The 72089-nt window shown below is 38.3% G+C and overlaps 2 protein-coding genes across 2 annotated transcripts; one reads left to right on the top strand and one right to left on the bottom strand.

Annotated features, from left to right (window-relative positions):
• The first annotated feature begins 29444 nt into the window (after positions 1 to 29444).
• LOC110890144 (probable BOI-related E3 ubiquitin-protein ligase 3) lies at positions 29445 to 30865 on the top strand. Its single transcript, XM_022137713.2, has 3 exons — positions 29445 to 29624; positions 29723 to 30047; positions 30287 to 30865. The coding sequence occupies exons 1-3, from the start codon at positions 29611 to 29613 to the stop codon at positions 30833 to 30835; spliced, it is 888 nt and encodes a 295-aa protein (XP_021993405.1). The 5' UTR covers positions 29445 to 29610; the 3' UTR covers positions 30836 to 30865.
• Positions 30866 to 31828: 963 nt separating this feature from the next.
• On the bottom strand, positions 31829 to 36039 carry LOC110888140. Its single transcript, XM_022135680.1, has 3 exons — positions 35658 to 36039; positions 35252 to 35591; positions 31829 to 32054 (listed from the first exon to the last, which is right to left on the bottom strand). Exons 1-3 carry the CDS (start codon positions 36037 to 36039, stop codon positions 31829 to 31831), a joined length of 948 nt encoding a protein of 315 aa, XP_021991372.1.
• Between the last annotated feature and the right edge of the window lie 36050 nt (positions 36040 to 72089).

The following is a 72089-nucleotide window of genomic DNA, read 5'->3' on the forward strand; positions in this document are numbered from 1 at the left end:
ACATCAACGTCCTTCAGGACTCTTGGAACAACCCGAAATTCCCGTTTGGAAATGGGATAGCATCGCTATGGACTTTATTACGTCCTTCAGCCCACTTTCTTCCTACTGAGCATCTTAGGTGACGTCACCATGAAAGTGACATTTAACCTCCTAACAAACTCTAACCTCTGATCTATACAAACACTGCTATGTTAACGACTGCTATTACATTATATTACAAAATAGACTATTGATCAGCTGCTGCAACCTTCTACTGCTGTGAACCCAGCAGCACTTGTCCGGATCAGCAGAGCTTGACTCAAAGTAGTAGATTGAATCAGCAGGGCTTTTGTCTTTCATCAGGTCTTTACTTGAGTAGCAGTTGTAGGTCAGCATTTAGCAAGATCAGCAGATAGGAGGTCAGCAGATGTTGACATCACTTTCAAGGGGAGAGATTTGTATGAAGACATCTGCTTATTCTGGATCCACTGCTCTGATCCAGTTTTGGCTTTAATTATCTGTTCCTCTGATAGGGTTCAATCCCAACAATCTCCCTCTGGAATAGATAATGCCAAAACTCTTCATTATTGTGGACATTTATTGCCTCATCAACAGTTCCCTTATCTGTCCTTTAAATTATAATTCAAAGTTAAGGGCATCTGTGTCTTCATCATCCCTGCTAAGTGGAAGATCAAGGAGATCCTGCAAATCTTCAAGACTTAGGCCAAGAGCTTGTTCCCTTGATATTTTCTCCACTTCTCCACCAGACCTGAGCAAAGTCAATACGCAGGTCTGTTTGTCAGTTTCCACTTTTGTATTTTTGAGCATGGTGGGTTTCTTGGGAGATGTTTATTTGCAGAGGTATTTGGTGAGGCTGGCCTATTCATAACTGGCTCACCAGCATTTGTAGATTGACCCAAACCAAGAGTTTCTATGATCATTTTATTTATGCCTTCTTTTACAAGGTCATCTCCTTTTATTATCTCTTGGATGGTTTCAGCTCCCAACTGTCTGAATGTCCTTCTTTTATAGATGGCAGCACCAGTTGGAGCAGTGGCTCTCTTGATTTGCAGCTTTGATGGTCTTTTTGAAACCTCAGCTTCAGGATAGTCAGGCTTTTGAGCAACTTTTGGATCTTTCTTTCTTAATTCCTCCAACCTTTTGTAGGTGATCCTGACCACATCCATCTAGCAATTTGTCTTTTGTTTCCATATTCAGCAGCAACCAGTTCTTCTCTCATTCTTTTCAGTTCTACCATTTTGTCAGGTACATTCTTTCTAAACTTTGCCCAGTCAGGAGGAGTGTGAGTGACTTTCCTTTTTATCATGTCTTGAATTCTTGCTGCTTCATTTTCAAGCTCAGGAACAGTCCACTCTTTGTACATGTATCTCTCTCCTTTGTACTTCTTGTGAGCCATAATGCTTTTAATGTAGTCTTTCTTCAAAGTTTCAGCTGCTCTTTCTGAAATTTGTTGACTGACATTTTTGGCAAAACGCTCTAGGGAACTGACTTGTGTGAGCAGATATTGATAGTATCTAGAAATTTCTTTGTCAGATTTCCCTTGTGTGCTTCTTTTTGAGATATCCTCTGCTTGCTTGGCCTTGATCTTCAAATATTCATCAACATTTTTAGGCCAGGGATATCCTTTTATTGATGGCAAACTCCTTTTGGCAGGGTCATCCTCATAGTAAAAAGATTTTATTTCTTCTCTAACAGCTGCTAGTTCAAGAGGAAACTGAACACCTGCAGGAGGTAAGGGCTTGTGCATTCGAACTGAAGAAAGAGTAACTGGTTTTGGTATTGTGACAAGAGCTAAAGATTTTGAAGATGTTTGAGGTGGTGAAGTGTCATCATCTTTGAGAATTAGCCTTCTCTTCTTTGTTTGAGGAGGGGCTGATGATGTTTTGGATGGAACAATGGTGGTGGATGTAGTGGCAGTGATTTGTGATCGACAAACAGTTGTTGAAACAACTGGTGTTCCAACCACTGTTGTCTTTACAGCAGATGTTGTAACAACTGCTGTCTTCTGCCTTTTGGCAGGAGGTGATTTTGTTTTTGGTGGTGATGGTGGTAAGGCAGTGGATGTAGTGTGTGTTGAAGTGGTGTGTGTTGAAGTGGGAGCAAATGTTGAAACCACTGAAGTACCAACAGTAGTGGGCACAATAGGAGTTACAACAACTGTTTTAGGAGGTGGTTTTAAAACAGACTTTGAACGTCTGGTTGGAATGGATTTGGGTAGCCTTACTATTTTTGTAGGCTTCTTCTTTTCATCAACAAGATTTTCATCATCTTTTGAGCCTGAAGTACCCTGATCCGGATAATCCACCCTGGCTTTCCTTTTGGCCTCTCTATCTCTTTTTACACTTGCAACTGCTTCTGCCAGTGCATTTGTGGTCACATCAATTTTCTTGCTTCCATCTGGCAGAGGGATCTGTTTGGTCCTGTTTGCATTTTCTGGTGCAAGGTAGAGACCATCCTCTATTCCCTTCTTTTTCCACTCCTGAATTTTCTCCCCCTTTTTGGCATTATCTGGGGGAAGTTGATCGATGAAGAGAACTGTTGGAGGAGCAGTGCCAGTGGTATGCAGGATCTGAGTTTTGAGAGCCTTTAGATCAGCTTGAGTGTTCTTGAACCTTGACTCCATTGCATTTCTCAGCTGTTGAACATATTTTTCATGTTGTTGATCTGCTAGTTGTGCTTGATGATGGAGAAAAGGTTGAAATAGATTCCAGAGCTCATTTGTAGCAGATGCCTGTTGTGGAGCAGGTGCTTGAGGTGGAACAGCAGTGGATTGCATCTTTTGAGTTTTTAACACCTGCTGTAGCATGTTTTTAAGATCTGCAACAGATGTATCCAACTTTTCAATTCGTTCCGTCAAATCCTGATATTTTAAATCGTCACCCAATTTAATGGGATCATCTGATTTCCCACTAACAGTGGTTTTATCAGTGGCAGTGGTACAAGCTCCCATACTTGTTGTCTTTTAAACTGTTGGAGCTCCTCTTGCATGGCTTCTACCCAGCTGTTGTCTTTCAGTGCCTCTTGGTACTTGACTGGCTGATGGAGTGATAGAAAACCAGCAAAAAGACAAATGTTTTGGGTTTGGCTTCTTGTGAGCACCCCTTCATTGATGTTTTGGGTTTGCCAAATGTTTTGGGTTTGCCAATGATTTGGGTTTGCCAATGATTTGATCAGGTGGATGAGATCTCAAGAAGATTAAATCTCCTTGGTATGGTATGATGGCATTTGTTGGTGAAGGCTGCAAATGTGTATCATCTGAGCTAACCACTGCTGGTGACTTTAATGACCCAGCAGTGGCTTCAAAAGGTGGTGGAATAGGAGGTAATGAAGTGGACAACTGCTGACTTTTATCCACTATTTGAGGACTTTTGTCAGCAGTGTTTGAGGATGTGGAAGCAGTGGTGGATGGGCTACTTTGGTCAACAACTGTTGAGGTAGTAGTGGTTGAGCTTTGACAACTGTTTGAACAGCGGGTGCTTTTCCCTTTGTGGCAGACCTTTGAGGGATGATGATTTCATACCCATAGTCTGGTGTTGTATCCTCTGATGGACCTGCACTGTTAGTCTTGACAGCAGTATTTTCAAAAGTAAATTTTTCAAGATCAAACAGATCTGCAGGATTTGCTGGGATTTTCATCGATGAAAGTTCATTGAACTTTACATACAAAGTCTCCTCCACTGCCTTGGTCCGTGTATTGAACACTTTGTATGCCTTGGCAGTGGTTGAGTATCCCAGATGATAACCACAATCAATTTTGGCTGCAAATTTTGAAATGGAATCTTTTAAGTTCAAAATAAAGCATGGGCAGCCAAACACCTTGAAATATGAGATCAGTGGTTTGATTTTATACAGAATTTCATAAGCAGTCTTTTTATGCCTGGGGTTTATCAAAACTCTGTTCTAGACATACCAAGCAGTGTTTACTGCCTCTGCCCAGAAAGTTAATGGCAAACCTGAATCTGCAAGCATAGTTCTGGCAGCCTCAATCAAAGTTCTGTTCTTTCTTTCAACAACCCCATTTTGCTCTGGTGTTCTAGGGATGCTGTACTGCCTTACAATCCCTTTCTTCACACAGAAGGCATCCAACTCCTTATTTTTAAATTCTGTGCCATTGTCACTCCTGAAGCTTTTCACTGGAAGGTCAAATTGCTTTTCAACCTGTGTCACAAAGTCTTGCAAAATGGCTGTAGTCTCATCTTTTGAATGTAAAAAGAAAGTCCATGTAAACCTAGAAAAGTCATCAACAATAACCAAACAATATCTTTTCTTTTTGAGGCTCATGACTTGAACTGGGCCAAACAAATCCATGTGTACATTTGCAAACACTGGGTTGTTTTGGACTCTTCAATGGACTTGTAAGAACTTTTATGCTATTTTCCTTTTAAACAGGAAATGCAATGTTCAGGACATGAAAACAATTTTTGTGGTAGGCCTCTCACCAAACCATTTTTTGAAATTTCAGTGATTGTCTTAAGATTTGTGTGTCCCAGCCTTCTGTGCCAAAGTTCTGTCTCTTTGTTAGAGGCAGCTGAGAACAGACAGGCATTAGCTCTGGGACACTCTTTTGACATATCAACAACATAAACATTGCCACTTCTTTGAGCAACAAGTTTAGTTTGACCAGTTTTGATTATTGCTTCAATCTTTTTGACCATTTCTGGTCCAACAATCCTACAACAATCTTTTGTGAAGAATGACCCAAACCCTTTGTCACTCATTTGTGATACACTCAGAAGGTTGAATTTTAGATTGTCTATTAGATTGACATTTTCAAATTTTTACATTTCCATATTGCAATATACCAGACCCCAGAACTTTCCCTTTACTATTATTCCCAAAGGATATATCACCCCCTCCATGGATTATAAAGTCTTTAAGGAGGGCTTTACATCCTGTCATGTGCCTGGAGCCTCCACTATCTACATACCAATGACTATCAAAGCATGCAGAAGCTCCCTGCACATGAAGTAAAAGGATTAGTTCATTAAGGGCTCCAAAGCCAACAGGGCTTTGGATGGGGTTCAGCAGTGTCTGGTATGGATGCAGAGTGATGGACAGTGGTTAGGTCAGGGGTTTGGACAGTTTTAGTACTGTTTCTTACTAACCACTGTTGAGGGTCTTGACCAATCACCTGCTGATAACCAAAAGGATGCCTATTCACTTTAGTTTTAGAGGGCCTTTTGTAGGCCTCATAAACGTGTGGAATCCTTTGGTAAGACTGTTTTTCCTTGCCTTTTCTGAACTGATTGGCAGGGGGTGCATCAGTAACCTGAACATCTCTTTTGACAGATGTTTGGTTCAGCTGTTTTGTGACAACTGTTTGAACTGGTACAAACAGTGGTTGTTTCTTGGTGAATTTGACAGATGATGATGATGATGATGGACTCAAGGATGTTTTAGCAAGGTACTCATTCTTTTTCACATCAAAGTTTTTGAGATACACACATGCTTGAGTTTTGTGGTTTTGTTTTACCACAAACAATGCAACTTTCAGCTGGATATGACACTTGTTCTGTTTATATCATAAGCTTTTAAGTGGAAACAGTCTTTTGTTAGATGATTCCTTTTCTCACAGAATTCACAAAACAAGTTATCAATTTTTTCTTTCTTCTTTCTCTTTTCAGACTCCTTTGCAGCAGAGGTTTTAACCACTGCTGGGATGTCCTTGAGAGGTATGACTTTAGCTTTTGGAGCTTTAACACCATCAGTTGATGTAAAGTCCATTGGCTTGAAATTTTCAAGAATATCACACTCATCAGACCATTTTGGTTTAAACTGATGATCTTCAAGCTCCTCAAAAGTAGAGGATCCCATTGGTCTGTCAAGTGTGATTTTGTTACCAAGTTTGTCAGTGATTTTCACTTCTTGGCCATTCTTGTTTGTGGGGATGAACTCAGTGAGTACATCAGTGGTTGGAACAGATTTTCCAAAAGCAGTGTTTTCATCATCATGTTTTCTATAACCAACCCCAAATTTCATATTGCTTTTTATCTGTTTTTCAAGCATAACCTCATACCCTTTGCATGATTCCACCCATCTCTCGCATGTGATCTGGGTGGACTTTAACTCCTTTTTGCAAACTTGGTATTTTTCTACCAAAGTTTGGAGTTGGGTTTTGGTTATGCTCTGCTCTTCTTTCATGCTGCTAATCTCTTTGTCTTTTTCAGCCAATTTGTTTTTAAGTTCTTTTAGAGATCTTTCAAATTTGACTTCATCAGATAAGATTTTATCCTGAAGGTTTTCGTTCACCTCTTTGATGTTAGCAAAAGCAATAATGCAATTGTCAGAACACAGTTTTTCAAGAACTTGAGGTGATACCTTGGCAGCAGCCATCATTGCACAATCACATTGAGGATTTTCTTCATCTTCAGCTCCTTCTTCTTTCTCACCTGCTTTTTCTTCTTCCTTTTCTTCCTTGTTCTCTTCGACCATGGGTCTGTCAGTGGTTCAATCAGGGTACCTGAACTTTCTCCCAACAGTAGTTCACCAGCCACAGCAGTAACCACTGCTTCAGTCACCTCATCCACTGTTTCAATACTCAGCTGTTCCTCTTCAGTTTCAACCCCCTCCTGTATTGACTCTAATGCCATCAAACAAAATTCATTATGAGAAGAAACATTGGAAGCATAGAGTGCAAAATTTTCATCACTAAGGTCTTCAGGCATACTGCTCTAGTCAACAAACCCTTGAGTGAAAAAACTTTGTTGATCTGGTTGTACTGCTGCTGGAGCAGTGGTTTGAGGTGCAGGCTGCACTTGTTCCTGAGGGACAGGGGTTTGAACATACAGTAGTTTGGACATAGTGCACTGGCACAGGGGCAGCAGCATAGTGAGCAGTGTTCACTTGAGCTGCTGGGGCATATTGGGCATAGTGCACAGTGCCTTGATTTTGAGGTCTAGGATTTGAGCTAGGATGAGTGATTATGGGACCAGTAGTTTGACTTCTACACTCCCTAGCGAAGTGTCCCAACCTATTACACTTGTAGCACTTGATTTTCGATTTATCCAACCCAACCCTTAGATTCCCATGCAAACCTGGAAATTTTCGCCCTGTTCTTTTGTAAAATTTGCTAGTTCTAACTCTTAGCAAGGCCAGTTGGTGCAGAATGTCCATTTCCTCTAGGTCAGTGGGATCAAAATGCTGTAGATCATTTAGTTCAAAGCTTAGATTGTCTGACATCTGGTTTTCATTTGCAGTAAATGCAAAACTTGCAGTGTGAGGATCAGGGTTGTTAAAATTTGCACCAGCAGTTATGTCAATGAAGTGATCATAACCCTGATCCTTAGCACTACTCCCAGATTCTTCTTGACCCAGAAGAGCAGTGTTACCGAATGTATAATCATCAACGGTTTTTCCTGACTCTTGTAACTTCCTTTTCTGGTTCAACTCCCTTTCGTAGGTCAGGAGTCGACCGTGGAGTTGGGTCAAGGTCAGATCCTTGAACTCAGGTGAATTTCGGGTGACAAAAGCTATGGTGTCCCATTTTTCTGGCAGTGACCTGAGGAACCTGCTATTTTGAGTTGAGTTTGTAAAAGTGGTTTGAACAAGCCTCAGTTCACTGATGAGACAACTGAAACGCTCGAATTGTTGCGTCAGTGATTCGCCTTTAACATGACAAAATGTTTCATACTGTTGGTTCAGGATTTCCCTATTGTTTTCTATGACTTCTTCGGTTCCCCCAAACTGTTCCTTAAGCGCGTCCCATAACTCTTTGGCACTGTTACAGTGTAACAGTCCAGCATATATTTCATTGGGCAGCGCTGATGCTATGATGCTAAACGCTTTAGCATCTAGTTCGATCTTTTGAAAGTCGGTTTCGGTATAGTTTTCTACTGGTTTTGGAACGAACTTTTTAGCATCTTCAGCGCTTGGCACTGTAGGAACATGGGAACCAAAGACGACAGACCTCCAACAACCTGTGCTTTGTTGAGCGAGGATGTGACCCATCCTCCTCTGCCAGATGTTGTACTCATTTCTTTTTAGCATAGGTGGTTTAAAAAGCGAGCCGATGTTGTTTTTATCATCCTGAGATTGTGACGTCATTCTTGTTGTTTTACAGACACTGAGAAATCAACTTTAATGGTGATTAATCCTTGCTCTGTTTTTCAACAAACGAACAAACGATCAGTATCAACTGTTATGAGCTGAACTATTAACGTCAAAATGATTGTTAAATTAAATTTGACTGTCCAAGCTCTGATACCAATTGTTGGATCTGAGTTTGATTCTGATTGTATTTTGTGTTTGTAATTAAAGTGAAAATGGATGAGTGTGCAGCGGAATTAAGATGAAAACAAACTTTGCATACAATCAAACGAGAGTAATACTTTGATCAAACATCTTTACACAATGAATCGGAAGATTGAATTTATTTCAATAACGATTACAATGATTGATGAATGAATGCAAACTCCCCCTCAGCCAGAGCTCAGTTGTTTGTTCGTGCAAAGAAGACGATGATGCAAAAGAGCTAATAGAACAGTACAAAGTACTGATCTATTTATAGGCACTTGCAAACTACTGAGCATCTTAGCTGACGTCACCATGAAAGTGACATCTAACCTCCTAACAAACTCTAACCTCTGATCTATACAAAGACTGCTATGTTAACTACTGCTATTACATTATATTACAAAACAGACTATTGATCAGCTGCTGCAACCTTCTACTGCTGTGAACCCAGCAGCACTTGTCCGGATCAGCAGAGCTTGACTCAAAGCAGTAGATTGAATCAGCAGGGCTTTTGTCTTTCATCAGGTCTTTACTTGAGCAGCAGTTGTAGGTCAGCATTTAGCAAGATCAGCATATAGGAGGTCAGCAGATGTTGACATCACTTTCAAGGGGAGAGATTTGTATGAAGACATCTGCTTATTCTGGATCCACTGCTCTGATCCAGTTTTGGCTTTAATTATCTGTTCCTCTGATAGGGTTCAATCCCAACAAGAGACAACGGATAAGATTCTTCAGATCCGCGATAACTTGATCAAGGCTAGGAGCAGACAAAAGAGCTATGCTGATAAAAGGCGCAAGCCTCTGGAATTTGATGTTGGTGATCGGGTTCTTCTCAAGGTATCTCCCTGGAAGGGAGTAGTTCTCTTTGGTAAGAAGGGAAAGCTTGCTCCTCGCTATGTGGGTCCTTTCACGATACTCGAAAGGATTGGCAAGGTGGCGTACAGACTCGACCTGTGACAAGAACTAAACAACGTACATCCAGTGTTCCACGTATCTAATCTTCATAAATGCCTAGCTGACGAGGAACTGCAGGTACCCCTTGAAGACTTGCAAATAAACGAAGCTTTACACTTCGCGGAGAAACCGCTTGAAATCATGGATCGAGGTGTCAAGCGATTGAGGCACAGCAAAATTTCCATAGTCAAGATTCAATGGGAAGGAAAGCGTGGCGCTGAATTCACTTGGGAACTCGAAAGTGAGATGAAGACCAAGTATCCGCAGCTCTTCGAGCAGTCTTCCTCTTAGATTTCGGGGACGAAATCTCCTAAAGGAGGGGAGACTGTAACCCCCTGCGTCCCTGAACTTTTAGCTTTTGTGGCTTTTAGTCCTTATACTATATGAGACTTGACACTTTTGATACTTTATGAATCTTGATACTTTGATACTTGAAACTTGAATCTTGGTTGACGCTTGAAACTTTGTGAATCTTAATACTATGAGACTTGATAGTTAATTCTAGATGCTTGATTCTTGACACTTGATACTTGATACTTGATTCTTGAGACTTGATTCTTGATACTTGATGCTTGGTGCTTGACTCTTGAGACTCGTGTAACTTGAGACTTGGTTAAACGAGAGACTGGGGACTTGACACTTATGTAAAACTTGGAAACTTGGGAACTTTTGTGTGATTGAATAATCTTGTTATGAATAATACTGCAATGCGCAATGCAACGCTTAATCTAACTCGTGAAATGAACCAAAGACGGAAAGTTGCAAGACGGATTGGGTTGTCCGAATGGACATCCGATCGGATGACCATCCGATCGGAGAGCCATTCGACCGAACAGCCATCCGATCCAACTGCTACACTGCCTTACCTCCTCTCTGACACTATAAATAGGACCTGTCACATCATTCCTCACTGATGTGACAGAGCCCTCCAATCCAAACGCACGCACTCTCATTCTTGGGCACTTTTCTTCGATTCTAGGACGATTCTAGTAAGTTTTCTCTCAGATTTTTGTACAACTTCAATCTATGCACTATTCTCTACATGATTCTTCCTCGAAATCACACTTTTCATCATGAAATCTCTAAGATTCGAGCTCTTGAGGATGACGTCATCATGGCGGTTTGTACAAACGGCTATGTGATGTCATTCTCGTCAAGCTTTAGCTCAGAATCTAAGGGATTCCATGTGCTTTTACACCGAATCTTTACTAAATCAAGGTTTTTCAGTCGATTTCACGTTTATCTTCAAACTTTCTTAAACTGATTACCTAAAACGGTGAAATCCGGACCTAAACGGGCTGTAGACTTGATGATTAGTCTGGAGTCCGCTTGGAAATGGATTATCACCAGAGAAGATGACCGGAATACAAATTCGGACATGAACACCGTCTAGAACAGAACCTGATCGGACGGGGTGATTCCCATCTGATCAGACATGCTGAGCCTTAATGTGTTTTCTGTTGTCTCAATACGTACCATGTCATCACCGTTAAACTCGAAACTTAGAAACTTTAAAAGGTTGCAAAAAGGAACAAGATCATTGCAGTCGAATGGAGATCCGATCAGACTGTCGTCCGATCTAACGACCATTCGATCCAGTGACATGTGTCTTACAACATTCAACACTTTAACTATTTGAATCAGAAACTTTGAACTTTGAAACTTACACTTGGAGGGTCATTCGACCGAACGGTAATCCGATCGGATGACCATCCGATCGAACGACTTGGTATCTTGCTACAACGAAAACTTCAAAAGTTAAACATTTTGGAAACACACTATTTGGATCGAAAGACCATACGATCGATTGGCCGTCCGTCCTGGTGACTATCTGATCGGATAGTGATCCGTCCCATCTATAGGTCATCCGACCGGATGACCATCAGTCCGGATGGCCATCCGATCAGGTGACTGATCCGACACTTGCACGATTCTCGTTACACTGCTCGACGCTTATCTGTTAATCTATAATCAGGCTAGTTCAGAACTCCCTTTGATCTAATCTATAGGTGCCGATACTTAGCACCCACTGTGAGTATACTCGATCCCTTTTTGTTTTAACCTTTTGGGATGCAACACGTATTCTATGAAACTTGAAACTATTTGAATCTAACTCTATCCTCAGTAAATGTGAAACTTGATACTTTTGGATTCTTGATTCTTGATTCTTTATGCTATGTGAACGTTTAATCCTTGTGTGTAGTTCCGCCTTAACAATAGTAGCGGTATAGGATGATGCACCTCCCCATTATTCTCGGGGGTATTGGTAGGAGGATTCTATTTGCTTTCCTTGATTCTTGGGAAAGTGGTTAAATGCATCGGGACACTTGGGCTATCACTTGGACTGCGAACACTAGCATGGCTGAAACTATTTTATCGTTTACATGATGGATATGAGTTCTGTTATGGGTAGTTTTCTAGACATATATTCCGACTAATATTCTGGCTTTGATTGTTTATTTGTGATCAGGATACCGGATCAGGATATTGGTAACATCCTGATACGATATCCTGGTAGTGACTAATTTAACCACGTGCAGATTGAAAGGTGCAAGTCTCCAACGTTCAAGAGGACTTCTTCTCCTCAAGACTCGGGCAAATCAGTTGGATTATAGACGTTGAAGCCGGAAGACGTGGACTACAACGTTCACCTGAGGAATATTCGTTGAATCCCAGAATAGTAGGCTAGATAGTTAGTTTATTTTACTATAAATGGATTGATCGGATCAGATAGAAACACACACAATCTCTCGTACACTCTTTCTCTCTAGCTGCAAACACTCATATTACACTTACATTTGTATCGCATTCACATTGTAACACTTAGTTGATCTGTATCATATCCTGCACTGTATCCTGACATTTGAAGTAATAAGAAGAACAAGGCAGCTGCGATTGTCAGCTCCCGAGGTTTTGTGCCGGCGATCTAGATTGATCAAGGGCTTTCCTCGTACATCTCGTGTCACCCTTTACATTTTCGCTCATTGTTTGATCATAGATATAACTCGATATCCTGAGTCGTATCCTGAAACTGTTTTTGCAAACAACTTAATTAACATATTTTCCACACATTTTTTCAGCACACTACCTCACTTAACTAATTTGATCACTTAATTGCTTCGGTAATTTTTGACCAAAACAAGTTCTTTTAATCTAATATGCTATATACTCAAACTTGTATACTCGCCAGTACATTATTGTATTGACACTATTTTAATACATGTTGCAGGCTGATAGGATGCTGGATCCAGGAATCAAGCTAGGATGATGCTTAGAAACTCACCTAGTTAATTTAAATAAGTTATGAACATTATTTGAAACTTGATGTAACTCTCGATACTTGTTGTTTGATTTTGGTTGGATCTAGTCAATGTTTGAATCTATTTAACCTGTATCGAAATATCTAGGGTTATGGAAAAACTTTTGAGCAATCTGAACGCTTAGTGTCGCGCCCCGATGTTTCTGCCATCGGTTGGGGTGTGACATCATGTTTCATCTTTCAAAGAGCTTTAAAATGCGGCATGGATATGGAAAGCTAGAAACGAGAAATCCTTCAACGATCGACACATTCATTTTAATCGGACAATGGATTTGATAAAAGAAAATTCTCTCTCTCTTTTTTTTAATTTCTAGTAGATCTAAATTTTGTACCCTCAATTGGAATAGGTGGAGCGTTTTTAATATTCGTGACATAATCTTGTAATTTCGGATTTAAGTTGCTAGTTGGCCCGTTTTTCTATATTAATCTACAGAAGTTTAGTTGTTAAAAACATATAAAATACAAATACACTTTTCTTTCTTCATCTTTATCATCATCGCCATCTTGTAGATGTACCAACTTTTTTAGCGTTTTCGGTATCGATACGTTCAGTTCGGTACAATGCTGATATTTTACCTTCAAATACCGATACTGTGGTACCAAACATTTTCGATACCGATACCGTTATTTTTAGCACCTATACCAAAATCATCCCTAGATAGATATAACTCTCGGCTCCTTTGCCAAAGGGTTTTGATTTACTGGCACATGACATAATATTGCGTCTTTTTAGAGTTTCGGTATCTAACATCCCATTTTGTAGGAATGTTATCTTTTATGTTCTGCTTCTAATATTAAAGTTTCAAGTAGAATTTATAAGGAACTTAATTTTTTTTATCATCAAAGCATTGTTCATAATAACATATATTTGTGGTGAAATAATATCGCATTTTAATCTACTTTCTATTCGTGGGTCTTTAGAAATCACTCAATCAGATAACCTATGGTGGAGGGTTTTTAGGCGTTTTTTCCTCAAAAAATGCCCATTGACGCCACACAACCACCCCAGGGGTGTTCTTTTCGAAAAAATTGGGTTAGGCGTCCTTTTTAAAACGCCAGCTAAAGATTTTTTGGCCAATAATACCCTTCCACGGTCAAATATCATTATTTGAAAAAAAAACAAAATAATAATTATTGGGTAATCATTAATGGGGCATTATACCACTACACTCATTTTATAAAAATGCCTCATATTGCCCACATGCTAACTGGACCGTCACATGGCACAAAACGCCTAAGGGTTGGGGCATTATCTTCCCCTCCCACTACACATGGTCTCAAGGGTTTGAAAGAACAAGTTGTGCTGCCACTTATTTTTGAATAATAAAACTAAGTCTTGATTTAAGGAGTCAATTGGCATGGTGGGGGTGAATTTAGTCGAGAGTGTGTAAGTATTAAGTAAGTATAAAGGTAAAACATGCATTTGACATGGATTTAATGTTCTCTAACATGAGTTCTTTTGGGGGCTTATGAGAAAAAATAGAAGGTTTTTTCATGCCAAAAAACTTGTGATTGTTATAAATCAGATATTTTAGGTCCAACCTATTAGTTATGGGTTTTAGGGTTCATAGTTATGTTTATCTATATATCATAATGTTGAATAGAATAAAGAAGCGAATTCAGTTTATCTCTATTTTCAGTACAGATACCAAAAACTTGTGATGATTTTTTTAGACTATGTTTTTTTTCCTTTGTTTGGATTTTATTTCAATTTTAGTGGTATTTTATGTTTTATTTCAACTCCAGTAGAGCTATTATTGGTGATGAATGTCTGGTAGATAGCGGTAGTACTAACACTATTCTTAAAGATATGAAATTTTTTTCTGAGTTGTCTCCGGCAGAGACACCGATTAGTACTATATCTGGTGTCAGTAACCTTATCAAAGGCTCCGGCAGAGCACACATAACATTATCTTCGGGTACCAAATTAACTATTGATAATGCATTATATTCTAGTAAATCCAGAAGAAATTTACATAGCTTTAAAGATATTCGAAAAAACGGTTGCCACCTAAAAACAATATCTGAAAATAATATTGAATATCTTCAAATTACTTCAAACAAAAATGGCAAAGAAACAATTGTTGAACAATTAGAAGCCTTATCCTCTGGATTATATTGTACTAATATCAATCCTATCGAATCATACATGGTGAGTAACCAAAAGTTGTTAGATAAATACACATTCAATATATGGCATGACCGTCTAGGTCACCCTGGTAGCATAATGATGAGACGAATAATCAAAAGTGCAACCGGGCACCCACTCAAAAACTTAAAAGTTTTGCTACCACAAGACTTATCATGTGCAGCATGCTCTCTGGGCAAACTTATAACTCGGCCCTCACAAACTAAATTGATACATGAAACCCCATCATTTTTAAAAAGAATCCAAGGGGATATTTGTGGGCCTATTCATCCTCCGTGTGGACCACTCCGCTATTTCCTGGTCTTAATAGACGCATCCTCAAGGTGGTCACATGTGAGCCTTTTAGCTACTCGAAATGTAGTATTTGCCCGACTTTTAGATCAAATCATACAATTGAGAGCCAATTTCCATGATAATCAAAATAAAAACATCCGGATGGATAATACGGGAGAGTTCACATCTCAAGCTTTTAATGACTATTGTATGTCAATTGGGATCAATGTTGAACATTCAGTACCTCATGTTCAAACACAAAACGATTTAGCTGAATCTATGATTAAACGATTACAAATAATCGCTAGACCACTCTTAATGAGATGTAAATTACCATCTTCTGCATGGGGTCATGCTATTTTGCATGCCGGTGCACTGATTAGATTGAGACCAACTGCTGATCACGAATACTCCCCATTGCAACTGGTCTCCGAACGAGAACCAAGTTTGTCCCACCTTAGAATTTTTGGTTGTGCGGTATATGTACCAATACCGCCACCACAACGTACTACAATGGAACCCCAAAGAAGATTGGGTATCTATATTGGTTTTAACTCCCCGTCCATAATTAAATATTTAGAACCAATGACGGGAGATATGTTTACAGCACGATATGCTGACTGTCATTTTGATGAAACAATGTTCCCAGTCTTAGGGGGAGATAAGGACAAAGAAAGACTAGTAACACAAGAAATAACGTGGAATGCAACATCACTATCAAATCTCGACCCCCGAAGTGGTAAATGTGAATATGAAGTCCAAAAGATCATACATTTGCAAAAAATACCAGATGCATTCACAGACACGAATAGCGTGACAAAGTCACATGTACCAGCATCAAATGCACCAGCTTGAATTGAAGTAATCCCAGAAGCGATTACTATACAACGAAAACGTGGGAGACCAATCGGTTCCAAAGACAAAAACCCACGGAAACAAAAAGAGCAAAGTAACGCAGTTGGTGAAAACTCACAAAAGATTATAAGTGAAACCCCGGTAGAGGTAAATGTCCCAGGAGGAAAATGAAGTTTCAGAAGAAACACCGGTACCGAACGAAAATGAGATCTCTATTAATTATGTACAAGATAGTACAATGTGGAACCGGAATAAAACACGTGTTGATGATATATTCGCATATGCTATAGCAATGGAGGCAATCAATGAAAATGATTACGTACCTAAAACTTTAGAAGAGTGCATGCACAGAAATGATTGGCCAAGATGGCAAGAAGCCATAAATGCCGAATTAAATTCGCTCGAAAAGCGACATGTTTTCGGACTCGTAGTCCGAACACCCATAGACGTCAAACTAGTAGGTTATAAATGGGTGTTTGCAATAAAGAGAAATGAAAAGAATGAGATTATACGATATAAGGCTCGACTTGTAGCGCAAAGGTTTTCCCAAATCCCAAGAGTTGATTATGAGGAAACGTATTCCCCTGTAGTGGATGCGATAACCCTTTGTTTTCTAATCGGCCTCACGATCTCTGAAGGACTTCATATGAGACTAATGGATGTCGTCACCGCATACTTATACGGGACACTTGAAAATGACATCTACATGAAAATCCCTAAAGGATTAAATTGCCTGGAGCATTAAAATCAACACCTCGAGAAATGTGTTCTATAAAGCTCCAGAGATCTTTATATGGTCTCAAACAATCTGGTTGTATATGGTACAATCAACTTAGTGACTATCTCGAAAAAGAAGGACACAAGTCTGATGTAATCAGTCCATGTGTTTTTATAAAAAGAACACTCTCAAATTTCACTATAATAGCAGTCTATGTTGATGATATCAACATCATCGGATCTCCTGAAGAGATAGAGAAAGCTGCTCAGTTGTTAAAGAAGGAATTTGAAATGAAAGATCTTGGTGTGACGAAATTATGCATCGGACTACAATTTGAGTATCTGTGCAATGGCACATTTGTCCATCAATCAAACTACATCCAGAAGATGTTAGTACGTTTCAATATGGATAAAGCACATCCATTTAGCGTACCTATGGTTGTCCGACCGCTAGATCCACACAAGGATCCTTATCGCCCTCAAGAAGAAGGCGAAGAAGTACTTGGTCCAGAAGTACCGTACTTAAGCGCGATCGGTGTCACACCCCCAAATTAACACCTAGGGCGTGTCCCTAATGGAGGTGCAACGATCCAACAAAGAGCCACCAATCATATCAAACACAAGTTATAATGTATTGAAATACCCAATTGAAAGAAATGTATCGTTTGAAAAGTTAAACCAAAACCAAAGTATTGAGCGGAAGCATGAAAGTATAAATGTATCGAAGCCAAATCAATGTAATTGTTTATCATGACCATAACCACACCAGCAGCATCAGACAGCAAGCTCCCAAGTTCCTTCAATAATTACCTACAAGCATGTAAACAAGTGTGTCAGACTACGCTGGTGAGTTCAAGGTTTTGTTAACGGGTTGAGTTACCAGATGTATGTTAATGCGATTCAATGTTGCGTTACAATGTTGCTCATGTTAGATACCCTAGGGAATGTGCCCATGTGTATCCGGGGAGTGGTTACCCCTTGTTCGCTATGTTGCCATCGTTAGATACCCTAGGGAGAGTGCCCATATGTATCCGAGGAGTGTGCCTCTAACAACCATAGCTCTATCCAGATAACTAGTTCACGCCCGTCCTTACGGCCCGGTGTGAGGTTTCCCACCTAATAGCGCTATCAACTAATTACCCCCATTGCCCTCCAGGCAATAACCAAAACCGATTAAGTTGTTTACCCGATGTTTCCCTTCCAAATGTTTACCAGTTGTCCCAAACCACCGGGACGCATGCTTGAGAAAATGCAATGAACTCACCTTGGTTTTGCTCGGTACGATTAAGATACGTGTTCCAAGTTAAATCAATCAGTCCCTATTGTGGTTACACTAACAGTTAGCATCTCATTCCATCACGTTACGTATTAAACCGTGCATGTAATAATTTACATCAATCATCACATAGTCACATCAATATTAGAGTCACACGTATTTCACATAATCCGTCGCGTTTCACACTAACACCTAACAATTCGTTGCATAGCCCTACAAACTGTGCGGCCCGTTCCATGGCTCGCTGATTCAGTGGCCAGAACTGGCCCATATAAATGCATATATTCTAACCCCTAATACCCGGCCCATGTTTAATATTCATGAAGGGGGTGTGGCCCAGATTCATTATATTGAATTAATGGTGTGTTCACAAGTATTATTCTAATCAAACTATTGCATGCAAAATTTATAATTCCCTTTGTTGATATTTGAGCTACAACAGAAATCACATGGGCCGATTCCTTTTATGTAATTTGCTAAGGCTTAATTAATTAACAAGCCGACAAATCAGTTGCAAGAATTCAAACAATAACATCAACTACTCTTTATTTATTTTACACAATATTAATAGTTGACTATTCTGAAAACCTTTGAAATAATGTGCACATACTTCGATTCACACATGGCCGCCCCTTATTGGACCTTTGCTTGGTCCACTAGATGATCACACATCAAAAACGGTCACATGCACAAAATAAACATAGTAGCCGCCAATTGAGAGGGGTCCTATCTAACACACACACATGGCAGCCTCCTTATACTAGTCAAACATTGTTTGTTTGTTTTGATGTTACCTGACCGCCCCCAGCTATCAAATCACGCGCATATTATTGGACCCTACAACTTCTTTATGCTATTGAACCCTTTTTATTATATGACCTCATTTAATAATTGTTATCATCATCAATTAATCAGATGGAATCCTGATGACATGTGGTGTACAACAGAAATCAGATGGAATAAAGTGAGCATTAAGTGACATGTACACCGCCCACTTAGGGTCACAAGATCGAATCATTAATCATCATTAATTGATTGACATGCTTTGACATCCTACCAATATTCAATCGTACAACCGTTTTAATTTACTAGATCAATATCATCGGGCACGTTTTTATAACACATACACAACCCCTTTTGTTAATCGAAGCACATATCAATCCCATCTAATCATTCATTATTACACAAAACAACTAACAATTACGAAATCAACAAGGAGTATGGCGATCAAACTAACCAGAAGTTGGTGCCTCGAAGATGATGGGGAGGGGGTTATCTCCTGTTTGCCGTATGTATGATTTGAGAGAGATAGGGTAGAGTTTGTTGTGAGGTTATGCGCAAATTAATAATGTGTGGGGAGATATAGTTGCACCTTTACGTATCCTACAAGTATTACACCTCTAGCATAACAGGCCGGTTACAACAACTAATAGTGGACCGATGAACAAGTAATGGGCTCAAGCCCAATCACCTACGTACAACAACAAGAGGGAGCCGGTCACTACTTGTGTTGGGCTACAAGGTTAGCGGCCCAAGATTGTTTAACTAAAAGGGGAATTGGGCTGGACCGCACTAATTAAAACAGGATATGTGTAATGTACATGGACCTAAATATGTTGGAACACTCGTTTATATGTTAGTGGGCTAGGACGGGTATTGTGTGTGTCAACTGTGCTACATGTTTCATTTGGGCCTTGTCTAATATGTGTTGATACGTTAATAGAATGCACACTAGATTGTATGATCGAACTATGGTTATGTGGAACATAAATTATGTCCGAAGTTTAGATTGTTTATTTACGAGCGTTTTCTTATTTATATTATTGTAAGGGACGAACACAAGAATAACTAAGAAAAACAGAATCATGAGACTAAGATACTAACCATTCAAGTCCGGGTTGTCACATCATCCCCAACTTGAAAGAAATTTCGTCCCGAAATTTAGCAAACGGTCACTGAGGAAGCTAGTTTTGTTAAGCGTTTTCGCGGGGTGTCACATCATCCCCAACTTGAAAGAATTTTCGTCCCGAAAATTGATCTAAAACAATGGCTTGAAGTGAGTTCCTACGAACTCGATCTATAGATACTTTACAACGCCTGGGGGGCTAATCTTGTGATCGGTGGAAATCATGGTATGGTGGTTAGCGTTTTGTTATATCAGTTGCCAATCAAAGAAACAGGGAATTAATGAGGTTCGTACAAAGAATCGAGCGAAACAGGGGTCCTTTAAACATCCGAAGGATTTGGCCAGCAAATTTGTTGTCAAGAAGTAATTTCCAGTAGTGGTGCATGGCGGCATGGCACAACAGGGAGGTTCGTTACATTGCGGTCGCGCGAGTGTATCATTTGTCCAAAACAGAGTTTGGTGGGTAAAGATTAGTGTTGCAAAACGACAAACGCGTGTAACTGGGACTCCGAATTAAGCCATCATGGTATATCGCTGTATCATCGGTACTCTCGGATAGAAGTGATGCTCCGCGTGTTGTAGGGTTGGGTTTCAAAAGCTGAAAAGACGTTTCCCCGATTTTATTTCTCAGGAATTCACAGCTCCCCGCTATGCTAAGGAGGTTGAAGTTGCGAAACCTTCGAAAATCCTATGATGAAGCTGTGATAGTATCCAGCGAATCCAAGGGATTGCTGTACCCCAGAAGGAAATCAGGATTTGCATAAGGTCAATTCTAAAATTCCACCTAACGATGTGGAGGTAAACCAGGTAACTCTTTGGAAGGCATGTCAAAAATTTCACGAATAACATGAAGATACTCGATCTTCCTTTCTTAAAGTGATGAATCGGTGACAGGAGCTAGTATAACAGAGTAGCCCTTCCGTAGGCACTTCTGGGCTTTCACGACTGTGACAATGCCGACAACGGCACCACTACGATGATCTTAAACGGATAAGGATCCCCCACTGGGGAGAGGGAACGCACGATTTTCTTTTTGCAGAGAATTTTCTGCTTGATACATAGATAACCATGTCCATGTCAATGACCATGTCAAAACTTACAAGAGTATTGGGAAGTAGGTCAATGTCGAACACTTGACCCACGAGATCAAGTTTACAACCAAAAAGAACATGAGAAGCTTCTATCGATTTACTATCAGTCAATTCTACTACATGCTTATTTACAAGTAAGGTGGAAGTCAGTCCTAACTAACGACTGAACCCTAAGGCACAAAACAGGGAAGAACCCCTCTTACACTCGTTAAGCCTCATTGGGATTTGCATGCACCACGCGTTATTATTATGTGTGCACCCATGATAATAAGGCGGTTTGCATGCTCCTCTCGATGCTTCTTAACTTATGTTTGAAGTTTCTCCCACCCCAATCAACACAAAATAAGCACTACCAACAAGATTAGAATTTACTAGATGCAAGTGTTATGTTACACTATCAATGTGTCATGATGCCTACCATGTCGTATCGTGCATGCTATAAATATAGTTACGTTTACTAGGCATATAAAGCATAAGCTAAGGAGGAACGAACCTTGCAGTCTGAAGCTGAGTGTCATGGTCATCGTTTGGATCAATTCGGTTATAGTCTGGTTTTATGAAAACAATTTTTAAAACCGAGTTCTCTATAACCAGTGGCTCTGATACCAAACTGTCACACCCCCAAATTAACACCTAGGGCGTGTCCCTAATGGAGGTGCAACGATCCAACAAAGAGCCACCAATCATATCAAACACAAGTTATAATGTATTGAAATACCCAATTGAAAGAAATGTATCGTTTGAAAAGTTAAACCAAAACCAAAGTATTGAGCGGAAGCATGAAAGTATAAATGTATCGAAGCCAAATCAATGTAATTGTTTATCATGACCATAACCACACCAGCAGCATCAGACAGCAAGCTCCCAAGTTCCTTCAATAATTACCTACAAGCATGTAAACAAGTGTGTCAGACTACGCTGGTGAGTTCAAGGTTTTGTTAACGGGTTGAGTTACCAGATGTATGTTAATGCGATTCAATGTTGCGTTACAATGTTGCTCATGTTAGATACCCTAGGGAATGTGCCCATGTGTATCCGGGGAGTGGTTACCCCTTGTTCGCTATGTTGCCATCGTTAGATACCCTAGGGAGAGTGCCCATATGTATCCGAGGAGTGTGCCTCTAACAACCATAGCTCTATCCAGATAACTAGTTCACGCCCGTCCTTACGGCCCGGTGTGAGGTTTCCCACCTAATAGCGCTATCAACTAATTACCCCCATTGCCCTCCAGGCAATAACCAAAACCGATTAAGTTGTTTACCCGATGTTTCCCTTCCAAATGTTTACCAGTTGTCCCAAACCACCGGGACGCATGCTTGAGAAAATGCAATGAACTCACCTTGGTTTTGCTCGGTACGATTAAGATACGTGTTCCAAGTTAAATCAATCAGTCCCTATTGTGGTTACACTAACAGTTAGCATCTCATTCCATCACGTTACGTATTAAACCGTGCATGTAATAATTTACATCAATCATCACATAGTCACATCAATATTAGAGTCACACGTATTTCACATAATCCGTCGCGTTTCACACTAACACCTAACAATTCGTTGCATAGCCCTACAAACTGTGTGGCCCGTTCCATGGCTCGCTGATTCAGTGGCCAGAACTGGCCCATATAAATGCATATATTCTAACCCCTAATACCCGGCCCATGTTTAATATTCATGAAGGGGGTGTGGCCCAGATTCATTATATTGAATTAATGGTGTGTTCACAAGTATTATTCTAATCAAACTATTGCATGCAAAATTTATTAATTCCCTTTGTTGATATTTGAGCTACAACAGAAATCACATGGGCCGATTCCTTTTATGTAATTTGCTAAGGCTTAATTAATTAACAAGCCGACAAATCAGTTGCAAGAATTCAAACAATAACATCAACTACTCTTTATTTATTTTACACAATATTAATAGTTGACTATTCTGAAAACCTTTGAAATAATGTGCACATACTTCGATTCACACATGGCCGCCCCTTATTGGACCTTTGCTTGGTCCACTAGATGATCACACATCAAAAACGGTCACATGCACAAAATAAACATAGTAGCCGCCAATTGAGAGGGGTCCTATCTAACACACACACATGGCAGCCTCCTTAGACTAGTCAAACATTGTTTGTTTGTTTTGATGTTACCTGACCGCCCCCAGCTATCAAATCACGCGCATATTATTGGACCCTACAACTTCTTTATGCTATTGAACCCTTTTTATTATATGACCTCATTTAATAATTGTTATCATCATCAATTAATCAGATGGAATCCTGATGACATGTGGTGTACAACAGAAATCAGATGGAATAAAGTGAGCATAAAGTGACATGTACATCGCCCACTTAGGGTCACAAGATCGAATCATTAATCATCATTAATTGATTGACATGCTTTGACATCCTACCAATATTCAATCGTACAACCGTTTTAATTTACTAGATCAATATCATCGGGCACGTTTTTATAACACATACACAACCCCTTTTGTTAATCGAAGCACATATCAATCCCATCTAATCATTCATTATTACACAAAACAACTAACAATTACGAAATCAACAAGGAGTATGGCGATCAAACTAACCAGAAGTTGGTGCCTCGAAGATGATGGGGAGGGGGTTATCTCCTGTTTGCCGTATGTATGATTTGAGAGAGATAGGGTAGAGTTTGTTGTGAGGTTATGCGCAAATTAATAATGTGTGGGGAGATATAGTTGCACCTTTACGTATCCTACAAGTATTACACCTCTAGCATAACAGGCCGGTTACAACAACTAATAGTGGACCGATGAACAAGTAATGGGCTCAAGCCCAATCACCTACGTACAACAACAAGAGGGAGCCGGTCACTACTTGTGTTGGGCTACAAGGTTAGCGGCCCAAGATTGTTTAACTAAAAGGGGAATTGGGCTGGACCGCACTAATTAAAACAGGATATGTGTAATGTACATGGACCTAAATATGTTGGAACACTCGTTTATATGTTAGTGGGCTAGGACGGGTATTGTGTGTGTCAACTGTGCTACATGTTTCATTTGGGCCTTGTCTAATATGTGTTGATACGTTAATAGAATGCACACTAGATTGTATGATCGAACTATGGTTATGTGGAACATAAATTATGTCCGAAGTTTAGATTGTTTATTTACGAGCGTTTTCTTATTTATATTATTGTAAGGGACGAACACAAGAATAACTAAGAAAAACAGAATCATGAGACTAAGATACTAACCATTCAAGTCCGGGTTGTCACAATCGGTGCCCTTATGTATCTCGCAAATAACACAAGACCTGACATTGCATTTGCAGTACATGTACTAGCGAGATACAGTTCGAATCCAACACGTAGACACTGGAATGGCGTAAAACATATATTCCGGTATATTTGTGGGACACAAGACTTAGGTCTTTTCTATCAGAAAGATCAAAAGTCCCAGCTTGTTGGGTATGCGGATGCCGGATATCTATCAGATCCCCACAAAGCAAAATCTCAGACAGGTTATGTATTCACATACGGTGGCACAACAATTTCTTGGAAGTCAACTAAGCAAACACTTACAGCAACATCATCAAATCATGCTGAATTGATAACACTATATGATGTTGGTCGAGAATGTGTGTGGTTGAGATCAATGATTAATCACATACAAGAAGCATGCGGATTAGAACAGATCAAGAAGGAGCCGACATTTATTTATGAAGACAATGTTGCTTGCATAGCTCAGATCAGAGAATGTTACATCAAGAGTGATCGAACAAAGCACATCTCACCAAAGTTCTTCTCAACATATGACTTGCAGAAAGAAGGGGAAATTGATGTTCGCCAGATCAAGTGAAGTGAAAATTTAGCTGACCTGTTCACAAAATCTTTACCAAGAAGCAGTTTCGAGCAACTATCACACAAGATCGGTCTTCGTAGATTGAAAGATGTTTGTTGAATTCAGGGGGAGAATTATACACGCTATACTCTTTTTCCCTTAACTAAGTTTTGTCCCACTGGGTTTTCTTAGTAAGGTTTTTAATGAGGCAGCATAGCTGATCCAGTAGTATCAGATTATTTATTCAGGTCCTGAAGTACCTATTTAACATCATCCTGAAGTATGTTGTTACACTGTGTATAATTCTAAATGTCTGAGGGGGAGTGTTATAAACCAGACATTTTAGGCCCAACCCATTACTTATGGGCTTTAGGGTTCGTAGTTATGTTTATCTATATATTGTAATGTTGAATAGAATGAAGAAGCGAATTCAGTTTATCTCTATTTCTCTTTGGTTTTTATCAGTGATTACTTATAAAACAGTTTTATTATATCCCTCAAATCAGGATTCAAATGCGTCCAAATGTGTAACCGATACTTAGGGCATGTTTGGATGAGTTTTTCTATTTCTCCTTATTGACTTTTTAACATCCGTATTTTTTTGTTGGAAAAGTCACAACCAAGTGATTTTTTCATTTCTCCTTTCAATGCCTAAAAAGCTTTTTTTTTCACCTTGTTACCCAAACACCAATTTCATAAAAACTCTTTTTCCAGAAAGTCAGTAAGTCATAAAGAAAATCATCCAAACATGGCCATACATTTAATAACCATACTTTAACAAACGTATAATAAACTAGATAAAATAAATAAGAAAATCATCACTACAACTATCTACACAACAAACATGCCTTAGGCCATGTGTAGTCATAAAGCCCCTTTGTGCGCGTTATGCGAGCGTTATATCACTAGAGTTCGTAGTCATAAAGCTCTTACCTCATCATTACTCAATTAATTAATAACCCTTTCAATTATACATACACATGTATGTATATATATGTGTGTGAGTGGGGAGAAAGGTTTGCAAATCCTTCACGCTGTTATGGACATAACGCTGGTATCCAGAATTGGCTCCATAGTGCCGCTTGTCGTGGTGTGACGGGCGCTATATGACGCTATAGCAAAAAAAAATCCCACATAACGCCCCACTACACTCGACCTTAGTCCTAGATCATTAATATTCTTAGGACCCTTACATGCATCAAGATTGCATAAAATTTGTTTAAGAAAGTTTTTCTTTTGATCCACACCATTTCCATTATATCCCTTTGAAGAAAAAACAAAACAAATAATAAAAAAGTTAAAAAGCATAACTAGCGGAGATCATCAATGCCAGGTATTAATGTGGAACTCTATGTTAGTGACCTTTAAGTTACATGTCACATTAATCTAGTTATGTCACCTTTAAGTAAGTGACATGTGACCATCATCAACTTATGTCACCTTTTAACAAAATAAACAAACAATTAATCTAAAAAAATAAACAGATCAAAAAAAGTAAATCTAAGTAATAAGTCACATCATTAAAAAAAGATGAAAGTAAGTAATCATCAAACTACTAAATGACCAAAGCAACCTCTTAAAGCAGAAACATTGAACTATACTCATTAAAACAAAAAAAAATATGATAACTTTTAAAATAAAAATAATATATAATTATTTGATAACAGAGCCAAAAATAGAAAAAGAAAACACGTGTTCGGGAAGGCGTTACCCACGACCATGACCAAAGCCTATGGATTTGGTACTAGTTTTTGTCCCCAACTGCCCCTTTTGTTTTTTCCATATGGGTCCCACCCACGCATCATTTTCCAATACACGTGTCATCTACTGTCTATGTGGCATTTTATTTCTCCCCGTATATTGTATACTAGGTTAGAACCCCATGTATTATACGAGTTGAATAAATGTATTTTTATATATACTAAATAAAAAATATTATATTTTTATAAAACTCATTTATTACACGTGTTGAGTAAATATAATTTTATATATTAAATAATAAAAAAATTATATCCTTAAGAACCTCGTTTATTGTACGGGTTGAATAAATGTAATTTTATATACCACACAATAAAAAAGTTATATTTAAAAAAAAACCCTATGTATTCACGAGTGGAAGAAATATAATTTTATATGCTAAATAATAAAAAATATATTTTAAAAAACTCCGTGTATTGTACGGGTTGAATAAATCTAATTTTATATAGCAAATAATAAATTATGATATATCTTTAAAAACCTTGTGTATTACACGGGTTTTATCTATTGTTAAAAAATCTTTAAAATTATATCTTTAAGAACCTCGTTTGTTGTGCGGGTTGGATAAATGTACATTTATATACCAAATAATAAAAAAGTTATATTAAAAAAAATCTTGTGTATTCACGGGTTGAAGAAATGTAGTTATATACTAAATAATAAAAAAGTTATATTTTAAAAAAAACTCTGTGTATTGTACGGGTTTAATAAATCTAATTTTATATAGCAAATAACAAAAAAAAATGTTCTATCTTTAAAAACCCTGTGTATTACACGGGTTTATCTATTGTTAAAAAAATCTTTCTAAATCAAAATGGATTTTTTTTGTTATTTTTTAAATTAGGTTAATACTATTTTAAATTTTTGGTTTGATTAATAAGTTATTTAATATAATTTCTCATAGTTAACAATAATAACGTTAACATTAATGTTTTAAAAACAGGCTTGTATCAACCGGTTTGGTTAGAAAGCTTTGGACTGTTACATCATGTTTAACCAACCGGGTTTTGTGTATTTCACTTGATCCAATAGGTCATACCGTTTTCTTATACATTTTTTTGAACGGCCCTTATCACCCCAAAATATGTACAAACCGATTTCTTAAACATTTATTTCATGATTTTAGGATGATTGAATTGGAATGTACTTTAGGTTTAGCATAATTAAAAAAAAAGGTAAATTGCATCTAGATGCTTAAAAAAAGGTAAATTGCATCTAGATGCTTTTTAGTTTAGATAAGACTTTACGATTTGAAGTTAAGTTTGTGCCAATAATTTAGGGTTGATAAGATTTATATTAATTTAATTGATATTTAAATTAAGGATGGTCTAGAATAATTTAATTTGATTGATATTTAATAATTTAAATTAAATAATAATTATCTACAATTAAAGATGGTCTAGAATAATGACAAGTGTCCCAAAGTTGGTTTCTTTTATTATATAGTATAGATATAGATTATTTTATGACAAATTAGATCTAAATAATCCTATTTTTTTTCAATTTGGTTGATAATAATTTTAACTCATTTATTTATCGATAATAATCCGAACTAGTCTAACTTTGGCCGATAATAGTCCGCCGTTAAAAATAACTTAACGGAGTTAAGTTTTTTCCGATTTACAAACCGATGTTTTAGGGATTTTGATCAAAACGAGAATGCAAGTCGATTTATGTAAAACTTACTTCGAAACGGTGCTCCAAACGGCTTGATTTATGTTACTTGGATGTTTAAACACTCAAGTTGATGCATCGTTTTCGTCGTTTAGGGCAGTATTTCAAGGTAAATTTTACATCAATCAACTCATATTCTCGTTCTAATCAAAAGTCTTAAAACATCGGTTTCTAATTCGAAAAAAAACTTAACTCCATTAAGCTATTTTTAACGCAGACTATTATCGATCAAAAGTGAACCAGTTCGGATTATTATTGGCAAATAACTGAGATGTGATTATTATATGCCAAATTGAGAAAGTTAAGATTATTTAAATGCAATTTGTTTATTTTTATCTAAATACAGTTGATGTTAGATGGTTGTAATCAATAAAGTAATAGATAAACGAGCAATAAGTTATGTTGTAACCTCTTTTATATAAAACATAGAGTTGTAAATGAACTGAACGAACACGAATAAGGCTTTTTTCGTGTTCGTTCATTAAGGACATAATGTGTTCAAGAACGGTTCATGAACGCTTACAGAACGAGAAATTTTGTTCGTGTTCATTCATTAAGGAAATGAACATGTTCATGAACGGTTCACGAACACAAATAAAATCGACGAAGTTCAACAATGAGAAGAAAGGGAAACGGTGCATAAATAAGGAGGAGGTAGAGTTTCCTATTTTATAAGTTTGGGTAATGAGATAAATAAGAATTAAGAAATATAAGAAGTTTAGATAATAATTAGTTTGGGTAATGAGATAAATAAGAATTAAGTAATATAAAAGTTTAGATAAAATAAATAAATACTAAAAAATATTTTTTGAACAACATAAACAAACAAACATGAACGAATTCACGAACACATTACCGAACGTTCACGAACGCAATTGAGCGAACGAGACATATGTTCGTGTTCTTTTATTTAACTAATCGAACGGAATTTCTTGTTCATGTTCGTCCATTAACTAAACGAATGAACATAAACGAACTTCTCACCGAACGGTTCAAGAACTGTTCGCTAAAACATTTAATTCGTTTACAGCCGCTCATATTAAAAACAAAGCTTTAGGTCTTACGAATCGAATAATATACCATGCACGATCCAGTGAGCCTTTTTTTTGAAATTCCACTACCTCTAGAGCTAGAAAACAAATGCATAAAAAACAAAAGCCATAAATGTGTTGATTCAAATACAAATAACCTAATTTTTGAACTGAGCGAGTTTTACTTTACCGCACTGTCGCGTTTTCAGGCGAATCTTCACGGGCTTTCGCCCCTAGGTAAAAATTTTCCCTAGTTCAAAGACAAGTGTATCCCAATACGATAAATTTCGTGAGTAGTCGAAAACTTATATCGTTTTCGAGTAAAACATTTTACCCTGAATTATCGCTTGAATTACGGAGTTGACCTAATTTTCTGTTGGTTATTGTGTACCAGTCAGTCTAGTCACACGAGACACCCGTTCTCATAAATACACAAAACCCCACAACATATTCAATTTCTACCTAAAAATATCAAACCCTTGAATAAACAACTTATTATAAACCTGAATCACGGAGATCAAATTCACTTGTTAATGGCGGACGCACTCTGAAAATGATATCAAACAGGTATTCATCTGAAACTTCATCATCTTCATCATCTTTGTTCCTGTTTGTTTCAGATTTTGTTAGTTTTTGTTAAAAAATTGAAATTCCTGATGTTGTAGGGAGATGATTGATCACGGAAACATCAATGTGTACGGAAATGAGTTGAAATTCGATTACGGAATGAATCAGATGGAGAACGGAGTGATTCCGATGCCGATGTATGTTCCGTCTGAATTAACTGATGCGATTTCGAAGAAACGATCTCGTGATTTGTGCTCGTTTGATCCGTCGGTTTCTTCGTTTCCGATCGGTCAGTTTGTGAATCAAAACGATATGAACACGAACATGAACAATCAAAAAGCAATCATCACGTTTCTCGGTCAGGATATCTCCATGCACATCTACGAACAACAACTTGAAATCGATCGGTTCATTTCACAACATGTATGTTTTACGATTCTGTGATTAATTGATTGAAATGAAATGATGAAAATCATGTTCATTATTGATGCGTTTTGATCGCAATAACATGTTGAAACGGATCGATTCATTTCTCAACATGTATGCGTAACGAATCTGTGATTAATTGATTGAATCGTGTTGATTATAGATGTTTTCTGATCGTAACAACGTGTTTTGGACGAACGAATGTCTTATTGATTTGGAATTGTTGCTTGTAACAGACGGAGAAGATGAGATCTGAAATAGAAGCTTCTCGAAGAAGAATCACGATGAGATTACTTGCAGTTGCAGACGAAGGTATGAAACAATTAAGATCTAAAGAAGATGAAATCGTTAAAATCGGAAGATTAAATCAAGCGTTAGAACAAAAGGTGAAATCACTCAACGTAGATAATCAAATCTGGCAACAAATGGCGCAAACAAACGAAGCAACAGCGAACGTTCTACGACGGAATCTGCAACAACTTCTAACGGAAATTCAACAACAGCAACGGAATCAATTACACGCCGTTAAAACTGGCGACGTTCAGTCGTGCTGCGGGAGTAATGAGGAGGATGGGCGCACGTTAGTGGGAGGTGGTGACGTGGAGGCGTACTGTAATAATGGTGGCAGGTGGTGCAGAAATTGTGGGAAAGAAGAGTTGTGTGTGTTACTGCTGCCGTGCAGGCATCTGTGTATCTGTACTGTGTGTGAATCCTCTATCAATGTCTGTCCCATCTGTAAATCTACAAAAAATGCTACAGTGCATGTTAATATGAATTCATTTTGATACAGATATTTGTCCTCATATTATTTTTGACTACCTTCCAAGTGAACTACTGTTATTATTATTATTGTTTTTTTGTTTTTAGTTAACATTTTTTTATTGTTTTTATTATTATTATAATTATATGTCCATTTTTGTTTTTAGTTAACATTTTTTGTTGTTTTTTTCTTTTTACCATTTTGAGATGATGTGAAGGAGAGAGAGATCATGGTACGTATGGATGATTGTGAAAAACGTCCAAAGGCGGTTTAGGTGAGAGTGGAAGAGGAGGGTGCTAGGCGGTTTTTTTTCAATATATTATTGATTAAGCTCGCATTGGCGGAGGTTAATGGCGGTCCAAGGGTGCCCTGGCCCCTACCGATTTTTCACTTGTAGTGTTTATTTTACCGAAAAATTTTGAATTTATTTCAGTGTAAAATATTGAATTTTTAAGAGTTCAACCCCCTACCAAGTTTCAGTTCAAGCTCTGCCATTGATGGTCAGATTGGTTAAATCAACGAACCCCTCGATGATACGGGTTTACAAGCATTTAACCTACTAGATTTAAAGTAGAACATATGGGTTGACCATATTCTTTTTTACTTGTATTTACGTTTATGCTGGCCCTATTCTATCTATCATAGAATCTTGCCGTTCAAAAAAAAAATTACGTTTAACTTTTCATCACGTTTCTTATTATCTAACATTAAATGTGCGTTCAATTTTTCATTACGTTTCTTATTATCTACATATGTTGATAAGTCAGATTTTTCAATTACTTCTCACCTAAATAGTAATTGTGACACTTATTTGTGTCAATTTGCCATCATATATAACATTTTACTCTTGTATTTTGATTCTAACATATGAATTAATCATATTTTTTTCACTTTCATTTTTTTTAACAGTAAGATTCTATAATTATAGAACAGGGCCAGCATATGCTATAAAACCTAAAAGCTTACAATATAGAAAGTAAACAAAAAACATACATCCCCCGTCCCCCATTACAACCTTTTATGTTACTATGTCTCTTATATTAAAATCCATCCACCTCTCCCACACTATGTCCTTGAACTTTGACTTGCACTTTAGCCATAAGAACGTATCTGCTTTAATATCTTCAACAATATTGTTACCAGATCGTGCGATTCCTTTGAACTCCCTCTCATTTCTTGCTTTCCACAAGTTCCATATAATTGCTTGAAACACCAGCTTCACAGTTTTCTTCCACCCTTGTGAACTGTAACACCCCGAAAACGGTTTGGGTAATCAAACCACGTTAATACTAAAAGACGGGTAAATTACCGTTAGTGGTAAAATTAACCCGGAAAATATTAGGATTTATATAACTAAACCTAATCTTTAATAAAAAGGAAAAAGAATGCTTTTGAGAAAAATAAAGTTTATAGAAGCCGAATTAACGGGACTTAAAATAAACTGAGTCGTAAATTCCCCAAACCCATAAAGTTAACTAGGAATGTTTAACCTAGTTAATAAGTGAGGATATTGTTAGAAATTAAGTGGGTTATGGCCTATTTAATAAACTAACCAAACAAGAGGGGCCAAAGTGGATAAACTTGAAAGTTTAATTATAAAATGAAATTTAAAACAAAACACACACTTAGTGTGTGTGTTCTGTTCGATCAGGAGAGCTCCTCAGGAGCCACAAACCTTAGTTTCATAAGAATCATCAAATTGAAGGCTCAAACGAAGTCTAAATTCACAATTGAACGTGAATTAACGATCACCCAAGCTAGGGGATCATAAGGTATGTCAAATTTTGATGATTTGTGAAGTTGTGAAATTTGAATAATCATCATAATCGCGAATTATGAATGAATCATTGAAGTTATGACTGAAATAGTGATGTATATTAGCTTAGAAATAAAACCCTAAGTGAAAATTATACATATGATGCTATAATTTGAATGATTTGATGATTTACCACACTAGGATAAGTGAGTATTAATCATATGATGAATTTGAAGATATAAGTATGATTAGAATCATCATACGTGATAGTAATCAGGGAAATACTTGAACAAATTGTGTGTTTGAGTATATAATCATACTTACTATGATATGAGTTTAGTATGATATGATGAAAATCGATGATATATTCATGTTGAATGACGTATGATATCATTATGTGTTAAAAATAATTTAAGTTGTGTTAAATTGATGAAATTCGATTACATGAACTTGGTTAATAATAAAGTGGTTAAAAACGGTAGCATAAGAATGATGCTTGCCGGATAATTGACCAATGATATGATTGAATGATAAATTCGACATAAGAATCGTAGGATGGAATAGTCGTAAATGATTATGACTAATCTAACCATCTTACAAATTTCAATGATAGTTTGACGCTTGACAAACTAGGTGGAAGCTTGGGAATGAAGCGGGTCAAATGAATCAAGGAAGAAGGAAAAGCATAATCAGGATGCAAGGTAAGTAAAGCTTACACCTTATTTATTTAATACCTATTGGTTTTATAGGTTATGAATAATACAAAGTCTTCTTTCAATTATGATGTTCTGACACGACATGTGCGACTCAGAACAAAAGACAATGATAATAAACCATGTTAATGGTTAAAAAGAATTAGTACGATTAATTGGTCATGTAATGACTAATAGATAATGAGTTTCGAGTGGTTACCTTATAGGGTAAACCAACATAAATAATAAGGGTAAAACGGTAATTCGATCACACGTTGACGATAGCTGTTTGTTTTGAAAGACACTTTATGGCGTAAGCCATAATGGGTCAAAAGAGTTAAGAAATTGGTTTATTAGTAAAATGACCGTACGGCGTAAACCGGTGCGAGTCATGTAGACGAGATGATAATAAATCAATCTCGCAAAGATACACGGTCATTTAGACCAAACGGGTTAAAAGGTGAAAATATCACCCTTTGACAATATTGACTAATGGTTTGTCGAGTTGTATGATTATAGGAATGAATATCAAATGGATATTTACATCGCTATTATTTAGCGGCTATTAATGCAAGGTATTGAAATGGGTCATTATAGTGATCCGAGCCAGGTATGTGTAATAGGTTAACTACTCATTTAGAGCGAAAGGTTCATTGAGAGTTAAATAAAGTCAAAATAGACATTTGGCTACTTTAATAAGTAAATCGAATGGTTCAAATGATGGTCATTGTGATTTGTGAACATAATGACTTTTCAAACAAAATTACAGTTAAAAAGAGGGATGTTGGGTCAAACATGCTTTCAAAAGTCCTTCATCGTAAATGAAGGACTAAAATGGAACAAAACGCCCTTGTAAGCTAAATTGAGCAAACGACCTTTAAAGGTTGTTGGGAAACGAGTTTTATGCTTAAACAAATATTTAGAATAAGTATAAAAAGCGAAAGATGTAATTCTTTGGTCAACCGACTCTATAGGAGTCTTTGCCGTAAAATAATGATCCAACGGGTAAAACTCGGAATTTATAAATTACCACATAAAAGCCGCCACAATTATAGTTGTGGAGTAAGATTAATTGATAAGAAATGTGGTAATATAATGCTAGAAATAAATGAAAGCGATTTGTGTTTATAGTATGTTTAAAATTTCCTTAACGGGTCAAAATAAGCATATGAGCGAAAACAGATGTAAACCACTTATGAGACCCGTGATTTGAACCTAATATGATAGACAAGATCGGAATTATAAGGTTCATAAGAAATTGGGATCAAACAAACAGGTTTGTTTGATTAATACATGAACGGGTCAAAAGATCAAAATTTCATTTTTAAGCCGAAGGCTTAAAAGTCTAAAAATTTGTTAATCCGGATGTCGGATGTTAACTCCATATGATGGAAAATTTAATTATGATCACGTAGGAAGAAACGTGACTTAAATCGGATAAAAAACGAGCAAGTTATGCTCGTTTCCATGAAAAATAAGTTGGCTGGAAATATGCAGCATCTGGCTGCAATCATTCTGTCGAAATGTTGCCCTCGCGCCACGCGACGAAGGTAGCTATTCATGGTCGCGGCACGCGACAGGTTTGGTAAATGGTGTCGTGGCACGCGACGCCTTAAATCCCTGAAATTTTGTTGTTGTGTGTTGTTTTGGGTCTTGTGAACTTGAACAACACATTTTAGAAGTATCACAACGAACTCATTTCATGTTTAATGAAATGTAGGTTGCTTAGAGGTGTCGGAAGATGATCAAGCTCGATAAAGAACCGAACACAATCAAGAATTAAAGCTTCCGCGATTACCCTTTGTCGTCACTTTTAAACGACGAATTGATGTATGTTATGTTGAATTGTTTTATCTTGTAAAATGTTTTAACAAACTCCAAATTTAACTGTATATTGTAATGGATAATACGCATTAGTAGACAATGTTTATATGTAAATCGTATAAATGGACTAAGGATATTACATGAACCTGCTAGACCATTTGTGTAGCACATGATCTTTTCGGTTGAATTAACATCTGCTGACGTAGGTAACTTCATCCACGCCAAGATATTCCACCATACTGTCTTCAAACTCGTGCACTCGCTGATCAAATGGTTAACCGATTCATCCGCTGATCCACATCCCGAGCATATATCATTGTTTAGCATAATACCTCTTTTCCTCAGCTCGCTCTTTACCGGAACTCTTCCTATGGCCGTCCTCCAAGTGAAGTAATTGACCTTAGCTGGTACCCATGTGTTCCAATGTTGCCATCGTTCCTCTTGTTCACTTACCGTACGCTTTATGAATTGGTCCTTTATAATCGCTACTGAGAATTCTTCCCACTTGTCTGTCATCCAGCCCTAACGATCTTCCCCATTATTAAAACCTGCTTTATTTAATTCGTACAACATACCTGTCCATTGAGCCCATTCGCCATCGTTGTTTGGAGGCCGAGACCATTCGATGTTCCATTGAGTTTCATTGTCAAGTCTGATAGCAAGTTCCGCCACACTGGCATTTTTGTTCTTCACAATCTTGAATAAGTCTGGATATTTATCCGCAAACGGCATCCCTCCGGCCCAATTATCCAGCCAAAACTTCGCCTTTGTTCCATTTCCCAATTTTACAGCCAATTTTTCTTCCAACTTTATACCTTCACGATCGAGTTCTTTATATGCAGCAACAATATCTTTCCAAATTCCTGTGGTTCTATTGTCGATTGGTATGTGTTTCTTTCGTCTTTTATTTTCATGTATTGCCTTGATAACCTTCGCCCATAAAGCTTCCAAGTTCATCGTATGTTTCTATCCCCACTTTACCAATAAAGCTAGGTTTGTGCTTTTCAGATCTCCTATTCCGAACCCGCCATACTTCTTTGGTCTTACCATTTTATTCCATGCAATCCAACGAATCTTATTCTTTCCAGCTTTTCTTCCCCACACAAAGTCCCTCCGTATTGCATCTAGCGTTTGTATAACTTTTACTTTTCATTTTATCATGTCTCATAATTTTTTTCCTTACTATTCTGTAAGTTATAAAAAATACAAGTATATTACACATACAATAACAACCTTTGTCGTACAAATTGAGAAAATGAAGGTAAAAAAATATATAATGAACCTACTGTCACCCATCTCGATAGTTCCTAATTTAAGAAAAAGTCTACCCAATTATAATGGCAGTTACTTATGGCAATAATTTAGTTGATTTTCGGTTTGTTTAATTTGGTTGCCAAATTACATGAAAAGAAGGTCGCATCTATTTTGGGTTTGTTGTTACGTTTCCATGTTATATTAAATAAAGCTTGCTTCTATTTGTTGTTTCTTATTATCTCTATAATTGTGTCCAAATTGAAAAATCTTATTTTGTAAGGTTATTTTTTAAATTTTATATTTTGAAAAAAACTTATTTTGTATGGTTATTTTTTAAATGTTATATTTTAAGAGCAATAGGAATTTAAAAATATATCAAAATAGAGAAAACTTTGAACACTGTTTTTTTAACGGCAAATTTGGTTCACTGAATAACCACTAGAGTATCATCGTGTCACTAGCAGAACTACCGGATGATATCCATCTCCACTAGGCAATAATACTTATACATCAATTCAGGACGAAACACAATAAATCTTGGAAAACCCTTTCTGGGAATTGAACCTAGTACCTAATGGTCCTGAAGTCTTATCTCACCCCCAAGATGTCAGTAGGTTATAATCTGGACGCTCCTTTTGTTTTTCGTCTCGGGTTTGAAACAAAGCAAAGTTTAGTTACATGTTTATATTTATATGGTTGTGTTGTGTTACTTAAAATATACTTTGTTTTACTCGTGTTCATTATAGGTATAGGATACCTACCCACTATAGCATAGTTTGAATTGGTCGATGGCTATGTTCAATTTGTATTGTGTAGTCTTGTCTTGTTTTTATGTCTAGTTGAATAATGTGTTCTAGATTCTCTAACTAATAGCAGAATGTTGTGTTGTCTTTTGGCTTTTATAATGAGCTGTTCTTGTTTTGTTTTTGACGTTTTGGTCTTCAAGTTCTTGATTGGTGTTTGAAAACTATTTCCATTTGGATTTCTCTATTGATGATGTGATCGAGTTATATTATTGGAGTTAGCATTGTAATCCTACAAGTTTTTGGCATTTTATTTGTTTTGATTCTAGTCATTGTCCTTTTTCTAATGGATATAAGTTATACCTAATCACACTTATCCATTTTGTTTGATTTAATTTAATTTTTGTTTAAGAAGGTAATCAACCGACTAAGATATATTTAAGTATGTAATAATGACAATAAGGTAACATCGAGAAAGAAAATAAATAGTTTAAGTAAATGGTCGACGTAACAAAATAAACTTTAATCCGTGGGAGTGTGACATTCTCCATTTCTTCCCTATTAGGTGCAAATTATTATTTTAAAGCAAAGGGATGATGATATTAAATAAAGGACTAGAACATATTTATTTTTTATATTTATAAACAACACTAAAAATAGCATACAATAATACTACATTTTTATGTCAAAATATACTTAGTGTTTCAATGTATTTGTTTTAACTATGTAAAGAAGCGTAGAACGATGGATCACATATGATTCAGATCTAAGTTTCAACCAGAAATTGATTTGTGTATCAAGGGATTACTTCGGTGGTTGAATCTACCAAAATATGAAACGTTGTTAGTCTTGCCACAGGAAGGGGTTTCTTTCTGTGACGTTTGACATGAAAATAAGTATATGTTCAATGAAAAATATAATTAAGTAAGAGAGAGATCACTTTCATTAGCAGTGTGGTCCCCTCTAGGGTATAACCTACTAATGTTGACATATCCTTTTTCTTCGCTAATTGTGGAACGTTGTCATGCTACTCATGAGGTTTTCTCACGTCAGCATGGGTGGGATCTCGGACCTTTAATTGGTGATATGGGTCTAGCCCACCAGCGTTCATGTTTGGGCTATATTATCTTAGCCAATAATTATGGAATAAGTGGAATTATTTTGCAAATTTGGAATCTTTGTGTATGTTTCATCGCCTCCTTTCGAATTCTACGGGTAACAATTCCCATAATATTAGATTTCATGTATCATATGAATTCCTGTAGATGTACATCATTGGTACAAAAAACTTGTGAAATAGTATGCATCATCCAGATTGCATTCATAATTACAATTTACTAGCTTTCGTTCCATGTGTTGCATGCATATATACATGCACTAATTTTAATCTTTAAATAGATAACCACATAAACTTTTATACTTCATGTTGGCCAAATATAATGGGAGTGAAATACAAAGGTGGTTGTGTTGTTGCAACATGGTATTATGTATCACATTTTAATACAACCGATACATGTGTTTATGTGATTTTCACAAATTCTCTACTCAAAATTAGTTATGTATTGAATGACTATACGTGTGTGCTAGCATGATGCACTAACCTACCAAAAGAAGGCTGATATTTTTTGAGGAAGACTAACAAGGGCTATTTCTTTAGTCTTACATGTAGGTATACTCAAAGATCTCAGTGGTTGGTATATATTTGTCAAATAGTATATTTGGAAGGTAAAGATAAGGTATCGTGGCTAGTATGATTGCAAGACATGCATATCTCATCTTCTTAGTTTCAAAGTCGCCAACTTATGACCAAAGATTCTTATTAGCACTAAGGTGTCCCAACAAGTATGATGGGTGTGTCCCAATTAATTAGTGAGAGCTCAAAGTTATCCTACAAAAATCATTACATGGTCAAATACAATATAAACAACAAAGTAATACAACAAACACTCCATGATGGATGAAATATGTGTGATGTATGTTTAGTTAGAAGTGTATAAAACTCAATCTAAACCTAAAAAATTGAATTTAGTATTGTATCAATTATACTGATAACTTTAGACTTTTTATGGTATAGACACCAATTGTCATAGAAAGTTAATATTCAATACACCAAGTAAAGTTCAATCGAATTGTTCACATTTTTTTTTCTGTATTTATTAAACCATGTTCTTTTGATGGAAAAAGTAGGACATCACTAGGTCGAAATTGAGTATTTGCAAAACTATTTTGAGTATCTAACGATACCATATATAGAGTAATATATAAGCAACCCAAAAATCATTCTAAATTTAAAATAGTAAAATGAATTTATAGTATTATAAAAGAGTGAATTTCTTTTTCTTTTTCTCAAAGTTGATGTTTAAGTTGATATGTTATTTTTTTAAAGGAGTAACAAAAGCCCGATCATCCGAGTAAATCCAATGGCAAAAGACCGCCCATGTCTGTGAACATAGACTGCGTTGTTAACCTGGCCCGTCACATTTTCAAAGGAAATCTACCGTCCGAAAGTTTACTGTGGTAAAATCTATGGTTCAACCCAGAGCAATTTTGCTCCAGGTGAGACGCGAATACATGACCTCCATACTGAAAGATTATGGGGTTGCCAACACAACAGAAGGTCGTTGACAAGTTGATTTGTTATTACTTTATTATTTAACTAGGTTAAAAACCTGTATAATACATAAGTTTATTAAATACAATATTAAATTATAAACATTAAAAAAATAATAATACGGTAATTAAAGATAAGTGGAAAAAAATCTTGAACTAACATAATTGTAACATAACGCAATCAATTACCTAATTATTAGGTGTAGGTTTGATATAGAGGTACTAATTTAGGTTTTTTGTTTTAAACGACAAATTTGGATTACTGATTGACCATTATAATATCATCGCGCTATTAGCGGAACAATCCGATCATATCCATCTCCACTTAGCAATAATGCATATACATTAATTCAGGAGAAAACCAAATAAATCTCGAAAAAAACTCATTCTGGGAATCGAACTTGTAACCTAATGGTTTTTAAGCCTTATCTCACCCCAAGATGTCATTAGACTATAATACCATGGGCGGTAGTAATCTAGTATTGACACGGACGTTCAGAATTCCAGTTTCGTATCACATTATAAAACTATATCTCATACACGTATAAAAAGGGTAATTAGGTCAGTTATTAAATTATATCATATTCCTATATCTATACACCCATCTCATTACCAATACCAGAACTATATTTCCCTTTTTTTAATCATGTTCATGTTGGTATTTTTTTACTATATTTGTGTAAAAAGATATACAAAAAATAAAAAGAAAAAGTGTAATTTAGTGGAGGTGTTGGGGAAAGGGTAACCTTAAAAGGGGGGGGTGGGACCCATAGTACGGAGATGGCTTGTTGGAAACGCTGGTAGTGGGGTCAACCAGCCAGACAAAGTTATAGTGCCACGTACAGTAACAAAAGCCAGTCCACGTCAGACCGGGCCCACCCAGAGGATCATGGGTCCACGTGGCCTCCTTTATCTTTATCATATCATATCATGGGTGGTGGTGGTTGCAGATGTCAAACCCTAACTTATTCGCTTCCTCTTTTTCCAACTTATGGATGGATGGGCGACTACTTGCATTTATTTATTTTTTTCTTACTTTTGTCTCTTTATCTCTCTTTTTTATATTACTATATTCTTTTCTCAATATAAAAATCTGTATATACTTATTGTAGAACTCTTAACCTTTTTTTATTATCTTTGAATAAAAAAATCAGTCATGCTCTTCCACATTAATGTGAAATAATTAGCTCTAATATGAACACATATAAATAATTCAGGTAAATCAGAACACAGCTTATTTAACCTATTTTTTTAAATGAGATATGTATTTTTGAACGACAAATTTGGATCAGTGACGCATCACTGGAGTATTATCGTGTCATCAGCAGAACCACTCGATCATATCCATCTCCACTAGGCAATGCATATACACAAATTCAGGAGAAAACCCAATAAACATGAGAAAACCCCTCTTGTGGGAATCTAACACACGAATTGTTGGTCCCAAAGACTTATCACACCCTCAAAATGTCACTAGGCTATAAAGTCATGGGCATATTGACGACTTTTAAACAAGTTGTTGGATTGTAAACGGGCTATTAATAAGGTGTTTAATAGTGTGTATAAGTGGGACAAGTAGATAATATGGTATGACAAAGTTAACAATATCATGCTTAACCATGGAAAAAACAAAAAACTTTATGGGTTAACGAGTCAACCCATTTTTTATACGGGTCAACACGAATCTGACCCATTTTTTTAATCGGGTCGTGTTAGTCAACTAATTTTTTTATGTCGAGTTTTCGGTTCGTGTCTAGAATTACCACCCCTAGTTAATAGTATCCTAGGTAATGCTGATTTTTTATTTAGTTATACTTTAAAGATTAAAATGGAGTTGAGAATATCAGTGGTATCAAATATTACGAGATCCGGTAAAAAATCCAATTGCCAACGACATTTTTTTTTAAACGGCAAGGAATGATGTGCCAACCACCGTGATACCGGGCGTTGTAGCCAAGGCCGACTACTTGATCGCCGCCAGCCCCTTGGCTTTCCCAGATGCGTGAAAACCCGACCTCCACCCGCTCGAAGGCACGACAGTGGAATAATCGGTACCCGTATTGGCCCTTCACTTGGATGCCGCATAAAATAACTGATTTGGTAATTAAAACAAATCAACTAGGGATAAGCGGGAAAAATACCATTAGTGGTACAAGTTAACCCGATAAGCGTTAGGATTTTAAATAAGTAAAACTGACGCTAAATTAAAGTGAATGAATGTTTTTAGAAAGTAAACTCTTAAAAGGCTCGGGTTACCAAGACTTAAATTAAGACTGGTCAATTGTACTCGGTAACGCCCAAAACCCAAGTTTAACTAGTACATTCTCATGTATGCCAAGTAACAAAAATAAACTAAGTTATCTAACTTAGTTAGAAGTGGGGTTAAATACTAAGAGATAAAAGAGTTAAGGCTATACATAAATGTATAGCAAAACCTAGGGGACTAAAGTTGGGCAATTGAGAAACTTTAAAAGTAAAAAAAAAACGGAGAAGTTAAAACTCAATGTTTGTGTGTGTGTGAGGGCGAGATTGAGAAGAAGAAATCATAATCCTCTCTAAAACTCTAATTCACAAAATTGGTGAAATACAATGTGAAATCCAAGTGATTTCCTTGCATGTTTGAAGATTCTAACCCTCTAGAACCATTTAAACATAAGGTATGTTGTAGATTTACATATGATGAGTTTTGATGATTAAGTGGGTTTCGATGACATGATGAAATTGATGATGTATTTATGTTTATGATCATCATACATGCTAGTATATATGAAATACTTAGACAATTTAGAGGTTTAAGTATGTGTTCATATATATCATAAAGTGGGTCTTGAAAATATGATGAAATTGATATATAAATTTGATTTAGAAACATGATATGAATAGAAATATAAATAAAAATCGTGTGCATGGTTGTTCTAGACCAAAAATCTCATAAGAGGTAAAATAGATTTTTGACATGATTATATATTTTGAACCTTTTATGGTTGGATTATAAAAAAATAGTCATTGAACTTGAAATCATGAGGATGGAATGTGAATGAATGACTAAAAAAGTGTTATCTAAGGAATACATGGTAATATGGACGGCAAAATTAGCTAATACGATAGGCTAAAAATGATGCCCACCAAGTATTTGATAAAATGCCTAAATGAGTTTATTGAACTTATTATTAGTGCATTTGCATATAATAGATTCGAATGAATAAAATATGGTATAAAAGTCTATGAGGTGTGATGGTCATAATGTTGGATGACTAATCTAACCATCTTATGGATATTGTATTATAGTTTGACACTTGACAAGCTAGGTGGGAGCTTGGAAAGGAATGAGTCAAACGAATCAAGACGCGAGAAGGCTTAAACGGACGTAAAGTAAGTAAAACTTAGACCTCCTAGATTAGAAATTTTGTTTTTTAAATAAAGAGTAGACGGTTAAAATCAATGATTTGTTAAAGCCGAGACCCTATGGTGTAAACCATAACGGGTCAAACGAACAAAATGGCGAATAATCACATTTCGGTGATTAACATAAATAATTTTAGAAATATGACCCTATGGTGTAAACCATAACGGGTCAAAGGCGAGTAATCACATTTAGGTGATTAACATAATGAATTTTGAAAATATGACTTTCTGACGCGATGCGACCCGAACCAAACGGGTCAAACAAGTTAAAATGAATTTTTGATAATATACACTTGCTAACGCGAACCAAACGGGTCAAACAAGTAAAAAGTGAGTTTTGGTGATAAGCACTTGCTAATGCGAACCAAACGAGTCAAACAAGTAAAAATGAATTTTTGGTGATAAACACTTGCTGACGTGAACCAAACGGGTCAAACGAGCAAAAATGTGAGTTTTTGGTAATAAGCACTTGCTAACGCGAACCAGACAGGTCAAACAAGCAAAAATGTGAGTTTTTGGTGATAAGCACTTGCTGATGTGAACCAAACGGGTCAAACAAGTAAAAATGAATTTTGGTGATAAATAACATAAAGATTGATTTAGATGCAAGAAAAATATGAGGGGCGAAACAAGAATGGTCAAAAGGACAAACGGGTCATGCGGGTCAAATGGTGATCGCCATGTGAATCTGGTACTTAATGCTGTCTTTTGTCAAGTTTCATGCTTATAGGTAAGGATAATGTATGGGCATGCATTGCCACGAACTGGAAAGAAATAACCATTGCAAGGTATGGATAACGAGTCAATGATTTTGACTCGCGCCATGTATGTATAAAAGGTTATGCTTTCGGTAGGGGCTTATGGCTCGACTAAAGATGGATGAGTCAAACTTGGATAATAGATTAACCCAAGTGAAATGCATTTAGCATTTTGGGTAAAACGGCAATTCGAGCCAAGGACATGTCCATTATGCAGAAATGGACTACATTGACTAAAATGCCCCGGGTGATGGGTCGGGAAAAATAACCCTAGGGGTAGATTAAAACGAGTACCATAATTGGGTCGGTCTTTTAGTAACATTAAAATGGGAGGCGTATACCTTTTAAGTTATGTCTCTTAACTAGGTTATTTTGGTAAAATGTCATACCGGAGGGTAAAATTGGAATATAAAGGTTTTACTAGAATAAACCATCACAAAGGAAGTTGTGGTGGAAGATATTATGAAAATCTTGATAAAGAAGTAGGATGCATGAGCTGGAATGCGAAATACCTACTAACGGGTCGATTGGTTAATTAACTTCAAACCGAAATAGGATTTGAAAAGAAAACACGTTTTTAGCTAACACGACCGGGTGAAAACCTGACTGGCCAGGTAAGGGTGCTGAAAAAACACGTTTTAGTTAACACGGCCAGGTGGAAACGTGACCCGGACTGGTAAGGAGGCCGCACAAAAAATGTGTGCTTAATGTTTTCGTTCAAATGTTTCGATTACTAATCGTTGGACCGTATAACTTAAACACTAACTGTTTTAGTGTTTATGACAAGCTTTCACTAAGGCGAAAACCGGACAGACGGACGACCAAGCACACTAAGAACCGAACACTCTGAACCACCATTTACTAGGGAACATCCCTTCGGGATAATTAAAGCATGATAATGCGTGTCGAAGTTTTTGAACTTATAGACTCGTATGTTAAATGTAAAAAAAAATCTATGACAAATTATCCGCGTTTTTATTAAAATATAGAAAACAGTTATAGTGTTACACCTAAATACCTATCAATATAAGTATTGAGATCTTGAGCATAACAACATGAACAATTATACTCTAAGTGAGCTTTAACTTGAGTCTTTAGCTTCATATGTGATTATTTATGCTTTAACTATCAACTAATAAACTATCACCAACGTACCATCGTGAAAGGAAATGGTTGGCACTTGTCTGATGTGGGGAGAAAGAGAGAGAGAAATAGATAGAAGGAGAGAGAGAGATAAAGGATATGTATATGTAGGCAAGCGCGACACCAATTGTGAAAGAGAGGAGATAAAAGGGAGGGAAGAAGATGAAGAGGATACGAGAGGCCGATGTGGAGGATAAGTGCCACATGTCGAGAGCTGAAGAGGAAGATTCTCTTGAAACTAATTAAGTGAAATAGGAAGTTTATAATTATAAAGAGTGTCAAAATAACTACAACCACCTAAAGCAATTTATTCATAATTATTTATCAAGTTTATTAGTTGTTAGGGCTGGATTTTTATGACTTATGATCTTTACATGTGATCTTAACCAGTGATCCTTGATTCTTTGGCAGATAGTGATCCTCAGAAGAGTTCTAGGATCAGGATCACGGACCATCCTAGGGATCCTCATACTAACAGTTGTACTCCTTGGATTTAATGTTATCTTGCAGGAATTTCAAGTAGGATCCGCTCTTAGCAACGTAAACAAGGAACTCGTCTTTACAACTTTGGCATATGCATAATCAAAGATGGACGTTGTGGACGATATGGAAACTCAGCATAATTTAAGGGCGATAATTTAGGCTAGATTTACTTCTATTCCTAAAGGGGTAACGAGCTAATAGTTAGTTTATTTACCTAAAATACGACCACTCACACTTGTATAAATAGCACTCTTCCACATTCGGAAGACACAACACACTTCCCTCACGCTTTGACACACGATACTATAGTGATCCTTGTACTTAGCTCGTTACCATCCGAAGTTGTAACCTTTATTTGTTATATTGAAGTTTGGTGATCGGTAGTTTCCATCACCCGAGGTTTTTTATGCCGGAGATCATTCATTGATCAAGGGCTTTTTCCTCGTATAAATCCTTGTGTCACTTGTGCATTTTACATTTAAGTGATCCTTCACTTTGTTCATCATACCAAGCATCATTCCCCGTTTATATAAAAGTTTGGTTACATTATCCTTGTGTGATTTTTGACCAAAACAGTTTGGCGCCCACCGTGGGGCAATTGGTGCTTCATTCATAAAAAGTTTTTCTGTTGGTGACCATTCCGGAGTGTTGCATGGCTTCGCCGTTGAAGAATACCTCCACAGCGATGTCGGCAGTCAATTCATCTAATGGCATTCCACCTTTGCCTCCACCACCAGCTGGATCTCAGAAAAATGCTGAGAAGAGACCAACTCCTATCTCCTCTAAACCATCATCTTCTGCTCTAACTTCTTCTGTTCCCAGTACTAGTGATATATTCACTTTGATTTTGCAGATGAGGGATCGTATGCAGCAGCAGGATGAAACTAATGACAGGATCCTCAAGGAAATCGGAGATCTCAAAAGGCAAAAGAAAACGGCAGAGGATCATTCCCCACTAATGCCCAAATCTTTGAATTTTGATACTCCGATGATTACTTCTCAGCCATCAGAGGTCCCAAACATTCAACATACTGATGGATTAAGAAGAGTGCATTTCGGCCCAGCAGCAATGACGCAGGCATCAGGATCATATTTCCAACCGGCAGGATCCTATACTCAGCATATGGGATCCTTCATGAACTCAGGATCCTCCTTCGTTCCAGGATCATCCCAGGTCCAAGGATCCTCCCTCGTTCCAGGATCATCCCATGTTCAGGGATCCCTTCAGATACCAGGATCCTTGAAGAACTTGCAAACAGGAAGCCTAGATGTCCATCAAGGAGATTTTATTCCAATGCAGACCATTGCTTCCACTGGTCCATCCATTATCCCAGAATCCCAGCAATATGGATTCACACCCAATGTTCCTAACTTGAACCTGATGGGAGGTAACACTTTTAATAATTCTCTTACCACTAACCATGGATTCATGCAGGATACAGGTATCAATCATGCTATGGCCAGAGAACTACAAAAACTGAAGGATATGATATCAAGTGTTCCAGGGGTAGTCAAACCTATCCCGGAGATTGCAGATGGAAGCCATAAGGTATCTCGTTTTGCACCACCAATTTGTGATGCTGAGATACCCAAAAGGTTCCATATCCCTACTATGAAGCTGTATGATGGTACAACGGATCCTGAGGAACACATAGCACAATACAGGGAGAGGATGGAGATCAATCCAATTCCAGAAAAGTTAAAGGAAGCATGCTTATGCAAAGGATTTGGATCCACTCTTACTGGATCAGCTCTTAAATGGCTGCTAAGTCTTCCCCCTTACTCTATTACTTCATTTGCTAATTTAGTTAATTTATTCAATAATCAATTCTCTTGTAGTAGAAAATTTGAAAGATTGACTAGTGATTTATATAGGGTAACTCAGGGTCATAATGAATCATTAAGGGATTACATAACCAAGTTTAGTAAAGAATCCTTGGATATTCCTAACTTGGATATGGCCACAGCTGTTGAGGCCTTCAAGATGGGATTGCTTAAGGATTCATTGTTCTATAATGATCTTGTTATGACACAATGCAGGAACCTAGATGAAGTAAGAACTCGGGCACTCAGGTTCATCCGGCTAGAGGATGACAAAAGGATCCAGGAGAGACAAGCAGGATTCTCAAAGCAAGAAAAGCAAGGATCCTCTTTCAAAAGCAACAGATTCAAATCCTACAATAGGAATGACAACCAGAACGTGCATGCCGTTGACCAAGAAGAGGATGATGAGGATTATCCTCCGATTTCTGAATATTGTTTTTCCGTTGATAATCATGAACTAATCCTTGCAATGCAGAATCTAGGAGAAAAAGCCAGATGGCCCAGAAAAAACGACAAACCAACTGGAACTAAAGACAAATCGAAGTGGTGTGCATACCACGAGGATTTTGGGCATTTAACTAAAGAATGTATCGCATTAAAAAAGGAAATTGGATATCTGCTAAGCAAGGGGCATCTAAAAGAGTTGTTGGGAAGAAAAAAGCAAAGGACTCAGGATCCTGAAAGGATCCCTGAGAAAGCTCCAGCTCCTCCGGCAGATGCCCAAGTGATCAACTTTATTTCTGGAGGATCAGACATCTGTGGTACATCCTTCTCAGCAGCTAAAAGGCATGCAAAGGAAGCTAAAATGGATAACGGAGAAAGGCCTATTCGAACATCAAGTGTCTCAGAAGGAAAAGCGATAACCTTTGATGAGGATGATCGCATTAACATCCAGGATCCTCATCATGATAGTCTAGTCATCACTCTCTTTATCTCTAACCATTTTGTCCGCAGGATCCTTATTGACGGAGGAAGCTCAGTAAATATTATCCAGCTTGATGTTCTGAAGAAGATGGGTATCCCTGAATCAGATATCACACCAAGATCCTCCGTACTTGTGGGATTCAGTGGCGAAACTAAGAAAACCCTGGGGGACATCAAACTCCCAATTTATGTGGAAGGATTACATAATTATCAAAAATTTTGTGTTATTGATTGTTTGTCTTGTTGTAATGTTATCCTTGGCAGACCCTGGATACATGATATGAAGGCAGTCCCATCCACCTACCATCAATGTGTGAAGCTCCCTAGCCCATGGGGGATAATCAAGATCGACAGTGATCAGCAGGAGGCTAAGGATTGTTACACCTCGTCAATGAAACCAGCCTCGAAGCCAAGGGAGCAATAGCAATTACAGTATCCTCCAAGGAATGTCTTGGATGCGAGAGAACAGGATGTGGACGAAATCCTTTTGGATCCTAATGATCCTGAATCAAAAATCTATATAGGATCAGGGATCCTTGGCAAGATGAAAGAAGACCTAGTATCCTTTCTCAAAAGAAGAAAGTCTACCTTTGCATGGAAACATGAGGATATGACAGGTATATCTAAGGATATTATAACTCATAAACTTGGCATTGACAGGTCAATCAAACCAATCCATCAAAAAAGGAGGAAGTTTGCACCGGAAAGAAATGCCATTATCCAGGAAGAGGTAGAAAGGTTACTTCGAGCAGGTATGATTAGAGAGGTAAAGCATCCAAAATGGCTAGCCAATGTGGTCGTTGTTCAAAAGAAAAACGGAAAGTGGAGGGTATGTGTCGATTTCACGGATTTGAATAAGGCATGTCCTAAGGATCCTTTCCCGTTACCCCATATTGACTCCATGGTGGATGCAACGGCGGGGCATGAACTGTTAACCTTTATGGATGCATCATCTGGATTCCAACAAATTCAGATGGAGCCATCTGACCAAGAGGATACGACTTTTATGACCCCAACCGGTTTATATTGTTATATTGCTATGCCTTTTGGATTAAGAAATGCAGGTGCAACATATCAAAGGCTGGTGAATATGATGTTCAAAGATCAAATTGGACAAACTATGGAAGTATATATAGACGATATGGTTGTGAAATCCAAGAAGGCTGAGGATCACCTAAGGGACTTGGAGGAAGCATTTGATATCCTTGATAATTATAACATGAAGCTTAATCCTTCAAAATGTCACTTCGGTGTTAAAGCAGGCAAATTCTTAGGATATATGGTAACTCAGAGGGGCATTGAAGCAAGCCCGGAACAAATCAAAGCATTGGTGAATATCAAATCCCCTGCCAACGCTAAGGATGTGCAAAGGCTAACAGGCAGGATAGCAGCTCTAAACAGATTTATATCCAAATCCTCAGAAAGGTGTAAAGAATTCTATGATATCCTAAGAAAGAACAAGAAATTTGAGTGGACTGAAAAGCATGAGAATGCTTTACAAGCCCTCAAAGAATACATGTCCTCAGCTCCAGCATTGATGAAACCAGAAAAGGGAGATGTGTTATCCTTATATCTGGCGGTATCCTCAAAAGCAGTAAGTGCAGTCCTTGTTAAGGATCATGAAGGTACACAATATCCTGTCTATTATGTAAGTAAGAGTTTACTTGATGCTGAATCCAGGTATTCACACCTTGAAAAACTTATCCTTGCATTAATTATGGCATCTACTAAACTAAGACATTATTTTGAAACCCATGTTATTGTTGTTAGAACTAATTTCCCAATTAAGAATGTCCTCAGGAAACCAGAGATGTCACGGCTCCCCGACCCTACCCTGGACGGAGTCGGGGGCCGTGAGGCAGTTCCCGGTGATACCCGTGGTATTTAATTTATGCGACAGCGGAAGTCTTTGATTAACAGGATCTTTTCATCGGAAATTACTTGTTTAGTATATTACACAAAGTTTAAGGGATAAATTCCATAATTTACAATAAGTTGATTTCACACAGAAATCTTTATTTTTCAAAACACGTTTTATTTATTTATTTACACTGAGCCACTTCTCTGAGCTTGTAGTGCTTTATTGCACTTTTCCTGGATCACACAGATCACCTGAAACATGTTTGAAAAAAGGTTTTGTCAGCGGGGAAATACTGAGTGAATCATTCTGTTTTCTAAAACGACCCGTTAGTTATAACTTTACAGTATTAAGAGCGATTACAATGTTTTTATCAACCAATTATCAAGAATGGGTATTTGTCACTCGACCGGATCTGTGACTGTGGTCATACCACTATTGGGTCCCGTCGCCCCAAATAGTGACGGTTCACTCACACAGAGTAATACTCACTCACATAGAGTGATAACAATAGTAATGTGCACAATACCCCACATACCAGCTGTAATTTGGTGATTACAAAGACTTAATCCCTGTAATTATAACCTTGAAAATAATTTGAGGTATTGTAATACTTACTCACAAACTGTGAGAAAACAGTTAAAAAGAAGAATGACTCACATTGCAGATTAACGAGCAATAGATATAAGCCTACTGATTAGCCTTGATTAAACCTAATTTAACACAATGCACACACAGGCAGGTTAGTAACTAATACTGCAATTACGTCAATTCACGAGATTAAACCTTCACAACGATTGATTAGTGCAATACTCGGTAATTCAATCGGATTCACAACGAATAACAGAGCATAGTCCGAATTCGAACAGCACTCTAATATTCAAGTCGAAATCACGACGAATAATCAAAGTACAAGCTCAATTTGAGCAGCACTAGGACAATCGTTGGATAGTTATAATCGATCGGACGTTGAATCGTAATAGCGATCGAGTTATTACCCTGATTGCGGCAGCGTTTCGAGACTCGTGTGTGTGTTGTGGACTGTTTCGTCTATAACTCGATGGTTACAGAGAATTTGGACGTCGAATGAACACCAAAATTCAAGTGCCAACGTCCCCTATTTATACCTGAAAAATGTCCTCCCTCGCGCCACGCGAAGAAGACATGTGTACCTGTCGCGTGGCGCGACGGGTCTATTTCTTAGCCTAGGTTGTTTCGTGTCCTAGATAGCCTTGCTGAGTAAGTTAAACGAACAAATTTCGTTTCTACAGCAAATTTAGAGGATAAACGTCCACTAGGGTTTAACCCCCCTGAGTTTTAGGGGCCCTGATCCTAATTCCGATTGTTACGAAAATTTTAGGGTTTATGCGGAATTACTTGGGTTTCTCAATTAGGGTTTCCTTAATAGCTAATTACCATCCTAATTATCGATTTTCGTGACAGTTGTTACATCCTCCCCACCTTAAGAAAAATCTCGTCCTCGAGATTTATTGGAATAATTGAGGATATTTGCGCTTCATTTCTGATTCTAGCTCCCAGGTGTATTCTGGTCCTCTCCTTGAATTCCATTTGACTTTGACCAACACCAGTCGTTTATGTTTGAGAAATTTGACTTTTCTATCTTCGATGTGTAGTGGTTTCTCTATAAACTTCAACTTTTCGTTCACCTCTACATCTTGAAGAGGTACTACCAGGGACTCATCTGATAGACATTTCTTGAGATTGGATACATGAAATACATCATGTACTCCAGATAATTCTTCTGGTAGTTGTAAACGATACGCAACTGGTCCTATTCGTTGGCTTATTGGAAATGGTCCTACGTATCTGGGACTCAGCTTTCCTTTCTTACCGAATCGTACTACTCCTTTCCAAGGAGAAACTTTTAAAAGTACTTTATCTCCGACTTGAAATTCTAAAGGCTTGCGACGATTGTCTGCATAGCTTTTCTGACGATCTCGAGCTGTTTTTAGTCTTTCCTTGATCTGAGTTATCTTGTCAGTAGTTTCTTGTACAATCTCAGGACCTGATAATTGACTTTCTCTGATTTCTGCCCAACATACTGGAGTTCTGCACTTACGTCCGTACAGTGCTTCGAATGGTGCAGCTTCGATGCTTGAATGATAACTATTGTTATAGGAGAATTCAATTAATGGCAAATGGCTATCCCAATTACCACCAAAGTCAATTACACATGCTCGGAGCATGTCTTCTAGAGTTTGTATTGTCCTTTCACTTTGTCCGTCTGTTTGTGGATGATAAGCAGTACTTAGATTTAGTCGAGTTCCCATTTGCTTTTTGAAAACTTGTCCAGAAATGAGATGTAAAACGACTATCTCTATCCGATACAATGGAGAGCGGAACTCCATGTAGGGATACTACTTCGTCCACGTACAGTTGTGCTAACCTTTCCATGCTAAAGGTTTCTTTTATTGGTAGAAAATGAGCTGACTTGGTTAATCGATCGACAATTACCCAAATAGCATCATTACCTTTTCTGGTTCTGGGTAACTTTGTAACAAAGTCCATTGTTATGAGTTCCCATTTCCATACATGCATTTCTAACTGTTGTAGTAGTCCTGAAGGTTTCTGGTGTTCAGCTTTAACTTGTGAACAAGTTAAGCACTTGGATACGTATTCGGCTATATCCTTTTTCATTCCTATCCACCAGAAATTATTCCTTAAATCTTGGTACATTTTATTATTTCCTGGGTGCATGGTATACCTAGATTTATGAGCTTCTTCTAAAATTTTATTTCTTAATTCTCCTTGCTTAGGTACCCAAATTCGTTTCTTATGGAATTTCCAAATTCCATCATTTCCTTGTTCTAGTTCTTTTAGGTAACCTTTCATTCCTTCAGCATCATCTTTGATTGCTGTTTTCTGAACTTCTTTTATTTGTGCTATTAAATCTACTTGTAGATTTAACCTCAGAGCACGGACTCGTTTCTGTTTCTCATGGTACTTACGACTTAAGGCATCTGCAACTACATTTGCCTTTCCTTCGTGATATTGAATATCACAGTCGTAGTCGCTCAGCATCTCCATCCATCTTCTTTGCCTCATGTTTAACTCTTTTTGCCCAAATATATATCTTAAACTTTTATGATCTGTATAAACAGTAAACTTACTTCCATACAGATAATGTCTCCATATCTTAAGGGCAAAAATTATGGCTCCTAATTCTAGATCATGAGTCGTATAATTTTCTTCGTGCTTTTTCAATTGTCTAGAAGCATACGCAATTACCTTCTTGCGTTGCATTAACACACATCCATAGCCTAATTTTGAAGCATCACAATATACTTCAAAGTCTTCTGTTCCTTCGGGTAAAGCTAAGATTGGTGCATTCGTCAATCTATGCTTTAAAATCTTAAAGGCTTCTTCTTGTCTAGGTCCCCATTCAAACTTAGCAGCTTTACAGGTTAACTTAGTTAATGGTATGGCTATCTTAGAAAAATCTTTGATAAATCGTCTATAGTATCCAGCTAAGCCTAGAAAACTTCTTATCTCCATAGCTGTTTGTGGGACTTTCCACTTTGTAATTGCTTCTATCTTAGCAGGATCTACATGGATACCTTCATGATTTACCACATGACCTAAGAATTGTACTTCTTGCAGCCAAAATTCACACTTCGAGAATTTGGCATAAAGCCTTTCTTTTCTTAACAAAGTTAAGAGTGCATGCAAGTGTTCACAATGTTCTTTTTGGCTTTTGGAATAAATAAGTATATCGTCGATGAAAACGATCACAAATTTATCCAAGTATGGTTTACAGATTCGGTTCATCATGTCCATGAATGCTGCTGGGGCATTCGTTAATCCAAAGGGCATGACTGTAAACTCATAATGACCATACCTAGTTCTAAATGCAGTTTTAGGTATGTCTTCTTCTTCTTGTACTTTCAACTGATGATATCCAGATCTTAAATCTATCTTAGAGAAATATCTAGCTCCTTGCAATTGATCAAAAAGATCATCAATCCTAGGTAGTGGGTATCGATTCTTAATCGTAATCTTATTCAATTCTCTATAATCGATACACATTCTCATTGATCCATCTTTCTTTTTCACAAACAGTACTGGTGCACCCCAAGGGGATGAACTTGGTTGTATGAATCCTTTGCTTAATAATTCATCTAATTGCTTTTTCAATTCTAGCATTTCGGTAGGTGCTAATCTATATGGTGCTTTAGCTATTGGTGCAGTACCTGGAATTAAATGAATTCTAAATTCTACTTCTCTATCAGGTGGTAATCCAGGTAATTCTTCTGGAAAAATGTCTGGGTATTCTAAGACTACGGGGATGTCCTGAAGTTCTTTATCTTTAGTGTTAATGATTACGGAAATCATATACACCATTTCCTGTTTTCTTGAATAGCTAGCCAATTTCATTACTGATATGAATTTCAATGGCTTTCGAGGTTTATTTCCAGTAATCAAAATTACTTCTCCTGTAGGGGTTTGAATTTCTACTGCATTTTTGTCACATAGGCTTTGTGCATGGTTGGCTATTAACCAATCCATTCCTAATACTACATCGAATCCGGCTAAATTCATTGGTAACAGATTTGCAGAAAACTTATGGCCTAATAATTCTATTTTTCCTTCTTGCCAGATTTTATCTATGTTCACAGAATTTCCTTCTGCGGTTTCAACTGTGAAAATTTGCCTAAGAGTGGTTAATGGTAACTTAAGAGCTTGACAAAATGAAGTATTAATAAAACTTTGGTTCGCACCAGAGTCAAATAATACTTTTGCAAATACGTCATGTACTAGGAACGTACCAGCTATCACATCCGGAATGAGTTCGGCCTCTTGAGTGGTCAGCTGGAATGCCCGCGCATTTCTCTTGGTTGCTCCTTCAGCTGGTTTGGTTTGGTTGGCTACAGGTTTAGCTAATTTAGGACATTCAAATTGGAAATGACCTCTTTCTCTGCAATTATAGCAAATTCTTGTTTTCTTCCTGCAGTCTTCTTCCCGATGTCCTTTGGTCTTGCAAAAATTGCAAACCATGTTGCATTGTCCATAATGCTTCTTTTTGCAAGTTTTGCAGAAAGGAGGTGATGAGGATTGCCCTGTTCCTCTTTTCTTGATATTACCCATACGAAACCCTTGGGTAATCTTTTGAGCTAATTCCTTCTTGCGATCTTCCTCTCTTGTGCGTACCAACTCATCCGTCAGGGTATTAGCTAATTCTACCGCATCGTCAATGGTACGAGGTCTCGCAGCTTTAACGATGTTTCGGATTTCACTAATTAACCCCCAGATGTAACGAGAAATGAGTACCGGTTCTGGCGAAGCCAGTGTTGGCACTACCCTTGCGTATTCAAAGAATGTCGAAGTATAACCCCGGCAATCTACACCTAACATACGATGACTCAGGAACTTGTTTGCCATTTGTTCCTTCTCGTATTCGGGACAAAATTTTCTTTCTACCAGACTCTTAAATCCTTCCCAATTCATTGCATAGGCTACCCTTCTTCCTTTTGCCTGGAGGACCGTGTTCCACCATTCGAGTGCTCCTTCTTTGAACAGATTTGATGCATACATCACTTGATCCTCTTCAGCACATTTGCTTATTGCAATTACTGCTTCGGTTTTCTCTAACCAACGCAGTGTTGCAGTTGCCCCTTCATTACCTGCAAATTCTGCGGGTTTGCAAGCAAGAAATTCCTTGTAAGTGCAACCAGGCGTTGCAGCTTTTATTCTCTTAGGGAGTGGGGCCTGTTGCGGATCATGATCATCATGATTACCGCCTCCATTTATGCTGTTACTGCTGTTATCTTCTAGAATACGTTTACTAGGAATTAATTGTGGTTCGGCAGGTTTCTGAACAGCAGCTACAATTTTTGGAATAGCATTGGCTATCCCTTGGGCGATAAAGTGCTCAATATCTTGTCGGGTTATATATTGATCTTCCTGTTCTTGCTCAGATTGAATTACTTCATTAATTGGTTCATTGTTAGCGTTTTCCATCTGCTAATTAGTAGGAATTATTAGTGTCTACTTAATAACAAATTTAGCACAGATGAACATATAAATTACTACAACATACAAACATAACCAAAATTGTCGATTTCTCGACTGTCATTTTGTTATTGTATATTGTATATGCATCCGTACACACCATATCTTACAAGGTTTTATTGCCCATTTTACAGAATCAGTTTTTACTATATTAGTTATAATACAGACAAACTTTTTCCAGCCCTTCCTATCTTTTGGTCCACTGGCAGTTTTAGTAACGACGCTCCCTCTCGTCGTACTTCCAAGAGATCTGCTCCCCCATTTCCCGAATCCTATTCCCGGTGCCTATCAGTTCTTCACCGAACTGACGTAACTCAGCTAAATATTCATAGCTCATCGGCGGATTAGGGATAGGTTCTGGATCAAACTGTGGGAGAAAACTATAGGGACTATTAACTATATTTTGGAATTGCCAGTCATTAGTCCACCATTCTTCCATTTGGCCTAATGGTCTAGTGTGAACTAGTGGGTCTGGAATAGCTGGTCCTAGGTTTAGTGGAAATTGGGCTGTAACAGGATAAGAGAAAAGATTATTGTTGATAGGCTCTAGAACATCACAATTATCCAGTAGGCGATTTATTTCGTCCTGGAACGTGATTTCCTCAGACTGTTTAGAGCTTTCGCCAATTTCTATTCCCTTTTGCTTAAGGTCTATTCCTATTTCTTTTTCTGGTAGTTTCGAACTTTCTCCAGTTTCTATTTCCTTTCCCTTTTCTCTGGGGAAAGAGGATTTTCATAGTTTGCCTTGCGGACAAAGATTCCTTCTTCTAAATTTACTGGGTTTTTAGAAGAAGATGCAACATCTAGTTTGTGGTAAATAGCAGACAGCTTTTGTTTACCCATACTGTAACTATCAAATAATCAGTTAATAAAACAAATAATCACAGAATGATAACTAATAGGATTAAGTATTTTGTCAAATACTTAATTCCGTAAATAGGCTTAAATCAGTGGCTCGATCAGTGGCTCAATAGTTATTAATTATTAGCTCTGATACCACCTTCACTGTCACGGCTCCCCGACCCTACCCTGGACGGAGTCGGGGGCCGTGAGGCAGTTCCCGGTGATACCCGTGGTATTTAATTTATGCGACAGCGGAAGTCTTTGATTAACAGGATCTTTTCACCGGAAATTACTTGTTTAGTATATTACACAAAGTTTAAGGGATAAATTCCATAATTTACAATAAGTTGATTTCACACAGAAATCTTTATTTTTCAAAACACGTTTTATTTATTTATTTACACTGAGCCACTTCTCTGAGCTTGTAGTGCTTTATTGCACTTTTCCTGGATCACACAGATCACCTGAAACATGTTTGAAAAAAGGTTTTGTCAGCGGGGAAATACTGAGTGAATCATTCTGTTTTCTAAAACGACCCGTTAGTTATAACTTTACAGTATTAAGAGCGATTACAATGTTTTTATCAACCAATTATCAAGAATGAGTATTTGTCACTCGACCGGATCTGTGACTGTGGTCATACCACTATTGGGTCCCGTCGCCCCAAATAGTGACGGTTCACTCACACAGAGTAATACTCACTCACATAGAGTGATAACAATAGTAATGTGCACAATACCCCACATACCAGCTGTAATTTGGTGATTACAAAGACTTAATCCCTGTAATTATAACCTTGAAAATAATTTGAGGTATTGTAATACTTACTCACAAACTGTGAGAAAACAGTTAAAAAGAAGAATGACTCACATTGCAGATTAACGAGCAATAGATATAAGCCTACTGATTAGCCTTGATTAAACCTAATTTAACACAATGCACACACAGGCAGGTTAGTAACTAATACTGCAATTACGCCAATTCACGAGATTAAACCTTCACAACGATTGATCAGTGCAATACTCGGTAATTCAATCGGATTCACAACGAATAACAGAGCATAGTCCGAATTCGAACAGCACTCTAATATTCAAGTCGAAATCACGACGAATAATCAAAGTACAAGCTCAATTTGAGCAGCACTAGGACAATCGTTGGATAGTTATAATCGATCGGACGTTGAATCGTAATAGCGATCGAGTTATTACCCTGATTGCGGCAGCGTTTCGAGACTCGTGTGTGTGTTGTGGACTGTTTCGTCTATAACTCGATGGTTACAGAGAATTTGGACGTCGAATGAACACCAAAATTCAAGTGCCAACGTCCCCTATTTATACCTGAAAAATGTCCTCCCTCGCGCCACGCGAAGAAGACATGTGTACCCGTCGCGTGGCGCGACGGGTCTATTTCTTAGCCTAGGTTGTTTCGTGTCCTAGATAGCCTTGCTGAGTAAGTTAAACGAACAAATTTCGTTTCTACAGCAAATTTAGAGGATAAACGTCCACTAGGGTTTAACCCCCCTGAGTTTTAGGGGCCCTGATCCTAATTCCGATTGTTACGAAAATTTTAGGGTTTATGCGGAATTACTTGGGTTTCTCAATTAGGGTTTCCTTAATAGCTAATTACCATCCTAATTATCGATTTTCGTGACAGTTGTTACAAGAGATGTCCGGAAGAATGGCTAAGTGGGCAGTAAAGCTTAGTGCCCATGATATAAGATATGAGCCTAGAACAGCCATTAAATCTCAAGCACTAGCAGACTTTGTGGCTGATTTCAGTAGTGATCTACAAAAGGAAGCAGAATTGGAGGTCCAGCAGCTGGATGAGACCAAGGATCCTTGGGTACTACATACTGACGGATCCTCAAATGTCAAAGGCACAGGGCTTGGTATACTACTAAAATCGCCACAGGGGGACATAATACCCCATTCCATAGCTTGTGAGTTCCAAGCCACTAATAATGAGGCTGAATATGAAGCCTTAATCGCTGGCTTACAAATTGCTAAGCATATGGGGATCAGGTATCTTGAGGTATACATAGATTCATTGTTAATTACTAACCACTTTAATGGATCCTATGCTGTGAAAGGTGAAAAACTAACCAAATATCTAGAGATAGTCAAAGAATTGGCACTCTCCTTTGTTTCTTTCAGTTTGTCACAGGTACCAAGGGAGGAAAATACAGAAGCTGATGCATTGGCCAATCTAGGATCATCTTTGAAGATCCCAGAGGATATAAGTATCCCCATCATCCATATCCTGGCTCCTGCTATTGAAAAACAGGTGGCCATGGAAATAGAAGAGGATACTGCAATGATCCCTAGCGAGGATACTCAATCTTATTCAGGATCATGGATCTCACCAATCATGAGATACTTACAACACGGGGAGATTCCTATGGGAGAAAATCCTAGGGCCTTCAGGATTAAGGTATCTCAATTCACAATCTTAAATAATGTGTTATATAAGCGATCTCTTGCAGGACCATATTTAAGATGTATTGAGGATCCTGAAATTCAAGAAGTGTTAAAAGACTTCCATGAAGGAGATTGTGGAAACCACACTGGGGGCAGGGCATTGTTCTCAAGGATCCTTAGGACAGGATACTATTGGCCAACTATGAAGAGGGATGCTGTGGAGTATGCTAAGAAGTGTGATCCTTGTCAAAGACACAGCAATATCCTTCATCAGCCGGCTGAATTTCTACATCCTATACCATCCTCTTGGCCATTCATGAGATGGGGGATAGATATAGTTGGCAAGCTCCCTAAGGCACCTGGTGGAAAAGTATTCATGCTTGCCATGACTGACTACTTCTCCAAGTGGATAGAGGCCGAAGCCTTTGCCCAAGTTAGAGAAAAGGAAGTGATATCCTTTATTAAAAGAAACATTATAACTAGATTTGGCATTCCTTCTGAAATTGTATGTGATAATGGTTCCCAATTTATTGGGAGCAGGACTACTAACTTTTGTGACAGTTGGGGGATTAAGATGATAACATCAACACCAGTCCACCCACAAGCCAATGGCCAAGCAGAATCATCCAACAAGATCATCATCAACAATCTGAAGAAGAAACTTGGATACAAGAAGGGGAAATGGGCAGAGGAATTGCCTTATGTGCTTTGGGCTGACAGGACAACTCCCAAGAATGCTACTGGTCAAACACCCTTCTCTTTGGTGTTTGGGGCAGAAGCAGTGATCCCAACAGAAATGGTGGTTCCAACTGCTAGAACAAGTACTCGTGATCCTGAAGAGAATGCTGCAAACTTGGCTTAGGATTTGGATACTATTGAAGAAATCAGGGATCTGGCTAGGATAAGGATGGCTAGCTACCAACAAAGAATGGCTGGTGCTTATAACAAAAATGTCAGAATAAGGAAATTCCAAGTGGGGGATATGGTATTGAGAAAAGCATTCCAAAATACCATCAATCCTGCTGACGGGAAATTAGCACCAAAGTGGGAAGGCCCTTACTTGATTGAAGCTGAAGCAGGAAAAGGGGCATATAGATTGCTAACCATGGAAGGAAATTTGTTACCTAGAGCCTGGAATGCTGTTCACTTAAAGAAATATTTCATGCGAACAGGATCCTCCTGGCACATATGATCCTTACATTGAAAGCATCCTCGAAGGATCCCGATAATGACAATGATCCTTACTCTGGTAATATCCTAATCCTAAACTATTCCATTTTCTTATTTTTACCAAAGGATAAGTGTTTTGGTCAAAAATCACACAAGGATAATGCAACCAAACTTTATGTAAACGGGGTATGATGCTTGGTTTATTGAAAAAGTAAAGGATCACTTCAGTATGAAATATGCAAAGACACAAGGATTTATACGAGGAAAAAGCCCTTGATCAATGTATGATCTCCGGCATAAAAAACCTCGGGTGATGGCAACTACCGATCACCAAACTTCAATATAAGAAAAATGGTTACAACTTCGGATGATAATGAGCTGAGTACAAGGATCACTATAGTTTCGAGTGTCTAAGCGTGTGAGAATTGTGTTGTGTGTTCTTCCGAATGGGGAAGAGTGTTATATATACAAGTGTAGGTGACCTATTTTAGGTAAAAAGACTAATAATCAGCTCATTACCCCTTTAGAAATAAAAGCAAATCTAGCCTAAATTGTCGCCCTTAAATCATGCCAAGTTTCCATATCCTTTGCAACGTTCATCTCCGATTAAGCACATGCTATAATTGTAAATACGCGTCCTTTGATCGTGATGCTAAGAGCGGATCCTGCTAGACATTCCTGCAAAATGACATTAAGTTCAACGAAAGCAACTGTTAGCATGAGGATCCTATGATGGTCCGTGATCCTGATCCTGGAACTCTGCTGAGGATCACTATCTGCCAAAGAAACAAGGATCACTGGTTAGGATCATACGTAAGGATCATGTATTGTAAAAATCCAGCCCTAACAATTGCCCCCAAAATATAAGGAGTGATTTTGTAAATAAATGAGTTATATTTTGCTTTGATCTTATCTGCAACGAACAACTCGGATAACTAGCCGTTAATCTCGAACTAGCCGTTGCAACCCTTACGTCATAGATGTGACAATCCTGCAGATCATCATTATAAATAGGAGATATAGTTTGGATCAATTTGCATTTAAATTTAAGAGCTACTCCCTTTATAATCTCGTCCGAAAGATCGATCAGGTATTCTTCTTCTTTTCTTTCCCTCTCTTACTCTGTTTTCCTTTCTCTTTCTATTCTTCCGCGAATATGTTGCTCCGGAACTCTCCTCACAAGGATCACCAGAGGAATAGCCCCTTGAAAGGTCAAGGGATTATTAAAGACTCTCCTACCGAGAGATGCTGCTTCACCGATGCTCATGTTGATAGGATCCGTCACTGTTTTCCGGCGGATGCTATCTTCAAGTCATTCACTTCCACTGCTTTAAGCGATTTTGTTTCCGACACCTGGGTGGCCTTTCCTGCAACTCCGTTTACCATAGGATATTCGTATCCTTTTCCAGCCTTCACCCAATCCTTCTTTTCCTTGACCGGCATATCTTATATCCAAACCATGCCGATGATCTGGAGGGTGCTGTATACCTTCGAGAGGATCATCGAGCAGGAGGGGATTGACTTAGGGATGGCAGAGCTGGCTGATCTTTATGATCTTACCACGTTTGGTTCCTATCGATATTTGCTGAAACGGAAAGCTGGAGAGGATCACCCTGTTTTTAAGGTCACCAAAAATGATACCAACTGGAAGCGACGATTCTTCTTTGTTAGGAGGGATACCATCCCTAACGGGGAGGATCTGCCCAAGGAGTGGGCTACTCATGGTAGGATAGAGGATCCTGGAAGGATCACCATCAGACTTGTTTCTTATGATGAAGATCACTAATGTTTCCTTTGTCTTTTGTGTTTTTTCAGCTATATCCGTTGCTTATCTCAAGTTAACCCCTGCTGCAAGAGAGAGAGTTTTGGCTTTCAAAAAGCTTGATCCTGAGACCAGAAGTTTTCAAGTCACCATCCAAGATTCACAAGAAGTATCCTCTGCATCTGCCACAATGTCAAGTAAGTATCCTTACCAAAAAGTAACTTCTATGCAAGACTGTTAAATTAGTTAGGAAACTTATCTTGTTTTGATTGTGTAGGCGCTGGGAAATCTGCTAAGTCTGCCAAGTCTGCCTCCAAGTTCGGGATTGATGATCTTGCCAATGTCAAGTCTTCAAGAAAGAAGACTTCTGTTGCCAGTCCCTCTGCTTCGGCCCCTAAAGTACCTGTTAGGGGTAAGGGGAAGAAGAGAAAGACTTCTGAGGATCTCCAAGGATTTCCCCTGCTCCGCCAGCAGTTTCTTGATTATGTTAATGAAGTAAGGATCATTGCCCCTGTTTGCTATCCTACTTGAGTATCCTGTCTGCATATTCTGTTTCTTTGAGGATCACCTGGTCCTGATCTTACCTTTTTCCCTTTTTGCAGAAACTTGCTGAAGTAGAGACCTACCTTGGCCATGTCGAAGATCAGGAAAGCCAAATCGCCGACCTTCAACAAATGGGCGTGTTGAAGGATCTTAAGATAGCTGATCTTGAGAAGGAGCTCCGGGCTACAAAGGATGAGGCTGCTCAGATGCTGATCAACATGGATGGCGAAAAGCAGGAGATCACCCAGGATGCCAAGGTCTCTGCCGCAATTGCTATGTATAAGATACAATTGCAGATGGCTGCGGAGGCTCAGGATCCTGCCTTCGACAAGAGCTCATGGGATGTGGAAGGTTGGAAGGCAAGGCTGGCGGAATTGGAGGACGATGATGAAGCTGAGGATATCCCTATGCTTGAAGGTGGTGATGCTGGCATGGATCAGGGTGGAGAAGCTGGTGGCGATGGAGCAGCGAAGGTTTAAGCTGCTGGATTGGGCGATGATGGATATTTTGAGACTAGGCCGGAGCCCAATTTTTTAGGTTTGGTAGTGATTTTTGTGGTTGTTGATGTTTGAAACAATTTATGGTCTGTACTTAAACAATAGTTTTTAGGGTTAAGGATCCTGGATCCTTTGGACAATAGGTAGGATCGCAAATGGTGGAGGGATCTTCTGTTTGGGGGATGAAGCCTTTGTGATCCTGCCGCCTTTAATTTCCTGCACCTGCTAAGACCGCATAGACAATGGACACCCTTTGCCAACCCATGTGGACGGGCCACGTTTTGCTGGTAGAAATGTGGGTTGGCAATTTTGACAACTTTTTTGAAAGGGTTTAAGATCCTTTTGTTAATAATATAACTTTAATCTTTCTGGCTTATCTCGTGTTGTTATCCTTTATTTATCCTCTTTATTTTCCAGTTGTTTTAGAAATATATTTGTTAGAGTAACAAGAGTTGAGCAAACCATGTTTAATAAATTTAGGATATGATCCCAGATCAAATATCCTGACACTGAAGATTTTTGAAGCAATCAATTTCAAGGATCATAGGTTTAGTTGTCAAAGTGTAAGGGTTGTTCAGTATAATCAGAATAGTCAAGGATCATACCTGAGGATCCAAGTTAGGATCCTAACCTTTAATCAAGATAACCAAAAGTGAAATTTTAACGGATAATAAGGATTAAGGATCCTTATTTGTTTAACTTCGAGAACCTGAAAAACGGAACATAACTTGGGACTAAGCCAATGTAAAAGATAAATTAATAACTGGGGACATGCCCAAAGGATAACTGGGGACGATCCCAAAGGATCACTGGGGACAAGCCCAAAGGATAACTGGGGACAAGCCCAAAGGATAACTGGGGACAAGCCCAAAGGATCGTATGTAAACTGGAGTATGGCCCTTACTGGCGACTATCCAAACTTAGTGACATGAAAATGTCAAAACCTTAGCTAACGTGAAAACGTTAGAAACCTGAGGAACGGATGTATGGTACGTCTACCATTATACGTAGGATCCTGGGTATAGCCAGTACGATGAGGTTGTCAGCCCCGGAAGTGGGTACTGGTCCCAAAGACGTGAACTATATCAGGATCATCGTGCGCTGCTGGCGGAAACTTGGGATAATCCCAAGGATAACTGGGGTTGAACCCAAGGATCTGCGTTGCTTTTGAAGATCTTTGACGATATGCTGTAGATACCTGAACTATCATAACTCAAATGGTTCGTGAGAAGAGGATGAAGGATACAGGATCCTTATCCTTTGGTAAAAAGTAAGGAAATGTAATAGTTTTAAGATAAGGACATTACCAGAGTAAGGATCACTGACATCACCGGGATCCTTCGAGGATACTCCAATGTAAGGATCACATGCTTGAAGGATCATGTTCACATAAAGTACTTCTTTAAGTGAACAGCATTCCAGGCTCTTGGTAACAAATTTCCTTCCATGGTTAGCAATCTATATGCCCCCTTTCCTGCTTCAGCTTCAATCAAGTAAGGACCTTCCCACTTTGGTGCTAACTTCCCGTCAGCAGGATTGATAGTGTTTTGGAATGCTTTTCTCAACACCATATCTCCGACTTGGAACTTCCTTATCCTAACATTTTTGTTGTAAGCACCAGCCATTCTTTGTTGGTAGCTTGCCATCCTTATCCTAGCCAGATCCCTGATTTCCTCAATAGTATCCAAATCCTGAGCCAGGATTGTAGCATTCTCTTCAGGATCACGAGCACTTGTTCTAGCAGTTGGGATCACCATCTCTGTTGGGATCACTGCTTCTGCCCCAAATACTAAAGAGAAAGGTGTTTGACCAGTGGCATTCTTGTGAGTTGTCCTATCAGCCCATAGCACATAAGGTAACTCCTCTGCCCATTTCCCCTTCTTGGATCCTAGCTTCTTCTTCAGATTGTTGATGATGATCTTGTTGGATGATTCTGCTTGACCATTGGCTTGTGGATGAACTGGTGTTGATGTTATCATCTTAATTCCCCAACTGTCACAAAAGTTAGTAGTTCTGCTTCCAATGAATTGGGAACCATTATCATATACAATTTCAGAGGGAATGCCAAATCTAGTTATAATGTTTCTTTTGATAAAGGATATAACTTCTTTTTCTCTGACTTGAGCAAAAGCTTCAGCTTCTATCCACTTAGAGAAGTAGTCAGTCATGGCAAGCATAAATACTTTTCCACCAGGTGATTTAGGGAGCTTGCCAATTATATCCATCCCCCATCTCATGAATGGCTAAGAGGATGGTACAGGATGTAGCAATTCGGCTGGCTGATGGAGGATATTGCTGTGTCTTTGACAAGGATCACACTTTTTAGCATATTCTACAGCATCCCTTTTCATAGTTGGCCAGTAGTATCCTGTTCTAAGGATCCTTGAGAATAATGCTCTGCCCCCAGTGTGGTTTCCACAATCTCCTTCATGGAAGTCTCTCAACACTTCTTCAATTTCAGGATCCTCGATACATCTTAAATATGGTCCTGCAAGAGATCGCTTATATAATACATTTTTCAAAATTGTGAATTGAGATACCTTGATCCTGAAAGCTCTAGGATTTTCTCCCATCGGAATCTCCCCGTATTGTAAGTATCTCATGATTGGTGAGATCCATGATCCTGAATAAGATTGAGCTTCTTCACTAGGGATCACTGCAGTATCCTCTTCTATTTCCATGGCCACCTGATTTTCAATAGCAGGAGCCAGGATATGGATGATAGGGATACTTATATCTTCTGGAATCTTTAAGGATGATCCTAGGTTGGCCAATGCATCAGCTTCCGTGTTATCCTCCCTTGGTATTTGTGTTAAGCTGAAAGAGACAAAAGAGAGTGCCAATTCCTTGACTATCTCTAAATATTTGGTTAGTTTTTCTCCTTTAACAGCATAGGATCCATTAAAGTGATTGGTGATCAATAATGAGTCCACATATACTTTAAGATATTTCACCCCCATATCCTTAGCAATTTGCAAGCCAGCAATTAAGGCTTCATAGTCAGCCTCATTGTTAGTTGCTTGGAACTCACAGGCTATGGAGTGGGGTATTATGTCCCCCTGTGGCGATTTTAGTAGTATCCCGAGCCCTGTGCCCTTGACATTTGAGGATCCATCAGTGTGTAGTATCCAAGGATCCTTGGTCTCATCCAGCTGCTGGACTTCCAATTCTGCTTCCTTTTGTAGATCACTACTGAAATCAGCCACAAAGTCAGCTAGTGCTTGGGATTTGATGGCTGTTCTAGGCTCGTATCTTATATCATGGGAACTAAGCTTTACTACCCACTTAGCCATTCTTCCGGACATCTCTGGTTTCCTGAGGACATTCTGGATTCGGCATCAAGTAAACTCTTACTTACATAGTAGATAGGATATTGTGTACCTTCGTGATCCTTAACAAGGACAGCACTTACAGCGGTTGAGGATACCGCCAGGTATAAGGATAACACATCTCCTTTTTCGGGTTTTGATAATGCTGGTGCTGAGGACATATATTCTTTAAGGGCTTGTAAAGCATTCTCATGTTTCTCAGTCCATTCAAACTTCTTGTTCTTCCTTAGGATATCGTAAAATTCTTTACATTTTTCTGAGGATTTTGATATGAACCTGTTCAGAGCTGCTATCCTGCCTGTTAGCCTTTGCACATCCTTAGCATTGGCAGGGGACTTGATGTTCACTAGTGCTTTAATTTGCTCCGGACTTGCTTCAATGCCCCTCTGAGTTACCATATATCCTAGGAATTTACCTGCCTTAACACCAAAGTGGCATTTTGAAGGATTAAGCTTCATGTTATAGTTATCAAGGATATCAAATGCTTCTTCCAAATCCCTTAGGTGATCCTCAGCTTTCTTTGATTCGACTACCATATCATCTATGTATACTTCCATAGTTTGTCCAATTTGATCTTTGAACATCATATTCACCAGCCTTTGATATGTTGCACCTGCATTTCTTAATCCAAAAGGCATGGCAATATAACAATACAAACCGGTTGGGGTCATAAAGGCTGTATCCTCTTGGTCAGATGGTTCCATCTGAATTTGTTGGAATCCAGATGATGCATCCATAAAGGACAACAGTTCATGCCCCGCTGTTGCATCCACCATGGAGTCAATGTGGGGTAATGGGAAAGGATCCTTGGGACATGCCTTATTCAGATCAGTGAAATCGACACATACCCTCCACTTTCCGTTTTTCTTTTGGACAACGACCACATTGGCTAACCATTTTGGATATTTTACCTCTCTGATCATACCTGCTCGAAGTAGTCTCTCTACTTCTTCTTGGATAATGGCATTCCTTTCTGGTGCAAACTTCCTCCTTTTTTGATGGATTGGTTTGATAGACCTGTCAATGCCAAGTTTATGAGTTATGATATCCTTAGATATACCTGTCATATCTTCGTGCTTCCATGCAAAAGTAGACTTTCTTCTTTTGGGGAAGGATATCATGTCTTCTTTCATCTTGCCAAGGATCCCTGATCCGATATAGATTTTTGATTCAGGATCACTAGGATCCAAGAGGATTTCGTCCACATCTTGTTCCCTTGCCTCCAAGACATTCCTCGGAGGATACTGTAATTGCTATTGCTCCCTTGGCTTCGAGGTTGGCTTCATGGATGAGGTATAACAATCCTTAGCCTCCTGCTGATCACTGTCGATCTTGATTATCCCCCATGGGCTAGGGAGTTTCACACATTGATGATAGGTGGATGGGACTGCTTTCATATCGTGTATCCAGGGCCTGCCAAGGATAACATTGCAACAAGATAAACAGTCAATAACACAAAATTTTTGATAATTATGTAATCCTTCCACGTAGATTGGGAGTTTGATGTCCCCCAGAGTTTTCTTCATTTCTCCACTGAATCCTACAAGCACGGAGGATCTTGGTGTGATGTCTGATTCTGGGATACCCATTTTCTTCAGAACATCAAGCTGGATAATGTTCACTGGGCTTCCTCCGTCGATAAGGATCCTGCGGACAAAATGGTTAGAGATAAAGAGAGTAATAACTAAACTATCATGATGAGGATCCTGGATGTTAATGCGATCATTCTCATCAAACGTTATCGTCTTTCCTTCCGAGACACTTGATGTTCGAATAGGTCTCTCTCCATTATCCATTTTTGCTTCCTTTGCATGCCTTTTGGCCGTCGAGAAGGATGTACCACAGATGTCTGATCCTCCGGAAATAAAGTTGATCACTTGTGCATTCGCCGGAGGGGCTGGAGCCTTTTCAGGGATCCTCTCAGGATCCTGAGTCCTTTGCTTTTTTCTTCCCAACAATTCTTTTAGATGCCCCTTGCTTAACAGATATCCAATTTCTTTTCTTAAAGCTATGCATTCTTCAGTTAGATGCCCGAAATCCTCATGGTATGCACACCATTTTGACTTGTCTTTAGTCCCGGATGGTTTATCATTCTTCCTGGGCCACCTAGCTTTTTCTCCTAGATTCTGCATTGCAAGGATTAGTTCATGATTATCAACGGAAAAACAATATTCTGAGATTGGAGGATAATCTTCATCATCCTCTTCTTGGTCAACAGCATGCACATTCTGGTTGTCATTTCTATGGTAGGATTTGAATTTATTGTTCTTGAAGGAGGATCCTTGCTTCTCCTGTTTTGAGGATCCTACTTGTCTCTCCTGGATCCTCTTGTCATCCTCTAGCCGGATGAACCTGAGTGCCCGAGTTCTTACTTCATCTAGATTCCTACATGGTGTCATAACAAGATCATCATAGAATAATGAATCCTTAAGCAGTCCCATTTTGAAGGCTTCAACAGCCGTAGCCATATCCAAGTTGGGAATGTCCAAGGATTCTTTACTAAATTTAGTTATATAATCCCTTAATGATTCATTATGACTTTGAGTTACCCTATATAAATCACTAGTTAATCTTTCAAATTTTCTACTACAAGAGAATTCGTTATTGAATAAATTAACTAAATTAGCAAATGAAGTAATAGAGTAAGGGGGAAGACTTAGCAGCCATTTAAGAGCTGATCCGGTAAGAGTGGATCCAAATCCTTTACATAGGCATGCTTCCTTTAACTTTTTCGGGATTGGATTGATCTCCATCCTCTCTCTGTATTGTGCTATGTGCTCCTCAGGATCCGTTGTACCATCATACAGCTTCATAGTAGGGATATGGAACCTTTTGGGTACCTCTGCATCACAAATCGGTGGTGCAAAACGAGACACCTTATGGCTTCCATCTGCAATCTCCGGGATAGGCTTGACTACCCCTGGAACACTTGAGATCATATCTTTTAGCTTCTGCAACTCCCTGGCCATAGCATGATTGAAACCTGTATCCTGCATGAATCCATGGTTAGTGGTAAGATAATTATTTAAAGTGTTACCTCCCATTGAGTTCAAATTAGGGACATTGGGTGTGAATCCATATTGCTGGGATTCTGGGATAACGGAGGGACCAGTGGAAGCAATGGTCTGCATTGGAATGAAGTCCCCTTGATGGACATCTAGACTTCCTGTTTGCAAACTTTTTAGGGATCCTGGCATCTGGAAGGATCCTGGTATCTGGGATGATCCTGGAACGAAGGAGGATCCTTGAACCTGGGACGATCCTGGAACAAAGAAGGATCCTTGAACCTGGGATGATCCTGGAACAAAGTAGGATCCTTGAAACTGCTGTGCTCCCGGATAGGCTCCTGAATTCATGAAGGATCCCATATGCTGGGGATAGGATCCTGCCGGCTGAAAGTGTGAGCCTGATGCCTGAGTCATTGCTGCCGATCCGAGGTGCAATCCTCTTGATTCTCCCATAATTTGCACGTCTGGGACTCCCGATGGCTGAGAAGTGATCATTGGAGTATCAAAGCTCAAGGATTTGGGCATCAGTGGGGAATGATCCTCTGCCGCTTTCTTTTGTCTTTTGAGATCTCCAATTTCCCTGAGGATCCTTTCATTAGTTTCATCCTGCCGCTGCATACGATCCTTCATCTGCAAAATCAAAGTAAATACGTCACTAGTACTTGGAGTATAAGAATTCATAGCAGAAGAAGATGGAGGTTTAGAGTTAGTAGGAGTTGGTCTCTTCTCAGCATTCTTCTGGGATCCTGCCGGTGGAGGAGGCAGAGTGTTCTGAGACGAGGTGACTGCAGACATCGCCGTGGACGTGTTTTCAATGATGAAGCCATGTAATTCTTCCAGAATGATCACCAACAGACAAAATTTTCTTATGAATGAAGCACCAATTGCCCCACGGTGGGCGCCAAACTGTTTTGGTTAAAAATCACACAAGGATAATGCAACCAAACTTTATGTAAACGGGGTATGATGCTTGGTTTATTGAAAAAGTAAAGGATCACTTCAGTATGAAATATGGAAAGACACAAGGATTTATACGAGGAAAAAGCCCTTGATCAATGTATGATCTCCGGCATAAAAAACCTCGGGTGATGGCAACTACCGATCACCAAACTTCAATATAAGAAAAATGGTTACAACTTCGGATGATAATGAGCTGAGTACTAGGATCACTATAGTTTCGAGTGTCTAAGCGTGTGAGAATTGTGTTGTGTGTTCTTCCGAATGGGGAAGAGTGTTATATATACAAGTGTAGGTGACCTATTTTAGGTAAAAAGACTAATAATCAGCTCATTACCCCTTTAGAAATAAAAGCAAATCTAGCCTAAATTGTCGCCCTTAAATCATGCCAAGTTTCCATATCCTTTGCAACGTTCATCTCCGATTAAGCACATGCTATAATTGTAAATACGCGTCCTTTGATCGTGATGCTAAGAGCGGATCCTGCTAGACATTCCTGCAAAATGACATTAAGTTCAACGAAAGCAACTGTTAGCATGAGGATCCTATGATGGTCCGTGATCCTGATCCTGGAACTCTGCTGAGGATCACTATCTGCCAAAGAAACAAGGATCACTGGTTAGGATCATACGTAAGGATCATGTATTGTAAAAATCCAGCCCGAACAAGCCCCATCTTGAAAGCTTGACAACTGTTGCAACATCAAGATGGGAATGTCTAGTGATTCCCGGCTGAACTTGTTCACATAATCCCTAAGGGATTCCTGAGGCCCTTGTATTATCCTGTAAAGATCACTTGTTAATTTTTCAAAGCTTCTACTACAAGAAAATTGACTATTAAATAAATTTACTAAGTGAGCAAAAGATGTAATCGAATGTGGGGAACATTCAAGAGCCATTTCAAAGCCGATCCTGTCAAGGTTGAACCAAAACCCTTGCACAGGCACGCTTCCTTGAGCTCCGGAGGGATAGGGTTGATCTCCATCCTTTCCCTATATTGGGCAATATGCTCTTCAGGATCCGTGGTTCCGTCGTAAAGCTTCATGTTTGGAGTCTGGAATCTTTTTGGGATTTCAGCATCACATATGGGATGCACGAACCGAGATATCCTGTGGCTATCCTGGGATACTTCAGGAATGGCTGCACCACCCCAGGTACACTGGATATCATATCCTTTAACTTCTGAAGCTCCCTGGATAATTCTGACGTTACAGTTGTATCCTGCAGAGATCCAACACTGTTAGTGGCAATAACATTATTATTATTTGATACGTTACCCGTTAGAGGATTTAGCCCATATCCTGAAGCATATCCTGAGTTCCTCATGGTTGATATCCTGACCGAGGAGGGTATTTCAGGAGTATGATTCTGAAAAAGGCTGGTACAATATTCCCCCTGTTATCCTCAGTATACACAGCTGAACTAAAGTTCAACGCTCTGGGATGTAATG

Source organism: Helianthus annuus, chromosome 11 (assembly GCF_002127325.2).
Source record: "Helianthus annuus cultivar XRQ/B chromosome 11, HanXRQr2.0-SUNRISE, whole genome shotgun sequence".
NCBI classification, from domain to species: Eukaryota; Viridiplantae; Streptophyta; class Magnoliopsida; order Asterales; family Asteraceae; genus Helianthus; species Helianthus annuus.

Coding starts and splice junctions, on each gene's coding strand:
- LOC110888140 (XM_022135680.1), bottom strand. CDS start 36,039: ATGAACTTGGAAGCTTTATGGGCGAAGGTTATCAAGGCAATACATGAA. Junction 35,592..35,657: donor CGAATGGGCTCAATGGACAG/GTATGTTGTACG, acceptor GCTGGATGACAG/ACAAGTGGGAAGAATTCTCA. Junction 32,055..35,251: donor AATTCAACCGAAAAGATCAT/GTGCTACACAAA, acceptor GGGGTGTTACAG/TTCACAAGGGTGGAAGAAAA.
- LOC110890144 (XM_022137713.2), top strand. Junction 30,048..30,286: donor ATCGGTTCATTTCACAACAT/GTATGTTTTACG, acceptor TGCTTGTAACAG/ACGGAGAAGATGAGATCTGA.